Below are 71,172 nucleotides of genomic sequence, written 5' to 3'. Positions count from 1 at the left end.
GTAGAGGTGTCTCACCTTATAACTTGAGTTCTAGTTTTCCTCTCTTCTATTTTCTTTGTGGTGGCCGGCTTTTCTCATCCTCTTCCTCTCCTCCTTTTCTTCTTCATTGGTGGCCGGATTTTGCTTGGAGAAGGAGAGAAAGGAGGTTTTGTTTCTAGCATCCCTTGGAGCTTGGTGGTGTGGTCGAACCTCATCTATTCTTGGAATCCTTGTGGTGGTCGAAACTCATAAGAAGGAGAAGGAAGCTTGGGTGGTTCTCGTCTCGGTAGATCGTCGCCCCCACGATGCCCGAGATAAGAAGAAGAATATGGTAGAAGATCAAGAGGTTATTGCTTACAAAGAAAATGTATAACTAGTAATTATCTTTCGCATCATACTAGTTTTCTTTGTATGAATTCCAAACACAAGAGGCATATAATTCTAGGTTTCGAATTTGTGATTCGAGTTTGTATTTTTTTTTATTTTTCAAATTTGTGATTCGATTGTTCCTTTTGTTTAAACCTACGGTTATATAAGGAAATTAAATATTAGATTTCATTGAAAGACTTTGTCTAGGAAATGGTGGTTGCTCCCATATCCAAAAAGGCCTAGTGCCTCGCCATATTTAACCAAAGACTTTGTCTAGGAAATTTTTTTTTACTCGTTAAAAACAAAGTCGTGCAGCGGAAAAATAAAGAACAGTTCGGTTACTTGGTTTGAAGCCTAGATCGACTCCTACTCCAAGGTCCGCAATCCTTGACCGCACCGATAGGCAATCCACTAATACTCTTCTTTCCAAAAACCTCGAAAATAAGCAGTGCGTACAATATGCAATATAGTATCAACCTACTATCTTGTAAGAATTTAAGCAGTACGTACAATTTGCAAGTCCGGTGATGGCGTCGTGAGGAAGAAGAAAGTTCTCTCCTTCTCCTACTCGTGGCGGCGGCGGACCAAGGCCACGAAGGAGAGCCTCTCCCTTTCCCTTCCTTTCCCCCCTTAATCCTTAAATAGTGTCCTGACAAAAAAGCCCCTCCTTCTCCTTTTAATTACTCTTCTACTCCTAAACCATATCCACATCACGCGGCATCCGCAAGCTTAGCCTTGCCAGTAAGACGCGCACGTAGCATGACTTCAGCTATAAAATAGGAAGAAAAATCAGTTAGAATCAAAGGAAGGAGTGAAGAAGTTGCATACCTAGGTTGGACGGAAGCCGGGTGCAGATCAGACTCAGGCCGAAAATGTAGAGGGCACCCTCCAGCAGCAACTTGTGGATGTCATATTTCTGACTGGCCAACATTGAAGCTGCATTGAGGTAGTCCGATCAGCTCTTGTACTATTTTAAGGGAGGTTGACTCGCCACTTCGAGCTGTCAGTTGGTCGGGAAGTCTGACCTCTTGGGAAGACGCAAAAAAAGAAGTATTCCCTCCAATGCTTGTTGGAGGTTGACATTTTATCGAAGAAAATTAAGCTCACTCGGGCTTGGAAAAGAAAAGTCCCCAGCTTGGACAATTTCGGATAATAAAAATAGTGAAAAAGGAGTTCGACACTAATTAATGAAGGGAGATGCGAAAGTATTTACATATGGCAGGAAAGAAGGGGTGGATGGGAAACCGCATACCAACGGTAAACTGATCCCTAAAGAAAAAAAGACAGTCGAGCGGTGAAGAATTTGGCCGATCGGAAGGAGAAGGAAGAACAACTTTGTATTCGGAAGGAAACTCAAAGGCGGATGTCAGACTCTCAACGTCGTCGACGTCAAACCTGGACTCAGTAGAAGTGTACCAAGGCCCAGGGGCGCCGACAGGAGGTTGTGAGGAACTCGCCATCGCAAAAAACAAAGGCAGCGAAAAGATACGAGGGGAAGGAAGCCTACTAGAAGAATATCGCCAGAACACAGACGAAGAAGCGCCGAAAAACTCAAAGATGGAGAAGTGCAGAGGAAGAAGGCGATATGCGATTAGAAGGAGGCTTACTAGAAGGTCGCCAAAGGAGCAGGAAAGGAAGAATATCGCCGGAACATAGAGACGGAATGATACTGAAAAGCTCGAAGACGGAGAAGTGCAGCGGAAGAAGGTGATGCAACGGGTTTATAAACCTCGGGGTCGGCTGACCGGAATGTCCGATCTAGGTCACGGAAACCTAGGTAGAAATCGGACCGTTGAATTTGAAGCTCCAAATGTCACATCGCCAGTGGATATCCACCTATCACGTCAAGCGTGTGGCGGCAGCGGGTAGGACACATGGTGTTTAGCCACGGGACGACATTTAATGGAGGCAATTAAGGAGGCATGGGTCGTGCTCAGCCATCATGAGTCGGGATTTGTACGATCTTCTAGAAATATGGCTGGCGTAAGCCCGAATCACACTCGCCTAAGGCAGCGCAAGAAAAGGTTTTTCAAATATGAATGTTTGTTGTGCTGATCAACGTAAGGAAGTGGACTTGTCACAGAACGATAGTCTTCAACAGGCCAATCGGCAGTAAAAGTTGTTAACATTCACTCGGTTACAGAAGAGCAATCTCATAGCCGACCGACGGATTATGTCGAGCTAATCAGAAGATAAGGAACGTCATAAGCCGAGCGGGTGAAAAGCTTCACAGACAATTTTGTCCAATCAATCGGACTTGCAGCCTCCTTCAACTAGACTTGAGGGGGAGGCATGTGATGCGATAATAAGGAGGGGTCCATCCTGCGGGGGATAGCTACCACCGTGAAGGTCAGAGTCAAGGCGATCAATGCTTAGATATCATCGGCGGGTCGGGCGATCAGGTCAACGATCAGATATCATCGGGCGGTCGGGCGATCATGCCCTGACCGGGAGGAGAAGGTTCTGATTCGATCTCGCTTTTGACACGAGGAGTTGTCAAATGACCGACGCTCAATGGAGTATTGGACACCAGACAGAGGAGGAGACGATATGCAGAAGCCGGGCCGAGCAGCTACCCCGCTCGGCCAGGCAGCAGGACTCGACATTGGCAGAGTGGAACTTTGGCTGAGCGGACGTGTCACAAGCACAGGGGAGATCCAGCCGAGTAGACGTGACACAAGCACAGGGGAGCTCCGGCTGAGCAGATGGGACACATGCAACGAAGTCCCATCCGAGCGGGTGGTACACAGGAACAACGAAGTTCCGGTCGAGCAGCTAACTCGCTCGGCCTAGCAGCATACCCCCTGTGTTATCTTTCGACATCCTTTTGGAAGTTATTACCGCTGACACCGGGCATGGTCAACCAGAAGATCATATGGCGGAAGCTTCCACTATCACATCAGAGATCTGCTTGGTATGTTAAGGTATTGTGTCAGAGACACTTTATTGACAAGTCTTTTCAGAAGAAACTTTGGGAAGCGTGCTCATCTTGGGGAGTATGCATGTATGTTACAAGAGCTCTATATAAAGGGATGTCCAAGCATCGGCGGAGATACGCAATAGACACTATTTGTATTACATTGTTCATGTTTGTTACTTCGCCTTCTACTTCATTGTCGGTGACTGACTTGAACGTCGGAGGACCAATGTCGAGGCCCCCTTCCTTAACTCGACACTCACATTATATATATTACAAGGTAGAGTAAAGTCTACAGATAATCAACGAGAATATTATATCTCTAATTTTTTATTTCATCGACTTTCAAACATGATCATTAATAATGCTCATGCTCGATTAAGAATACTGTTAGTTTTGTGAAAACCACATGCATGATAATCTACTCGAGGTTTTGCCTCTATTCCAGTGACGATTATATATATCAGCGGCCAGTCTTTTCTTGCTTAAAGGTGCATCTGGTTTACTAGTTATTATATGAATAAAAAAAATGATGGTTCTATCTTAACTCTGTCATCATCCATAGCTAGATTGGTATTTGATAGATGGCGGTTGGCCTTTCCAAGATCACTTAGCTTGTGGCCTTGTCTTCTTCTAAATCTGTAGGATTGATTGGCTCATTTCGTTTCAAGCTTTGTCTTGTCAACTGGCTGTAACCAGCGGCTGAAATTCAGCATCTTCTTGCCTGTAAGAATCCAGAGCATCAGAATGCTTACAGAGTAGGTTTAGATTCCGATTTATTATGCGAAGTAGTGTCCCTCTTTTTTATTTTTCAAAAGAATGCTTGATTTACAACTGTTTTTTATTTATCATTGTCGTGCCACGGAATATTAATATGAAATTATTTCTCATTGTATAAATTAATCCTCAATCTAAAGAAATAGAATCTTGAAATTCCAATCAAATCTCTGCAAAAGTAATGCTAGCAAAATTAAGAACCAACAAAGGAAGTTTGTATTTAGAATAAACATAAAAAGTATATTCTAGCAACAAATTTTAATTAGCAAAAAATTTAATTGATAGATGATGATGATTTACCTTTCCAAGATCACTTTGGTTGTTGCCCATAAAAGATAAAATTTCAACAAAGTCGGTGCAAATATAAGCAAACAACAAAAGAGCAGAAGAATGTGTATCCTTTACAAAAATTTTAATTGTCAAGAATGGGATTCGAACCCATGCCCTTTCGGACTAGTACCTGAAACTAGCGCCTTAGACCAACTCGGCCATCTTGACACAGTTGCATGATGGTATCTATAACTAAAATTTATATAAAACAAACTCTTTTTTTACATTCTTTTATGACGTCACGTACATAACTGATAAGGAATTAAGGATCTTCACATCTGTAATTTGTGATGTTCTCCAATGCTGTGACAAATTATTCTAGTGCCTAAAAATTCGTCTGTTGCCAGATTTCACTTGTCTGTCTTTCTTGGACATCTGGCTTAAATCAAACCAAAGAAATAATTAAACACAGACCATACCTAGATAGCCAATAGATAGACTAAAATGCAAAAGATCCCAAGCCCACTTCTTGTTTGATATTGCACATGTAAATCCCACTTCTAGTGCCAATTTAGTACCTAAAATTTAGATGCTAGCTGAATGATGTCCTAATTATCCACCAATTCTAAAGAAATATTTTGTGGGAATATAAGTTCAACTGGACGTAAATAAGTTGCAGTACTAATTTATTGCACACAAGATGAGGACAACAAGCCTGTGAATCTCAGTATATAAATTTGTTCAACCCCTCATTCTGCATTCAATCATCATTTTCTGAGGTTTAATAGCATGTCACATAAACTTTATTCCAATATACTTTGTTTAACCCCTCTAATCTCGTTTGAAATCGGAGAAGATAATGTACTGGCTAATTGGTTTTGATGTTGACTGTGAGAAGACTCCGAGAAGAAGGAACCTGGTGCAAATCGATCCTGCATGTCAAAAAAAAGATCTGGGAGAAGAAAACGTCAATAACTAAGCCAAGGAGGGGTCTTGATGCAGACACTCCAATGCTCAAGTCGGACAAAGAGCTAAAGAAGGGAGTTAAGAACAGTGGCATTGAAGAGTGAACTCTCATAGCATAGTGTATCGGTGCCTTTGAAAGGAGACGCCTTATATAGTGTTATTTGTTTTCTCCGCACGAATATCAATGTATTGCTAAAATAAGACCCAACAATCTGACACACGACAGTCTTTCCCAAATGAGATCTACCACTTCTATGCTTTGCAAGATAGAAGCTTCCGCCTTATAGATTGCACAGGAAATATTCCATTCATGTTCTGACAACGGTTACAAAAGACGTCAAAAAGGAGTATTAGGTTGTTGAGCTGATAAGCCCTTACTACGCTTTGCTGGTAGGCTGATCAAGTCCCCTCCAACGTCCAGTCGGACTTTGTACTCGAACGGGGTCAAGTTAGCTAAGGAGTGTTAACCATTCTGAGGACTCAACCCCTTTGAGTACTCGGTGTTCTTAAAGACTCGGCGTCTGCTTGGGCAAGGCATTCAGTAGAGCCAAGAAGACTCAGTTCAAAATTTCATTGGGCTGAGAGGATCAGGGATCCTAGCAGGCAAAAGGTCTAATCAGCTGGACTATTTAGCCAAGTCATATGCATGCTACTCGGTTCTTAATTGAACTAAGATGATTCAGGATTCCATCGAGTTGGGATGACTCAAGATCTGATTGGACAAGAGGTCTGATCGGCTAGATTATTTGGTCGAGTCATACGAGTGTACTACTTTATTCTGAATTGAACTAGGATGGCTCGGGATTCCATCGAGTTGGGAGGACTCAGGATCCGAGCGCACAAGAGGTTCAATCGGTTGAACTATTCGGTCGAGCTATACCACCACGCTAGTGTTGGAAATTTAATATAAATGAGAAATTATATCTTAATCGTTGGATCAAGATTGACAAATCTTGATCATTCAACTTGAAAGGTTTAAGTACCCTTTAGATGGCTAAATCTCATTCATTGATTTCCAAAGGGTGGCATCTAACGAAGAGGTGATGTGTCTCTTAGGCTCTGTTTACTTGGGAGAGTGGAAAGCAAAATTAAGGAAAAGTTTCCACGATAGAAAAGTTTCCGTCGTTTACTTCATTAAAATTTTCCGAAGGAAAAGTAACGCAATCCATCATCGGATAATTTTGGAGCCAAAATCGATCACCTCAAAATCGGACGGAAAGCAGCGGATGGAAAAAAAATGACGCATGTACCCATTTTGCATTCACAAAATTACACCATATACCAAAAAAAATGACACATGTAGCCTTTTTAACTCACAAAATTACACTATGTATCAAAAAAATGACGCATGCATCCTTTTTTATTTACAAAATTACATCACAAGTATTCACCTTCCTCTATCAAGGTAAACAAGGGTGCAAAGGAAAAGATTTCTTCACCCTTTCTTTTCTCTTCCTCCAACGATAACTTTCTATCATTGATTCCTTTCTTTTCCTCATCCACACTCTAGAGTAAACATAGCATTAGAAAAAGATGCTATTTGCATCATTCAATTCAAAATGAATGCATGAATGAGATCTAATTGAACCAAGAGATTCTTATACCCCTTCATTAAGTATAAATAATGTCTCTCACCTCTTCATTTCACTCACTCAATTCCTTCCAAGCAAAGTAAACATTGCATTCCATACTTGCATTGGAGAGTTCGAGAAACTTCTTCGATTCGGAAGTCTTGCAATTTACAGTACCGCTATCGTAAGATAAAGCCGTTGTATCTTGAGAGACGATCGTCGTGTTCCATGAGTACCATGTCCGGGATAAATTTATTTTAAAGAGATAGAGTCTAACTCTAGTCTCGATATTATGGACGTGAAAATTTCGTCCATAGTGAAAAATATGAACAGCAAATAAAAGTAAGCATTCAACTAATATTGTTTCAGGAATATGAAACAGAACTTTGATATTGAAAAAGGTTGGCTCATCGAGCCCAGCCCACTAATCTACAACAGAGGGTTGCTTGAAAATTATACTATGATATTTTAAATTAACACGAGTAGATTATTTATTCATACGACGCTCATGATTTCCGTTTGAATTTCCAAAAAAAAACAAGAAAATAAACAAATTTAGGGAAGGAAATTAGCAGTGCGATTATAAAACCTAGGAAGTATTTATATTTATGAAATATTTTAGATGTTATTTATTTATTTTTTCTGTTTTCTATCAATTATTCCTTGATATTTTATCCCTCGAAAAAAAAAAACAGTGTCAATTGGTATCCATCCTCAAGTCGCAACTTTAATTTATGTCCGCAAGGATCATCCACGCATGTGCTTGGTTTAATTATTCATTACTTGCCTCTCTTGCATTAATCAATCCTGTCACGTTACTACCAGTACTAACTATTCACGTAGAACCCTAGCATCATAATCATCATCACCCCTTTTAGTGAAATGACACATTAAAGAAACACGACGATGCTACCGATCGATCGATATGCAACTTGGATTTTCTATTTTTCTTAGCATGCACATCCACGGACAATGTATTTACTACTTAATTAATTCCATATGTCGAGCCATTCAGAACTCACAGGATTACTTACTAAAGGGAACGATCACAGGATTCCTGTGTGATCTTGAATCTGGAGGGATGGGCTGGATCTCAAGTTGTGACGGGAAGACGACGCAGCTCATGTGATGCTTTCTCCAGCTGCATGCATGCGGCCATTAAACACAACTGGTAAATATTATAAATAAATTCAGCTCTTTGTCTTGTGAATTGACGGTCTACCCTTCAATCGCTCTCTCCCCTACAATAATGTGCTTAATTCACAATAACTAACTCTTAAATTTCACTAGTAATCCCAAGAACAAGGATAACTAAAGATATATAATTAAGAATTAATTCCATTGCATTTGGATTTCGTATATAAATCTTTTACGCCCTCTAGGCTCTAGCCCTAGCATATGGTGGTGCGACCCACATAAGTTGGTGAATGACAAAGACTAGTCCTCAAACTCCTTTTTTTCAGACATTACTAATTATTCATTCACTTTTTTTCGTACAACAAAGTCAAGAGGAATAAAACCTACACTAAATTCACATGAGAATATTGTGGAAGGAAGAAAAAAACTTAGCCTTTGATTCATTACTAGTATTTAGTGTTTGTTACGGAAATAATTGATTCGTTAGTAACATTAATTGGAAGTGACCTGTTGGCTGTGGCTGAACAAAATGGTTGGTCGCATGTGCAACGAACTTGGAGGATGGGTCCAAATAGGGATATAAATGAATATAATTGTTTCTAAGTTATTCGAAGCTCGATTCGTATGAGTTTATTTAATGAGGCTTATTAAGATAAATAAATCAAGTTCAAGCTTCATAATATTTAGCTCGTTAACTCTTGAACATGTTCGTTAAGTCCATGAATCAACTTTTAAATAAAAAAATAATAGTTTTGATATTCAATTTATAGATTTTACATTTTATTTATGAAACATATAGACAAATATATTAAATTTATTTATTAGAATAAACTTATAAATTATAATAAAAATATTATAATGTTCTCTAAATATATCATATAAATATTTAAATTTATAATTTATATTTATTGAGTTTGTTTGGGCTCGATAAAAACTCGAATAATCTCGTGAGCCATGAATATATTCGTTAAATAAAGCTCGAACTCGGCTCAATTATAAACGAGTCAAACTCAAACATTCTAAGTTCAGCTCGACTCGATTATATCTCTAAGTCCAAATAAGCATAAACAAACATTACATTGATAAATTTAAATTTGATCAAATTGGAGTAGGGTGATAATTAGTAAAGTGAACTTAGGTCGAACCCTCTAGCAAGTGATACTTGATCATCCAAACAATCGCGAACATATTCGCCTTTTGCCACAATTGATCGTCCAAATAATCAGTCTCAATGACTTTCACCGATGTTTAACAATGATCTTGACAAGTTAGGCTAATATCCATTTAAAAAAAACATATTACACCTATTGATATTTCCTTTCGTATCCAAATTTAACCTAATTACTAGCTAGCTAGTGCATTTTTTGTGATAGATTTTGAATCATCTAGAACCCTAAACCCTATAATCCTAATTTTAAAACCCTAAATTCCAAACCCTAAACACTAAATTAAAACCCTAAAATCTTATACCCTAAACCCTAAACATTATAACTTTCATTAAGATAGTACTCAAAGTTTGTAATCTGTTATAAACTTCAATCGCCAATTTTTTATCGTAGATGATACGGTGCATGATAGAGGGGTCGGATAGTTGACGTAACGGTCAGAACTCAAGCCCACGTGGCGGTCAGAAGTTAAGTCCATTGGACAGTCAAAAGTCAAGCTCACTTGGAGGTCAGAAGTCCAGCCTACGTGGTGGTTAGAGGTCAAGATTACGGAGCGGTCAGGGTTGAGCCTATGTGACATTCAGGGGTTAGGCTTATATGGCATATGACGAGTAGGAACTCGGAAGGTAGGGCGTACAGGTCAGGATATGCAGACTAAGGCTTACAAGTCAGAACTTACAAGATACAAGTCAAGACTTACAGGATAAAACATGCAGAACAGTAGACACGGATCAGGACGTACAGTTCAGGGTAAGCGGACTAAGGTTTACAGGTCAGGATTTATAGGGCAAGACATGTAGAACAGGATATACGGACCAGGACGTACAATTCAGGGTAAGCGGACTAAGATTTGCAGGTCAGGATTTACAGGGCAAGACATGTAGAACAGGATATACGGACTATGATGTACAGTTCAGGGTAAGCAGACTAAGGTTTACAGGTCGGGATTTACAGCCAAAGACATGCAGAACAGGATATACGAATCAGGACGTACAGTTCGGGGTAAGCGGACTAAGGTAGGGCGAGACATGCAAAACAGGATAGGTGGGCCAAGACGTACGATTCAGGACTTACAGGATAAAATACAGAGCAGGGTTGTGCATACGAGATGAGACTTAAGGAACTACGAGAGAAAACCTCGATTGGCAGGGCGGTAAGTGTAGGTCTGGATTTACCGGGATATACCGAATGACAAATGTAGGGCTGTACATACAGATATGGATTTACGGGGCGACAAACACAAGTCAGGGAATGCGCCAGGGAATGCAGGTCTGTGTCCACAGGTCAAGATTTGTAGGTACGAGGACCCAGTTCAGGGTTAACGGACCGGGGTGGGCACACACTATACGACAATCAAACCAGGGAATCATAACAACCTGTCAGAGAATAATCAACGCAAGTCAGGGAATATACTAACAGTCTAAGGCTCATTGCCCACCGATCCCTCCTCAGACCTATAGGAAGATGTCATGTGTCATTCACCGCCAGACAAATCCTGACACCCGACATTCCCTGACACTCGTCAGACTTCAGAAGTACCCATTGCCATATAAAAAGGGAGACTTTTTCCCTTACCCAGGTACGCTTACTCATCTTTACACATTCGTCTTTTACTTTTCGTCCTTCACTGTGCTTCTGGGGAAAAAGTATCTGACTTGATGGTCGGAGGGCCTGACCCAGGGACATTTTCCTTAATTCTTGGTCTCTAACATGAGGGTGGCTTGTCTAAGTGTGTGAAGAACCCTCGCCTCATCGTCCCAATCATCACTCCCTGTCTTTCCGGTAGGTACCCGACCAACAAGGCGTCTCCACGACTTTCCGTCAACATCAAGGACAACACAGCCAGCCTCTGTCCGACTCAGCTTCCGGACGGGATCAAATTTGGCGTCGTCTGTGGGAACACATTTACCTATTCGTCTTTTACTTTTCGTCCTTTCACTATGCTTCTGGGGAAAAAGTATCTGACTTGAGGGTCGAAGGGCCTGACCCAGGGACATTTTCCTTAATTCTTGGTCTCTAAAATGAGGGTGGCTTGTCTAAGTGTGTGAAGAACCCTCGCCTCATCGTCCCAATCATCACTCCCTGTCTTTCCGGTAGGTACCGACCAACAAGGCCTACGACTTCCATCACAACATCAAGGACAACACGACCACCACCGATCAACTTCCGGACGGGATCAAATTTGGCGTCGTCTGTGGGAACACATTTACCTATTCCAAAGCGTGAAGATAGAGGACTCTGGTAGAATCAATGTAACCATGACAACGGGAGAGTACGAACTATTCAAAGAAGCCAAGAAGTGGGCTCAAAAAACAAACTCACCGCCTGCTGAAAGTTGCCGAAAAGTTGAAAGAGTCCGCGCAGGATCGAGGTTCCAAGAGAAAGCATGTAATTTCCGGCCTTCTAGAGAGCGCGACGTATTATTATTGGACCCCGTGGTAGTTTGATGTGATCAACCAAGTTGGTTAGGTCTCTGCTTTGTCTAACCCCGGTGTGCGAGTGTGCGAGAACTCGGGAGCAGAAGTCGGCGGAAGACGGCTAGCGAGAAGGGCAACGCGGGAAGGGAGCCGAGAGCTCGGTGCATCCGAAGGGGCGAGAGAGAGCGAAGAGTACTGGGGCGAGAAGAATGCGGCGTTCGAGGGAGAAGCCGACAAGAAGCCGCCGGAAGCCCGCTCGAGGAGAAGGGAGGAAATTGTTGGGTGAGCCCTAATTCGGATGGCGCAATCACCCAGTCGAACCGAGCAAGTCAACTAGAGTTGATTTGTCTTGCCGATCGACGAACCCCATGATCGGTCGGTAACCATCCTCATAAGACCACCGGTGACACGTCGCAGGCGTTGTTGGGGACTTATCGGTCGAGAACCCCTTGATCGGTCGGAACAACGTTATCCAGACCAAGTCGGCAGATCGAGGCTGACCCGGAGACTCACACAACCGCGGCGATCCGGACGACAAAGCTCGATCCATAGAGGCGCACTGACAAAAGAGGGTCTGAATGTGCAGTCCGGGGATCGCCCGATCCTCTCTAGTCAAAACCTGATCCCGAAGATCAGGTCATCCGATAAGCTCTAGAACCCCTATATAAAGAGGGTCTCGAGCAGCTTTACAGAATAACGATCACGAACGAAATAGCAACTCTAGTAATCTCTGTTTAAGCAACTACTGTGTTGTCAAAGTGTAAAAGGCTTCTCCGCCTTCTGAGAAGGAGTTTTTCTTACTACGCTCTTCTTACTGCCCTGGATTAACAACCCTCTTGGTTGTAACAAGATTAATTTCCGTCTCCTTTTATTTCTATAGTTGATTTAATATTGTTGCTTTATTTTTAAGAGTTGGAAAGTTTTGAGGAGGGTATAATTTTTGTCTGTAGGCAATTCACTCCCCTCTTGTCAGTCCCCGCTGCACCAACAAGTGGTATCAGAGCCCAACAGCCTCAGAGGGACTAACCGCCATCTGAAGCACAAAGATCTGACAATAGCCGGCGCGAACATCCATCCCCTGAAATTCGACGGAGATTTCGCTACATGGAAGCAAAAAATGGAGCTATTCTTTAAAACAGACTTTGATATTTAAATTACTATGAAATATGGTTTTGCAGTGCCGAAAGATAAAGAAGAAAACACATGGAGCAAGAAGGAGCAAGCCGACTTCGTCGCTAACGGAAAGGCTGAGTTCCATCTACTCAGTGTACTGCCACCTCGGGAGGTAAATCGGATCGGAAGTTACGACTCCGCGAAAGATCTCTGGGAGAAATTCCTGGAGCTCCATGAAGGTACCTCCGAAGCGAAGCTAGCGAGGCGCGACATCCTCCGGAACCAGTTGACGAACCTCCGGATGAACCAAGGCGAGAAGGTAGCGCAGCTCCAAGCAAGGATTAAAGAGTTGATCACGCAACTAACTAATCTTGGAGAAGAGGTAACGAACCGTGACTCTATCCGGTATGCGCTCAATGTCTTCCCCAGAACTCCAGAGTGGGTCTCCTTAGTAGATGCGTACTACATCTCTAAGGACCTTGAGGTAAGTAGTTTAGAACAATTATTTTCCACTTTTGAACTTCATGAATCTCGAGTTTTAGAGCTCAATGAAGTAGAGAAGACCAGTCAGAACATTGCCTTAAAGACAAAAATCAACAGTTCTGACTCCGAAGCCTCGGTCGACGAATCAGAAGCGGCACTACTGGTAAGACGCTTCAATAAATTTTTTAAATCTAACAAATTTTTTCGCAGAGGCATGAGAGAAAAAGAAGAACGATTCGTTGCTACAACTGCAACGAAGAAGGGCATATCAAGGATGACTGCCCGAAATTGAAGAGCAAGCAAAAGGAGAAGACAAAGACCAAGTACAAGAAACCAGATTCCTCCAAGCACAAAAATCTGAAGGCGACATGGGACGACTCTTCATCCTCCGAGTCAGAAGTCGAAGAATTCTCGGGACTAGCACTGATAGCCAACCATCAGCTAGAAGAAACATCTAGCTCAGAAATGAGCATTGATGAAGGGGGAGGAACATCAGAAGAAGCAAACAGCAGTGAAGGGGGAGCGTCACCAGAACAGGTAAGTAAGGTACGCAATCTAACCCCAACTCAATCTTTTAAATTTATCAAGTCTCTTTCTAGAGAGTTAAATCAATTAGAAAAAGAGAATGTTGAACTAAAGTTGAACCTAGCAAGAGCATGCCCGTTAGAAATGTATGATCATCTAAAATCAGAGAATGATAAATTAAAATTAGAAATTGAAAAATTGAAAACTGATGCATGCTTAAATAGATTTCCAAAATCAAAAGTTATAATTTATGGAAAATTGAATTGGTACATTAAACAACATCAGGGTCAACTTAGGAAAATTCCTAAAAGTTATATACCCCCCATGTTTTTAAAGAATCACGTAGGAAGGAACCTTTACTGGGTTCCAAAATCTGTACTTGATTAATTTTTTTTCAAAAATTAAAAGCTTACAGTGAGATAATTAAACTTTGAGTTTCTTTATGGAAGCTTTGTCTAAGGAAGTGGTTGTTGCTCCAATAATCAAGAAGGCCTAGTGCCTCGCCACGACTTGGAAGCTGAAATATCGAAATAAAAATGTTTAATTAACCTTCTGATAAAAGCATTAATATTAGAATTAAACAATGCTTTGAAAAGTTTTTTAAACATATCCTTAGGAACTCTTTAAATTTTTTTTTGAAAAATTGTTTTCTTGAAATTTTAACTTAGAAATTTTTTTTAACACTTAGAATTTTTTTTTAACCTAATTCAAACTTCTGTAAATTGTTTGCCCCCGTTTTTGCTGTGATCAAAGGGAGAGAATAAATATAAGTACAAGTTTTAGGGGAAGTTAAGAAAATTTTTAAATTTTAATCTGTTACTTTGCAAATTTATGCTATACCTGTTAGTTTAGTAATTTTCTTAAAATTACGTAGGTCTATTTTTAACCCTAACTTGAACTTAGGTTGATGCACATCAAAAAGGGGGAGATTGTTGGACCCCGTGGTAGTTTTGGTGTGATCAACCAAGTTGGTTAGGTCCTGCGTTTTGTCTGACCCCTGTGTCTGAGTGTACAGGAACTTAGGAGCACAGGAAGTCGAGGCGGGACGAATAGCGAGAAGGACGACACGGAGGAAGGAGGCCGACGGGCTCAGTGCGTCCGGAAGCGACAGAGAGTCGAGAAGAGTACTCGGTGGGCGAGAAGAAGCGCGTCGAGGGACGAGAAGGACGGACGAAGCTCGAGGAGGGCCGAGAACCGGGTCGGTGAGCCTATTCGGATGGCCGCAACACCCAAGGAGCGCGAAGCAAGTCAAAGTGGAGTTGACTGGTCGGCCGATCGAAACCCCCATGATCGATCGATCAACCCCAATCCTCAAAAGACCAACGGTGACACGCGGGTTAGAAGCGCAAGCCGCCGATCGTTGGGGACTTATCGATCGACCAACCCTTGATCAATCGACCAACCAACGTTTATCCGGAGGCCAAGTCGGCGGTTTGATCGGCCAGCTCACCGAGATCACGTTGGTTCGATCGGTCGACAACAAAAGGATCGGATCGACAATACTCGATCACGGAGACCGCGACTGAGGCGGCAAGGCGGTGCAGTAAAGTTGGTCGATCGAGCCGATCGGTCGACCGATCCCTCTCGAGTCAAAACCTGATCCCGAAGATCAGGTCATCCGATAAGCTCTAGAACCCCTATATAAAGAGGGTCTCGAGCAGCTTTACAAAATAACGATCACGAATGAAATAGCAACTCTAGTAATCTCTGTTTAAGCAACTACTGTGCTGTCAAAATGTAAAAGGCTTCTCCGCCTTCTGAGAAGGAGTTTTTCTTACTACGCTCTTCTTACTGCCCTGGATTAACAACCCTCTTGGTTGTAACCAGGTTAATTTCTGTCTCCTTTTATTTCTGTAGTTGATTTAATATTGTTGCTTTATTTTTAAGAGTTGGAAAGCTTTGAGGAGTGTATAATTTTTGTCTGCAGGCAATTCACCCCCCTCTTGCCGGTCCCCGCTGCACCAACAATTATCAGCCAGATCCTGGATGCTATAGCCACAAAGAGAAGCCACAAGTTTCTGTGGCAGAAAGTTCCTTGCCTAAGGATTCGAAAAGGGGAAAGGCTACCGTCCTCCGCGAAGAATGTCGGGTGGAACCAGAGGAGAAAGTGCCCTTCTCCTCCAAGATATTGGAGGAAAAGTTGCCCAAAGGATATAGGCCCCCTGCTATTAGGGAATATGATGACAACAAAGATCCCGAAGATCATCTTCGCAAGTTTAGAAACGCGGCTTTGCTACACCAATATAGCGACACTGTTAAGTGTCGAGTATTCTTGAATACTCTATCGGGCTCCGCCCAGAAGTGGTTCGATGGACTGTCGTACAGGTCCATCACCTACTTCTTAGATTTCAAGACCGCACTCCTGCGCCACTTCGCCAGTAGTAGGAAATATCAAAAGAGTGACCACTACCTGTTTGCTCTCAAGCAGGGGTTGTTAGAGCCATTAAGAAGCTACATCAAATGCTTCAACCAAGTGGCCTAGGACATCCCCGTAGCCACATCAGAAATACTCATGAGCGCCTTCTCTCATGGACTGACAGAGGGAGAATTCTTTAGGGACCTCATCAGAAATCCCATAAAAAATTTTGATGAGATGTTAGAGAAGCCCGCCAGCTACATCAATGTGGAAGAAGCGCAGGCAGCACGAAAGAAGGCGGACAAACCGCCTTCTTCTGCCAATAAGCCTGAGAGAAGAATACCCCAATCGCCTGCTCAACCTCTCCCGCGTGCTCGGGAGGCCCGACCTACCTTCCCCTGTGGTCAGGATGTTCGACCGATCCCGCGTGTAGCTGCAGTCCATGTCCCCCGACCTGGGCCTTGGGGACCGTGCTATTGTACTTATCATTGGTCACACACACATGCCACCAGCGATTGTTTTCAATTTGCTCGCGATTCTCGTCGTGCTCCCGAGCTAGGCCTGCCTCCACTCGAGCTGGCTCCTCAAGTCCAAAGAATGATGGAGGAGCGACGTGATGCAGCGGGACAGGCAAGTAGACCCTGGGCAGATCAAGGGGCCTGCCATGCAGCAACAAGGACGTATCGGGGAGCAAGGAGAAGCTCGCGAAGCGGAGAATAGGGGCAATGTGGTCATCCAGGACATAGGCATGATCTCTAGAGAGCCTACTGATGGAGATTCAGGTAGGGCACGCAAGTCCCATGAACTCCGGCTGGAGATCCACGCTATTGGATGTAGTCAGGAGCAAGCTACTGGTCCTGTTATTAGTTTTGGACCACATGATTTGGAGGGACTGGAGCTGCCTCATGATGATGCCTCCATCATTAAAGCTGTCATAGAAAATAGCCGTGTGGCCAGGGTCTTCGTTGGCACTGAGAGCTCTGTCAACGTGTTGTTTAGGACTGCTTTGGAAGAAATGCAGATCGACGCCAGCGAGCTTCAGCCGGTGGCTACTTCTTTATATGGTTTTACTGGTAACGAGGTAAAATTCATGGGCCAGATCAAGTTGGTCATATCTTTGGGAAGCGAACCATTAGTGAGAACCAGGAGGAGTACCTTCATCGTGATAGATTTGCCCTCTTCTTACAATTTCATTCTGGGTCGATCAGCTTTACATGAATTTCGAGCTATTGTCTCTACCTTCCACCAGAAAATCAAATTCCCCGTGGGAGAGCAGGTCGAGGAAGTTAAAGGAGAGCAGCGGGTTTCTCGTAGATGTTATATTGATATGGTCAAAGTGGAGGCTCGCAAGGCACAAAGAGCTCAAGATGGGATTGTTCATGTCATTCAAGAAGAACCTATTCCAATAGCGGAAGAACTCATTCCCTGGGAGAAAGTCCAATTATATCCTGAACACCCAGAGAGTCTCACTCGTATAGCTGGTGATTTACATCCCGAGCTTAAAGAAGAATTGATCCAATGCTTGATTCACAACCGAGATATCTTCGCCTGGTCTACTAAAGAATTACCAGGGTTCAAGCCTGAGGTAGCAAAACATAAGTTACATCTCTTGCCTGACGCATGGCCTGTCAAGCAGAAGAAGAGAAATTTCTCGGCCGATCAAAATAAAATTATCCGAGCTGAAGTGGACCAACTTCGGAAAGCGGGTTACGTTAGGGAAGTACAATTCCCGTCCTGACTATCTAATGTGGTCCTAGTGGCGAAGCCCAATAATAAGTGGAGAGTTTGCATAGACTTCCGGGATCTCAACCGCGCCAACCCTAAAGATTGTTATCCTCTTCCCAGAATTGACCAACTAGTAGATTCAACTGCCGGCTGTGAAAGGATTTGCATGTTGGATGGTTATCAGGGGTACCACCAAATCCCCTTGACCTTAGAAGATCAAGAGAATGCCAGTTTTATTACGACGGATGGTACTTTCTGTTATATTGTCATGCCTTTCGGACTCAGGAATGCTGGAGCTACTTACTAAAGGATGATGGATAAAATCTTCCGGGAGCAGGCCGGGCGTAACGTAAAAGTCTATGTAGACGATATACTCATCAAATCCCCTTTAGCCGCAAACCTGATAGCTGACGTGGAGGAGACCTACGACACCCTCCGACAATATGGGTTAAAATTAAATCCCTTGAAGTGTTTGTTCGAAGCTAAAGGAGGAAAGTTCTTGGGATACATAGTGACTGAGCGGGGAATTGAAGTCAATCCCGAGAAAGTCCAAGCACTACGAGACATGAAGGCCCCTCAAAACCTGAAGGAGGCTCAAAAGTTGGTGGGCAGGATAACAGTCTTGTCCAGATTTATCTCCCGATCAGCAGACAAAGCAGCACCCTTCTTTAAAGTGCTCAGGAAAGCCTCCAAATTCCAGTGGGACGAGGAATGTACACGGGCTTTTTGAAGAGCTAAAAAAGTATCTGGAGACCTTGCCTTCTTTGTTTAAGCCTATTACGGGATAACAACACTGTCCAGATTTATCTCCCGATCAGCAGACAAAGCAACACCCTTTTTTAAAGTGCTCAGGAAAGCCTCCAAATTCCAATGGGACGAGGAATGCACGAGGGCTTTTGAAGAGCTAAAAAAGTATCTAGAGACCTTGCCTTCTTTGTTTAAGCCTATTACGGGAGAACTGCTCTGGGTCTACCTATCAGCCACCCCTGAGGTCGTGGGACAGTGTTGGTAAAAGAGCAAGATAATGTACAGCGGCCAGTGTACTTTTCTAGTCATCTACTAAAGGGGGCTAAATCTAGATACACAGCTCTGAAAAAGTTAGTCTACGGACTGGTGCTCATAGCCCAGCGTTTAAGGCCCTATTTTCTAGCGCATCCTTCTACGGTCTTGATGAATAGCACCATGGGTAAGGTCCTTACCAACGTAGAGGTTGCTAGCCAGCTTATCAAGTGGGCGACAGAATTGGGAGAAGATAATATAGTTTATCAACCTCGCATGGCTATTAAAGCGCATGCCTTGACTGATTTCTTGACAGAGATTCATCAAGCTGATTCCGAAGAGACTTGGAAGGTGTATGTGGATGGATTGGCTACACAGCAAAGAAGCAACGTCAGAGTTCTTTTGATATCCCCTCAAGAAGACATCCTACAGATAGCCGTCCGGTTAAACTTTCGAGTCACTAACAACGAGGCAGAGTATGAGGCTTTGTTGGCATATTTGCAGGCAGCCCGTCATGTGGGAGCGACCCGAGTAATCATCTATTCAGATTCCCAATTGGTAACCCAACAAGTAGCGAGCAACTTTAAGGTCAATAGTGCTAAGCTACAAGTATACCATGAGGTTTATGAAAGAATGAAAGAGGAATTCAAGGAGGTCACGGTAAGCAAGATTCCCAGAACGGAGAATGCCCGAGCCGATGAGTTAGCCAAAATGACCAGCTCTCTGACCACATGGGTACTGGATAAGTCAATAGCACAGACCTTCCTTATAACTCAGATAGATCTTTAGAATAACATAGACAAGCTTATTGATTGGAGAGCACCAATGATTAGTTATCTTCAACAAGGTATCCTACCAACCGACCTTGAGGACCACGGCTGGTCAGTAAAAAGGCTCACGCCTACACCATGTTAGGAGATCAGTTATATAAGCGGACATTTTCCAGGCCTTTACTCAAGTGTTTAAGCATGGAATCAGCGGAGCATGCCTTACGAGAGATACATTTGGGATGTTGTGGTAGTCACGCTGGAGGCAGAACATTGGCTCACAGGGTGCTGCTGGCCGGCTATTTCTGGCCTACCTTATAAAAAGATGCTCAGCGGTTGATAAACACTTGTTTATCTTGCTAGAAACATCAAAATCTGACGTATATGCCCACCTCGATGCTAAAGACGTCTATAGTTTCTTGCCCCTTCGATCAGTGGGGTATGGATATTGTAGGACCATTCCCTATGACACTCAGTCAAAAGCGATTTCTGCTTGTGGCAGTGGACTACTTTTTCAAATAGGTAGAAGCCGAAGCCCTGGCCAGAATTATAGAGGGAGTGGTTATTAAGTTTTTATGGAAAAACATTCTATGCAGATTTGACATACCTCATAAACTGGTATCGGATAACGGAAGACAGTTTCAAGGTTGGAAGATCCAGGTCTGGTGTCAAGGGTTCGACATTATACAAGTCTTCACATCCGTGGCATACCCACAAAGTAATGGTCAGATAGAAGTTATTAACCGAGAGATTGTGCGAGGACTGAAAGTTAAGTTGGATCACATGGGAGGAGATTGGGTGGAAGAATTGCAAAGAATTTTCTGGACCTACCGTACAACGCCCCGGGAGAGCACAGGCCTTACCCCGTTTCATCTAGTCTACGGCAATGAGGCAATGGTACCTATAGAAATCGGGGTGCCCTCAACTAGGAGAATGCGGTATGATGAAGAGAATGTCGAACGACGACTTGTAGAGCTTGACCTTATTAGTGAAACTCGCGAGTGGACGGTGGCTAGGCTAGCGGCCTATCGACAAAGGATGAGGCAGAATTATGATAGAAGGGTGGTTCCTCGTTTCTTCGGAGAAGGGGACCTGGCCTGGAAGCGAGCAAAGCCTGTCAGGGATGTAGTCAAATTAACACCCCAATGGGATGGACCTTATAAAGTTGTTAAAAAGTTGACATCCGATGCTTATTACCTGCAGGATGGTCGGGGTAGGAAGCTAGACCGACCCTAGAGTGCTAACTATCTACGGTCTTATCACACATAGATAACTTTATTTTCTATAAAGTCGAGTCACGATAAGTGTGGGTCTGATGGAGGTAGGATAAGTCAGGTCGGGAGCACTTGCCCGACCAGTCAGTAAAAATGTTGGCCTGGTCAGGATTGTTAGATCCTTACTCTTTGTAAATCATCAGACTCATTTAGAATTCATACCCAGAAGGCGGATAACAAGAAATGGGATGACATGTTAAGCATAAAGTCGTTCAGTTTACACAGTTTATAAATACAAGTTACTTAAAAACGGAAAAAACTTCATCGGGTATTTCTCTCAAAATACGGTGGTGATCTAAGAAGTTTTTGGGGGGAGCAGAAGTAAGATACCCTTGCTCATATAGTTGCCGGAGGGCTCCTGCTGCACCATAAGCTATGGATGTCACAAAGTGGTCCCCTATTTGTACGCAAACTCCCGAGAATGGAGGTAGGCCTCTCGGCTCAGCCTACAATGTTCGCTTTCTCCCGCCCTATATATTTCCAGAGTTGTGGAGACTCCAGAGGAAGTAGAGCGAGCTTGCACTAATTCAGCTTACACGACGAGCAATTCTGCTACTTGAGATTCCAAAGTTTTGCTCTGATCCTGTAATAGTGCCTCCTTGGATTGTAGCTCCTTAGTCAATTGATCCACGATCTGCTAATGAAGAATCCCGGTCTAGCTCTTTTCCGTCTGAAGACCCTTGATTTCCTAATCTGCTTCCCTCAGGGACTGCCTATGGAGGGCATTCGCTCTCTTCAAGGTCTCTATCTCCACCCTCAGTATATGGTTAGCTGCCGCCGGGTCATTCAATTAGAGTTTCACTTCAGCTACTCTGTCCTTCATAGCTTTATTCTCTTGATATAAGACGGACAGTGTGTGACTCATGGCCAAGGATTCAGCGAGATTCTACAGAGAGACAAGTATAAGGGATGATAGGAATAAGGGAAGGAAATAATAAAAGAAGCTTACGACTATAGCTCCTTCCACGATCAGGTCCAATTGGACTGGTACCGGAAAGAAATGTATCTGCTCCATATTTTCTTGTCAGCTGTTGGATAGTAGTTCTCTCAGAGTGATGTGGCTGGTAGGGGCATCTTCTTGATGTTGCAAGTGTCGTTTTGAGGGCAGAGTGACTCTAAAGTGTTAGTAGGTTGGGTGCCTTGCCCTATATGGTCCAGCTTCACCTGCAGTTGTTGGGCGGTGTGATCCAGATGGGTCGGCTTCACCTCCAACCGTAGTTGAGTGAGTGGAAGGTCCTGCGGCCATATTGGAGGCTTATGGAGGATGGGACGCATAAGACGGAGATGCAAGAGGAGATGCAGGGGTCGAAGCAGGACCCATGGGGGGCAGGTGAGATTCGTGTCAGACTTCTTCAGGGACAGTTGGGGGTGTCCCTCGTACAGTTCCTTCTGGGGCTCCTGAACGAGTCACAGAAGCACCCGGAAATCCCGGGCTTGAGGCGGCCGCCGGAGATGAGGGGGAAGGTTGAGCAGCAGACGGATCATTGGAGACGGGGGCAATGGCTCTGTGTCAAAACCGGCGTATCAATGGCTGGTTGTCTGAATTTGAATCTTCAAGTGAAGGTCGGGATCGACGAGCCAAAAGAGAGGCAGCATCTCGGCTTGTGGGATCAGCAGCAAAACGTGCCCACAAGGTTCAGGAAAGAGAGGCTGCATGAGAAGTTGCTCGGAAAGAAGGACTGGCAGAAGGTATGTCCGTTGACCCGGAAGGTGGTTGGGGAGCCAGTTGGAAAGCAGGTCAGGAACTGTTCGGGGGGGGGGGATAGAGGAGTTGTTTGAGGGGCCGACCGAGGAATTGCAGCCGTAGTCGCTCCCAATCAGGTAGGGGCAGAATGTGGAAGGGTTCTTCTTTCTAATATGATTCTGCCCCTACACATTATTTCTTGGTCACTCAGGGGGAGGGGCTAAACATCTGATGCACAGAGCAGGGTGTTGGCTACACAGGGAAACTAGAGTTGTAGTAACAATACCAAAAATCAGGGTGGAGTAATTCAAGGTCAAGTAAAACTCACCTAGGTAGCGAGGCAGCTCGGCAGAGGAAATGCGGCTCAGCCTGAAAAGGATAGCACGTCCTCAGTCAGCAGCCTCATTAAATCCAATCTCCAACACCTCAGTTGAGTCAGAGCCTCTGTGAAGAGGGGGTCAGTACTGAAGTCCCCCACATAAGGTGCTACAGGAAGTACTCGCTGCCACCGGGTGGGCCATTCCACATCGAAAGGAAATTTAAGGAAAAAATATTTGTCCTTCCAATTAGCGCCGGAGGAGGGAATAGGATAAAAGAAAGTAGTGCGGGTACGAACCTGAAAACGAAACAAGCCTTCACCTTGCTGGCGAGGAGTGAAGAAATAGTGGAACAGGCGGGCAGACCAGGATATGTCGCAGACTTCGCATAGGACAACGAATCCGCATAGGATCCTTATAGAATTGGGAGTCAGTTGGCCTAGAGAGATTCTGAAATATCGACTTACGTCAGAGAATAGAGGGTGAATGGGAAAACGAAGTCCAGCAACAAATTGCTCTTTATAAAAAGTGACATATCCAGCTGGAGGAGAGGAAGTCCGGTAAAGCGTGTTAGGAATAATGATGTGCATGTCTTCTGAGACTTCATAGTTGAAACGAAGATCGTCCAGATCCACACCAGTGAAAGAAGATACTCTAAGGGGGTAAATGATGGTAGGAAAAGCCATAGGAAGGATTTAAATAGGAGGCAGAGGACAGGAGTATGAGGAAAAGGGAAAGAGGATGAGGCAGAGGGCAAGAGAAAGCGAAAGACCAGAGGGAGCAGAGAGCGAGAATAGAAAGAAGAAGCAGGCGAAAAAGTCCCAAGGGATAGAGGAGGAGGCCTATTTATAGCCGATACTCATGAGGGTATTATGGTCAACTACCATCCAACGGCTTACAATAAAAGTGGTTTAGGTTATCCAAGCAAAAGGAGCCACGAGATCATCACAGAAAATGAAGTTAAAGGAAGGGGTTGGAGAAAGTAAATGGCGCGATGTACGAGGGTCATCATGAGGCATGGTTACCTTGGAAAAGAACGCCACTGTAGTACGAATCCTTTGAGATCTTCATATGCTTTCTCTCTCTCTCTCTCTCGCCTTTGCTTGTTAAGTTCGAGGGGCAAGCTCAGTTAGGGAGCTAGCACGGGACACTAAGCGATCAGAGGCCCAGGGCAAGGGCACTATTCAGAACGTCATCGTGGTCAAAACAGATCCTGAGTCAAGGAGCAAATAGTTCTCGGTGGGGAGCATAGTAAAATAACGAATTCTTAAGATAGAGGTAATTGTAGATAGATTTCCTAGGATTAGGTAACTTCAAACAAAAGCAGATATGAAACATTTGCATATGATAAATTTTACATCAAGGCCGAGGGCCTGGGGAAGGTACAGTATCTGGGGGAGGTACAGGAGAAGCCAAGAAGTCATCATCGGCAATGAAGGTAGGGAAGGCTCCATCGGGAAGTTCTTGCACCAGGCGCGTCCTGTCTAGGAAATTATCTGAGGGGGCAGAGCGAAGAAGACCTTGCTCAAACAATTGGCGTACAGCACCCACGCCCCCATAGCGTATCATCAAGTTAATTAAGTCGCCTATCTTCTTCCGGAAGAGTGGAGATTTAACGTACGCAAGTCTGTAGGCTCTGAGGTGATCGGTTTCGCCTAACCGATATTCCACCAGCTCAACCTTTGTTTTGTCCGCATCCGCCAGAGCCAGTGCTTTCTCCTATTTAAGGGTGGAGGCATCTTCCTGGACCTTGAGAAGATCCGCTTGGAGGGACTTGATGGTGGCTTGGTCAATGTCCCACTAAGCCTTTAGAGCCCTTTCCCGATCAGTACTTGAAGTCAGGTCTGCTTAGGCAACTCCCAGGTCTTTCTGCAAGACCTTATAAGACGCTCGAAATGCCTGTAGATCTGTAGAGAAAGTGGCCAGTTCTGATTCTTTCTCCTCCAGCTCGATCGCAAGTTAGCGACGACGCTGCCCCTCTGAGTTCAGTTTGGACTCGCTGGTCTGCAGGGCCGCTTGTAGGTTCCTTATCTTTTCGGAGGACACCTGAGCCAGATTCCTCGTAGACTGAGCGGACTCCTCGACCGTGTGAAGATAGGAATCCAGAGGGTCATCCGAAGTTGAAGGGTCCAGTGGATTGCGGGGAGTTAGTGGCAATTCCAATTCTCGAACACGAGCCTTCAGTGACTCGTTCTCTCACAGCAGATCTATGGCAAATTGGGTCAAGCTCAAGCCCATGGAGCAGGCCTACCTGGCAAAAAGAAGAGGGTCAGAATTAATTTTAGATAGTCAGACTAGGAAAAGGAAGACTCACTGATAGAATATGTTGAGAAGCCAGATCTAGCCCTTCCAACGGGGAGCTTCCCCAGAACTGCTCATTAGTCGACCGCCAGGAGGTGGCACAGGCCCCCTGCAGTTGAATCTGGCCATAGACAGGAGAAGTGCCACCAGCTTTTGCTAAATCCACTACCGCATCCAATCCAGTTACCGAGGGCAGGCTCCAGGAAGCTGTGAAATCGTATTTACTCCTTCTAGACCGTGCCCTGGTGCGAGCAGATGAGGGGGAGGGGCGACAGGAGGAAGAGAGGGGGTCGCAAAACTCCCGGGCTGGTCTCCAACAGAGGGGCCGACCTGCTCGGGGGCTAAGACCCAGACGGGAGTAGGTGCGGGGACTTCCGCTGAAAGAGGAGACTTCGGGATGGGGGTTTTAGCCGTTTTAGCCCTGACCTTGGTCCCTTTGGAGGAAGCCTGCCCGAGAGGAGGAAGTGAAGGGGAAGATTGAATCGAAGGCATGACTCTTTTCCGCTTACGCTGGAGGCACAGGCGCTTATCGGGAGGCGGAGAAAGAGTCTGTTCTTCCTTGATTGGTTCCAAAGTTACAGAGCCGACCTCAGGAATGGTAGCTTCCGGAAGGAGTGGGGTGGAGGACTTTGTCGGTTCCTCCACTATTCCACTGGAGAGAGTTGTTGAGGGGCCAACGAGGCCTTTCGCAACTTCTTCTCCTATGACGTTCAAAATATCGCTGGGCAGCTTGGCCGAGTCGACTGAGTAGGTCCGAAACATAGCAACCTCTGCAAAGCAAGAAGGAAATACCTCAGTTAGCAAACATTAGCGGAAGGAAAAGTAAAGTTTTACCAAATGGAGCTCCTATAGCCGCGGAGATCGGGCTAAGTCCAAAAAGATGTAAAAAACCTTCTCACAATATTACGGATAGGAGAAGACGGACTTTATTGAGTTTCTCTAAAGTTGTATGGCAGATAGGTTGGTGCTTATGATCGGGCAGTTCAAAAGGTGAATGAAGGTTGGAGCGCCATTTGGTCGACCAGGACACCGACTCAGGTAGCCTAATGAAGAAGAAGCGGAATTTCCAACCCTTGTTGGAGGAGGACATATCAGAGAAGAATTTACACTCGATCCGGGATTGCACCATGAACACGCCCGGCTCAAATCGTTTGAGAGAGTAGAAGTGGTGGAAAAGCTGGACAGTTAAAGGAATTTAGTATACCCGACAGAGGATGATTATTCCGCAGATAGCGCGAAAGGCATTGGGAGTAAACTGGGAAAGCAGGATACCGAAATATTGGCTCAAGGAAGAGAAAAATGGGTGAAGAGGAAAATGAAGACCTCCCAAGAGTTGTTCATTGAAAAAAGTTACAAAACCTTGGGGAGGGAAAGATGGGTGTTCATCCGGTCTGGGAGGTCGTAGTTGGTAATCGTCGGTAAGGTGCAAACTAGCATGGATCTGGGACAAGTCGCTGTTATCCAAATCTGAAATATAATACGAATACCAGGACACCTCCTTACCTTCAACCATGAGGAAATTAGAGGGAATGAAAAGGAAGAGATGAGACGTTCACAAGAGACAAATCTGGAAGGAAGACTTAATAGGAAGAGCAAGAAGAAGTGGAAGAGTCGAAAGTAGTCCAAATGGTGAGAAGGTGACGACGGACAGACTTTAGGGTTTATAAAAAAAAAATCCTAGGAAGCATCGAAAGGGGGAGGGAAGGTATGATAACTTGAGTCGTCGGATCTAGGGTCGCGTGCCAAAAGGCGCTGATCAGTCACAGTGGCGGGAAAGGTTCATGGGACACGTGTCATTCCCCTATGAAAGGTATTAATGATGGACATGATAAGCAAATCATGAAAGAAGATTTTTGTATGGCAACATTCCGGCGTAGGAAAGCCATATGTCAGAGGGAAAGACGATCATGCGGTTACCTCAGGAAAAGCAAAGGAAAGCCATACGTCAGGGTTATGTAGCCACCTCAGGAAAGAGAGAGGAAAATGAAGAGGAGCATGAATTTGAATTTGGTGCTCAGTAAGATTTAAAATGAACAAATAACTTATCTGATTAAAGTTTGTATGAGATATTTGCAGGAAATATCCCAAGTAGCGCATGATTGGCTGGACACCTAAAATGTAACACTAGAGCGGGAGTTTTGGAGATAACCCCTGGGCCAACCCTCAAATATCAATCCAATTCCTGGGCCACGCTCCTAGATTCTCACCCCAGTGCGAGTTATAAGTGAGCATACTCTCACGTCCAATGACCTTCCAGGTCGGTGTCCCAGACTCTCGCCCCAGTGCGACTTATAAGTGAGCATGTTCTCACGCCCAACGACCTTCCAGGTCGGTGTCCCAGACTCTCGCCCTAGTACGAGTTATAAGTGAGCATGCTCTCAAGCCCAACGATCTTCTAGGTCGGTGTCCCAAACTCTCGCCCCAGTGCGAGTTATTAGTGAGCATGTTCTCATGCCCAACGACCTTCCAGGTCGATGTCCTAGACTCTCTCCCCAGTTTGAGTTATAAGCGAGTATACTCTCACCCCCAACGACCTTCCAGGTCGGTGTCCCAGACTCTCGCCCAGCGCGAGTTATAAGTGAGCTTGCTCTCACGCCCAACGACCTTCCCGGTCGGTATTCCCTACTCTTGCCTCAGTGCGAACCACCAGGAGGCATACTTTCGTGCTCAACAGGTCTGTAGACCATACTTCTACTGCAAATATGAGATACAAACAAGCATGTCCGTATAAACCACGACTTCCCAACCTTTGTGGAAAGAAAAATATTTGGTAAGTAAATTATTCTTTTTAAATTATCCTTTCTAGAATTTTTTCTTGAGGAGCATGCGTCTATGAAACATGATAATAGAAGAATAGACAAGGAAGTACAGACTCACACCCTAATAGGCAGATAACACGGAGAACATTGTTTATTTAATAAGAGTTAAGGAACATTTTTCAAGAGTTCACATTATTACAAGATCAAGATGCCTGGTCCTCTTCGCTAGATGAGCCTGCGCTTGAGCCAGTTCTTCCTTGATACGTTAGATGCTACTTTGTAGATGGGTAATGGTTTCATCTTTTATCTGGCTTTCCTCTTGCAGGAGGGCTATAGTGTCCTTATGTTTCAGCTTCAGGTAGGTAATAAAATGGGTCTGACTCTTCAAGTCTGCATAAGCCTTATGCTTTAGAGTTGCCTCGGCTCTAGTCCTGGATTTAGCCGCCAGTCAGAGCTCTTCCATTTCCTGACGGAGAGAGGACTGAAAGTCCCTACTCTGCGTCATTTCAAGCAAGACCTCATCTTTTTGAGTTAACAACTGGGTCAAATGAGTGAGTTGGTGGTGCAAAGAAGATATCTTGTCTGATTCCATGAGCAAAGAGGAAGGTAGTCTGAGGAAAGTGAAGGTAGTAGTATACGCGACTTCTTTTTTAGAGAGGGGAATGTGAAGAGTAAACCTTGAAGCATGCGAAGGTGCTTGGGAAATAATGTGACATTTATGAAAAAGTAGCATGATTGAGGATTGAGAAATGGACGTGCATGCAGTAAAGTCCCACCTATCATTTATGGAAGGTGATAAATTTTGAGGGGGATATTGGGAAAAGGGTTAGCAACTCAAGAGACACAAAGGCAAGGTCAGGTAAGAATGAGACTTGGGTCTAGTCAGTCGAACTGGAGCCTCCTTTGACTAGACTTGAGGGGGAGGCTTGTGATACGGTGCATGATAGAGGGGTCGGATAGCTGATGTGGCGGTCAGAAGTCAAGCCCATGTGGTGGTCAGAAGTCAAGCCTATGGGGCAGTCAGAAGTCAAGCCCACGTGGAGGTCAGAAGTCAAGCCCACGTGGTGGTAAGAAGTCAAGCCCACGGGGCAGTCAGAAGTCAAGCCCACGTGGAGCTCAGAAGTCCAGCCTACGTGGTGGTTAGAGGTCAAGATTACGGAGCGGTCAGGGTTGAGCCTATGTGACAGTCAAGGGTTAGGCTTATATGGCACATGACGAGTAGGAACTCGAAAGGTAGGGCGTACAAGTCAGGATAAGCGGACTAAGGCTTACAGGTCATGACTTAAAAGATACAGATCAGGACTTATAGGATAAGACATGCAGAACAGTAGATACGGATCAGGACGTACAGTTCAGGGTAAACGGACTAAGGTTTACAGGTCGAGATTTACTGGGCAAGACATGCAGAATAGGATATATGGACCAGGACGTACAGTTCAGGGTAAGTGGACTAAGGTTTACAGGTCGAGATTTACAAGGAAGGACATGCAGAACAGGATATACGGACCAGGATGTATAGTTCGGGGTAAGCGGACTAAGACAGGGCGAGACATGCAGAATAGGATAAGTGGGCCAGGACGTACGATTCAGGACTTACATGATAAAATACGGAGCAAGGCAGTGCATACAGGACGAGACTTAAGGAACGACAAGCGAAGGCCTCGATTGGCAGAGTGGTAAGTGCATGTCTCGAACGAGTCTCCTCGGACCTCTATAGGAAGATGTCGCGTCCAAACAAATCACGACACCAACATTTCGACCACGCACAGTTAACTCTACGTACCCACCGCATATAAAAGGGAGGTTTTTCCTTATGCAGTACGCTTACTCATCTTTACACATTCGTCTTTTACTTGACTTGAGCGTCGGAGGGCCTGACCCGGGGACTTTTTTCCTAGTTCTTGGTCTCTAACATGAGGGTGGCTTGTATGAGTGTGTGCAGAACCCTCGCCTCATCGCTCCAGTCATTACTCCCCGTCATTCACCCGTGAGAACCTTTCCGGTAGGTACCAGACCAACAAGGCGTCTCCACGACTTTTCGTCAACATCAAGGACAGCACAGCCAGTCTCTGTCCGACTCAGCTTCCAGACGGGATCAGTAGACATTATTTAGCGACGAAAATTTATTATCGTTGTTAAAGTTAGCGATGGAAATTTATTGCCGTTGCTAAATTTAGTGATAAAAATTTTAGTTCCGCCGTCAAATCTGGTGACGAATATTTTATTTTTATCTCTAAATTAGTGATGGAAATAAAAAATTTCCTCTCTAAATTAACAACGGAAATAAAAAAAATCCGTGAAAGCTATGAAATTTACCTTTAATAACAAAAAATCCGTGGTCTTTCCCTATCTTTTACTTCAATGGGGACAAAGAATTCTTTTGTCTCTTGCCTTTCACCTATGAGGTTTCTACATTACGAATACCTTTTTAAGAACTGAAGAGCATAAAGTTTGATACGAGACTTTTCTTTCAAACCTTACTGTAAAAGGTATCAGGAGGGGGATCTCCTATTCTCTTCTTAACTTGTGAGGTACCAGAACGAGTTTTGATGGAAACTTCTTCGCTATTCCTTTGTCCTCCAGTACTCCGATCCTTTTGGTGGAGCTCAAGGTGTTTACAGTGTTTCAGAGTCATGGTGGAATCAATTCACGAGGACATGTGATTTCGCTCATTAGTACGTTGAAACTTTTCATATGAGGGGGAAAACCGTCCTGATCACAAAAACTTCTTTACATTTGAAATGGATACGAAGCAGCACAACTTTATCCTGTTGCGACTCTCAAAATTTTATTGATGAAAAATATAACCCGATCAATATTGAAAGGACCTACCGGATCAAGCCTCGCTCCTTACCTGCTACATCAAATTTGTAGTGAGCTGATACTTCTACTGTTCTACACTACAATGCTTGAAACTAATCCAACAGCTGAAAAGTAAACTGGGTTCAACTTGTTCAGCCTAAAATCAAAGTATCTAAATTCTCTTTGATATTTTAAGCTTCCAAAATAAGTGTCTAGGTCTAGCACATAATATTAATTAACACTTGGATACGATCACTTTTAAGAAAATATGGGGGAAGCTGTTTATTTAGCACAGCTTTAAAGTCTAATTACAGTTCATAATAAGATAACGTTGCTTGTTTCAAGCTCACGGCCATAAAATTTAGATCTCACATCGTGAAATCTTTATAGTTTAGTGTGACATTTTCTTAATAAAAGAAAGTAGTGAAATTTTAGGTCGTGGAGTAGGCAAATTATGTTTTACATTCGAAGATCCCATTCTTGCAGGTTAAAAAAATTTAATCATCCCGACCACCGGCACAAGTTCTGCCAGTTGCCACCGTGGTTTGTTGGTCTTAAATTTAAAAGAAAAATCCGCGGGACGTCAATTTCACTGGAACACCGACCGACAAATTGACATCTGATGGGACGCATCTCCATCAACAACTCCGATCGCAAGGAACCCAACAGTTGGCGTTCACATTGCAGCATATCGTATGCAACCGCCTTTCTACACAATCCCCGAATCCGTCTATACTTGCCGCGGCCCGACCCCACAAACCGCGGCGCAAGCCCGCGCCGTTCCGTTCCCTCGCGCAGCACCTTATCGTGAATCATGTTCTCTTCCCTCAGCCCTTCCTTCCCCAGCGTCTCGCTACACGACGACCTCCACAGTCTCGCCGTGGCCAACCACCATTAACGTTGCTCATCTCTGTGGGCCTGTCTTCCAGTTTTCACTTTAACTTTGTGCATTGAATTTCTCCTCGCTGCTATTGTTCTCCTCGCTCACCTCGCTTGCTTGCTTTTAAGTACTCCACCTGCCTCCCCACTTCCTCCCATTCCTCATTCAATTCTTCCCCTTACTCAATGGCAATTGCCGCAGCACTCACCGTGCTGGTGCTCGCATGCTCTGTTTTCCTGGCCGACGCCCGCATTCCTGGCGTCTACTCCGGCGGCCCCTGGCAGAGCGCCCACGCCACTTTCTACGGCGGCAGCGACGCCTCCGGAACTATGGGTACATACACATTTCGTCTCCTTCCCCTGCATTCTCTCAATTGCTTGATGTTTAGCGATTTAAGCTGTCTGTTGCAGGAGGGGCGTGTGGGTACGGGAACCTGTACAGCCAAGGGTATGGGGTAGAGACGACGGCACTAAGCACGGCGCTGTTCAACTCGGGGCAGAGCTGCGGGGCGTGCTTTGAGCTCCAGTGCACTGACGAACCGAAGTGGTGCAAGGGCGGCAGCATCGTCATCACGGCCACCAACTTCTGCCCGCCGAATTACGCGCTGCCCTCCGACAACGGTGGGTGGTGCAACCCGCCTCGCCAGCACTTTGACCTCGCCATGCCCATGTTCCTCAAGATCGCCGAGTACCGAGCCGGAATCGTACCTGTCTCTTACCGCCGGTAATGAAACATCGCCTCCTCCTTTGCTCTGCTTTTTAATTAAGCGGAAAAAGAAATTCGTTGTGCGGTTTACTTAGTTTAATGGTTGATTAACCAATTAAAAGGTTTTTTAAAACTAAGACAAACTAAAAGGAAGCAAACGTGCCACGACTGCCGCAGTGCGGTAGTTCTAATGGTCCCTCCTTGTTGAACATGACATGTTCGCCGACCACTTGCCGCTGCGCCCATCAAATCAAATCTTCTCCCGCCCGTGATCTGTTGCTCCACTCCGCCAGCAATTCACGCGTCCCAATGCCGCGGCGAACATGGAATACCGAGACCGCCGCATGTGCACGAGCAGACTACTTGGCCCATTTCCTTTCCGCACCGCAAGTGTTTGTCAAATCGTCAAAGAGAAATTGACCTCACGTCTTAAATGGCAGGGTGCCGTGCCGGAAGGCCGGTGGGATCCGCTTCACTGTCAACGGCCATATGTACTTCAACCTGGTGCTGATCACCAACGTGGCCGGCGCCGGTGATATCGTGCGCGCCAGCGTGAAGGGGTCCCGCACCGGATGGGTGCCCATGTCGCGCAACTGGGGCCAGAACTGGCAGTCCAACGCCGTCCTTGTCGGCCAGGCCCTCTCCTTCCGAGTCACCAGCAGCGACCGGCGCACCTCCACCTCCTGGAACATCTCCCCAGCCAACTGGCAGTTCGGCCAGACCTTCTCCGGCAAGAACTTCAGAGTCTAGTTTAGTCTTTCTGCGCCAATGCGCCGAACGCCTAGATTAATTGCATCCCTCCTGGTGCTGCACCGACCTTACCTCTCTACATATGGTGTCTTATTTTTTAATCGTCCGGCGCCAATCCCTCGGTCTAAGTAGATGAGAAGAACCTCGAATTTGCTATAGTTTTTAGTTGGGTTCTTTTCGCGTGTGGTGTCTTGATGTCATCTAATACTAGCGGCGGTGGTAATTACGGCAGTAGCAACAGCTGAAGTGGCTGCAGATCAAAATGGTTCATGTAGCCCGCAGCTGCTTAATATACATATATCATTGTCTTATTGTGATTGCAAGTTCTAATTTGATGTATTTGATCTAGTTAAGCTCATGTTTCAGTTCTTAAAATTGGGAATGGGAATTAGATTGAGTAAATTAAGACCCACCCTTTTGACCTGGTTGCAAAAGGCTTTCCTAGGCCTCGCTAGCTGAAGTAAAAGTGGGTTGCCTGTGATTTTTGCTTCTTCCAATTACTTTTTCACGACACCGACTAGAGACCAACCTGCTTCCGTAATGAAGGGATTGTAACGTGCCCAACCACTACGCAGATACTCGTTTCTCGACGAAGCTTCCTGCGCGCTTTTATTTTCCTCACGTTTGTGAAAATAAAACTAAGATGCCATCGTAGCACGATCACATCACAGATCGAATAGTGATGTTGGTCTGAACGCCCTGCTAATGCTCACCATCAACAAGTCGACATCTACATGGGAGGCAAATGTCGTGAGGACTAAGAGCTTAATGTATAACGAACTTAACTAATTAGAAAGATAAGTGAAACTATATCGTGTATAACGCACTGATAAATATTAGCGTCAGCCAACAAAATCAAAAAAGCGTGATTGGGTTGATATGACATTTTACTTGAGGATGACAGTTTGACTGTAATGGGATAAAGGATTATATTCTAGAGAAAAAATTAGACCACCCGTAGATATTTGATAAACTGACACGGTAATCTACTTTCATTTATATAATCGGATGATATAATATAAGAAACATCTGGTATAAATATAATCACGTTTTTACTATCATGTTACCGATTGGTATGGCACTTGTCAGCAAATAGCAAACGGTGGCAGATTCACCCGCCCTGAAGTAACCCACAGAAAAGCCGCTGCGCTCTACAGTGGTAGATGGTCCCTCCCTGCAAGTAGCCCAAACAGCCCTCCCATGTGCCTCCTGATCGTAGATAGGCTTCCACAGACCTCAATCCAGCTAAAACCCACACACTTCCCCAGATGGGTGAATCATTTCAAGCCCATAAAGCATGCAGTTTGCGCTCTCCATTAATTTGGGGCAGTGATAAAATTATTTTGTAATTTGATATGAACTCTTATCTTATGAACCCGGAAGCAAGTTGTCATGAAAGAAAGGATGATATAATATTTTTTTTTTAAAAAGTTAATCTCTAAATATATATAAATTGTTCAATAGATAAATCAGAGGCACTTAATTGGATCCTAGCAGAGGCCTTTAAAAAAACATTGAGAATATAATGGATCCAACAAGTCTAGCTTAGATATGCTCAAACAAATGATTGAGTGATGATAAAATTGACAAAGAGAGAAAATAAACATTATCTTGTAGACGAAGGTACAATATGCCTTTTTTACATTGTATTCGGAAGGAATCTTTGTGGCGAGGAGACGTGCTATTCTTGCAAATCAGAAATGCATCAAATTGTTACGAGACATGTGCTCAGAATCCTAGGTGCGCTGGTAGGTAGCGGTCACGATTGCAATTGGAATCATCGTTATAATGACTTTAGTATGTACACTTCGAGTAAAACTTATGAATTGCTTATGAATTTATTTAAATTTACTTATTTATTGATCCCTGCAGCATTGCTGGAATATAAATATTGGTAAAAAAAGTAAAGAGCAGCAGCAGCAGCAGCTGCAGTCGAAGTCAGTAACGAGGGCAGCGCATGTGCAGCGCATTGGTGTTTTATGGCAGCGATGAGAGCAAGTGCATGTGCAACAACATGGTTCCATGGATGGAGAAGCGTTCAGAGATGGGACCAGCTCGTAGGGTGACCAGTACTGATGGCAGGATAAGGTAAGGTAAAACGCGAGCAAGTGTAATTTTTAAGGGAGACTTCACCAAACAATGATATATATAGTGAACCTTTGAGATATCAGAGGTCAGAGGTGGCCAGCACATGGAGTGCAGCATGGACTCCGCACTTACGGCAAGGGACTCAGGGCTTAAATCCAGCTATGTGTTTCTTAAAACGACTCTTAATTTGAATCAACTCTCACTCTCGGGGAAGGGAGCAAAATAGCAAAAGAGTTTTTGAAACGAAAGAAAGAATATCGAAGAGTGAAGGTTATTGACCATCTCTTTGCGGTTTAGAAAAGATTCGCAATGTTTGCTTTCTTTCCACTGCCTTAATTTTTTTAAAACTTATTGAGTTGAATATATATTGATGTTTTTTAAGTTAGTGGCGGAGAAATTGTGTCATCAGTTCGTCTGTACTATTTGTCTATCCAGGTTGTTTAATACTGATTTCATCTCGATATCTGATGGAGGTAGTCAATGCATGTAAAATGGTCGGCAATGATTAATTTGTTTTATTTTCTTTTTGATTTGTACAAGGTGTTGCTTTTTCAAATCAATTTCAATAAGAGATTTAAAAAGTCTTCGATCGTAACACTGATAAAAAGTTTTGGACGCATCCATGCAGATAAATTTTGATATATAGAAAGATTTCTGATTGGTAAAGATAAAACGAATTTGAATGACAACGAACAAAATAATTGAACATCTTAAAACGAAGAAGAAATTTATTTCAATAAGAACTTCGATCAACCCTTGCCAAATAAAACATCAATCATCATACTTTTTTACTAATGGTACTGAACTTTCACTTCCAATATCATCGAGAAAAAATGTTTCATATTTCACAGGATGTTCAATTGATCAAACGGTGATAGACTTAACGGAGATTAATTCATTGTGAACATATATTCTTAGAAAAAAACTCTTTCTATTATTTAGCTATAAATTGAGCTCATAATTTATCTATCTTCAAATAATTTGAGACAATACCTGAATGATTTAATCTTTTTCTAGAATAAAATATTTCATATAGATCGGACTAAAGAGGCAGATCCATTGGGCCCATAAAAGATATCCATTTTGAGTTCGCATATCCAAATTCCAGAGGCCGTCAAGATCCCGCCCGACCCAACTCGACCCGTTTCGAATCATCAAAAATTAGGTAGAACAGAATGATGGTAGTCAGATAATCCATTTTCTTACTCGGATCTGGAAGACCAGTATCGCCGTCGCCCTCCGTTGGCTACTGCATCCGATCTCGGGCGGTGGTGGAGAGTGAGGAACGATTCCTGCTGGGGAGGACGAGCGAGACTGAACGAGGGAGATGTTTCACCAGTTCTCGGCAACGGCTGAGAGCCTGAGCAAGGCCTCGTCGCTAGTGCTCCGGATCGGCACTGACGCGCACCTCTACGACGACCCTGACGATGTCAGCATCGGTCCCCTTCTTGAAAGTCGCTTTGACTCCGAGAAGGTTGACGCCCTCAAGCGTCTGCTTGCTCTTCTTGCCCAGGGCTCCGATGTCTCCCAATTTTTCCCCCAGGTTTGGATTGCTCGCCTCTGCCCTCCTAACCTATCGTTTTGTCGAATCGATTCTAATGAGCATGCTTGATTTTGGTTGAATGATTTAGTGTTTGAACTTCTTTAGGTCGTGAAGAACGTTGCGTCGCAGTCACTGGAGCTTAAGAAGCTTGTGTATCTCTATTTACTTCATTACGCTGAGAAGTATGTTTGCATTCTTTCTCTTTCTACAATTCGAATGTTGAAAATATTTGCTTGGATGTTTATTAGTGTAATCGAATGAGATACGTCAATGGAAACTAATATTGAAGTTTCAAGTTTAGGAATTTAGGTCATGCTCATAGAGAGAACCTCTGTGTCATTTGAACTGTCGTACTTGTGCTTCTTAATTGTATTTTCTTCTTGCGCAAGATAAACATGCATTTGCAAGCCATTGCTTGTTACTGTCTTTTAAACTGTTCTACTCATTCTGCTTGATTGCGTTTTCTTCTTGTGCTAGATAAACATGAATAGCATTTGCAAGCTATTAAACTGTTCTACTCATTCTGCTTGATTGTATTTTCTTCTTGTGCTAGATCAACACGAATGACATTTGCATGCTATTGTCTTGTTGTCAGTATAGTGATCATGTAACTGCTTATAGGTTTTCCCTTTTACCTCTTATTTAATTCTCAACTGTCATGATCCAAGAGGTACGAACTTATTTTATATTTTTAATGATGTGTATGAAGATAGTTTCCTTCTTCTCCAAGTACTTGACGAGTACGTCTCTCAAATAACCCTTGAGTCAAGTTAGTTTTAGTTAATTTTGGTAAACCTTCATTCTTACCCTAGTGAGTAAACGAAATCAGTTTCAGAAAACAAGTTCCTTAGATTTAGGATTTGTGTTGATTGCCAAATGGATTTTGGAACATAAATGTATATCACCCACAACTGTCACATTCTTCTCCGGCATGCCAAAGTCAATCACATGGCTAAGTGACTGATTGACTATCTTCTATTATTTGACATTTATTGATCCTTGTTGGTATTTGAGGTGCTTTCGTTTTAGGTTTTTGCCAACTTTTATTTTTTAAAATGACTTTTAGTTCTGTAAAAAATGTTTTAGAAGTAAAATCAGAAGGTATAAAGGCTCTGTCAGGTATTGATACACAATTTATTATTCCTATGATGGCCTACCAACTTAGACCTTGCCTTTTGATTGATTCGTGTTAAAGTCGCATTTCCATCCAAACTGTACACCTAGTCATTGTCATCATCATCATTTTCCTAACTATCTGGAGTCAGCTACATAACCTTTCCTTTCATCAAGCTCTATGCAAAATATATCACTGGTAATATCCTAATTAGTTAAACCACTTTCTAATAGAGTCTTCTTTAGCCATCCTTTCCTCTACATCTCTCAATCTAGTGGGTTCAATTTGTATAGCTATTTATTTTATTATTTATCACCTTTGTATGTGTCCATACCATTTCAGCCTATTTTTCCTTTCTCTTCATATTTAGAGTTATACTTAATTGCTCAAGAATAACAATTTTTTTTTCGGGTAACCCTAGTTATCTATTTTTAGCATTTTTCATCTTTGTTATTATAATTCTTTTGTACATGTTGTCTCCTAACTATAATCCAAAGGACAATGCGTTGTAGCACTATTTTGTTGAAAATTTATTTTTCGCTAAAGGGGCACACAACCATCACTCAAAACTCTAGAAACTCTTCTTCATTTTGGCGACACTATTCGTCCTATTAATAATATCTTTATCAATATTTCTTGTTGAATGATACGCCCAAGAATTTTGTGTCATCCATCTTAACTATCCTTCCAATAGTTTGCTATTTAGTTCTATTAAACACAAACCTTTCATTTCTTTATCTTTTCCTCACAATTCAAGATTCTAATTTTTTCTATTTATACACTTTTCAATTAAGAGTATATTTCTTTGAAATAATATTCATCAGGAGATATATTTTGAATAAGACTGCTATATTCTTCTAGTACTATCATAAAAGCGAGGGATTTAAGGCTAGCCATTGACACAAACCTATAATTATAGAAAAGGCATTTTTGACACTCCTACTAGCTTAGTAACTTATTATCATAGACATACTTTCTGACATCAATATATTATTAATTGTTTTTCGTCTCTAGAACCAACCACCATGTTCACCTAATCTTATAGAAATTTAAACTAAAAGATGACTTATATATGACATTTTTTTGTGTCAGCAAAATGATATAGTTTAAAATCTCCATAGTCCATATGATTTAGGCTACTTATTCTCTTGTTATTCTTTAAAAGCAATTGTGAAAAATTTGGACTTCACATCTTTAATCAATTTTGTCATCATTGTTAAACTTTTCAATTTCAATAACTCAGCATCATGTTTAATGTATTGTAATATGGTTGTAGATATTATCCTGACATACTTATGTAGGATCATTTTTCCTGCTCTGTTTGTTGCTTCCTTGGGAAATTATAATTCAGAGTAATATCTCCATTCAAGAACCATGCACCACCTTTCTTCTTTTCCTTTTTTAGATTTATTTGTCACTTTTCGTAGAGTGATGATTAGTAGCTGATGCAATATCTCTACTTCACTGTTTGAATCTTTTTGTTTTTTTGTGATTCTTATCAGGCGTCAAAATGAAGCTCTCCTCTCTATCAATTGTTTTCAGAAGGACTTATCAGATACAAATCCTTTGGTCCGAGCATGGGCCCTTCGCACTATGGCAGGAATCCGTTTACACGCTGTAGCACCACTTGTATTGAGAGCTATTACTAAGTGTGCTAGAGATCCATCTGCCTATGTCAGGAAATGTGCTGCCTATGCTCTTCCCAAGTTATATGACTTGCACCATGATGAAGATAATTCTTCTTTTGAGGAGGTAAGCTTAGTGTGCCCCCGTCTTTCCCTTATTAAGGACCTTAATGCTCCTGTATTCCTGTGAAATTTTAATGAGAGAAATTTTATCTTCCTGCAGCTTGTTGATATTTTATTAAATGATCATTCCCCTGGAGTTGTTGGAGCTGCCGCCGCTGCTTTCAAATCTGTTTGCCCTTCCAGTCTATTTCTGATTGCAAAAAGTTTTAGAAGACTATGTGAGATACTCCCAGATGTTGAAGAGTGGGGTCAGATTGTTCTAATTGAGATTCTCTTAAGATATATCATAGCTAGACATGGAATTGTGAAAGAATCCATTATGTTTAGTTTGAGCACAATGTCAACTACCCCAGTGGCCGATGGTTTTCCAACGTTTAGTGGCACATCGGGTAGTTGTCAGACCTTGGTGGGTACAACATGTGACGTCAATATGATAACCTTAATGTGCAAAAGTTACATAGACGGACAAATAGAGTGTTTTGCACAAACTGGATGCTCAAATTCTAGTGATGATAAGTTGGATTTGTCTCTAACTTCCAGCACTAATGATGATGTTGTGATGCTCTTGCGATGCACATCTCCTTTATTATGGAGTCATAATAGTGCAGTTGTACTAGCAGCTGCAGGAGTTCATTGGATTATGGCTCCAAGAGAAAATATTGAAAGGATCATCAAGCCTCTTTTGTTTATTCTGAGATCTTGTCAAGCCTCCAAATATGTGGTAAATTATGAATTTCTTTAAAATTGTAGAATGAGCAAATAAACTCAAGGGAATGAGCTGTTTTCTTCTCAAATTTGTGTGCTACTTCTTTGAAAGAAATCTCAAATAGTATTATCTATTTGAGGTACCAACTTTGTTGTTTTCCCCACTTTACCTATTGCTTAGACCAAAAAAGAATAGTCCGTTTTCACACTGGCACCACTTAGCTCATCTTTTTCCATTGTTTCTAAACCAGTTTTGAATGGTTTCCTTGCCATCCTTCTTAGAAAGTGCTATATCTATTCCATGTTCTTTTGTTGATTGCTTTCATGTCCTTTATTTATAGTAATCTCCTTTTCTTTGCTTATCATTGCCATCAAAGATGATTCCTCTTCTTAGATAGAATCATTCCTTTTTTCAATGATTTCCAGTACTAACAACTCAGGTGGCTAGTAAGGATATCTTTATTATTTATAGTTCACATTATTGCATATATGGTGAAGTATTTGATGAATAGATAAAACTTTATAGCTAAATGCATAGGAATTTATAATATAAAATGCAGTAAAAAGTATATAGATTACACAATTTATGCATACAATATAAAAATCAATTGATGGTTTGAATATACTTGGCAAATTATTGAAATCTGACAGGCATCGCCACAGGTAATATCTTCCATGCCACCCATGCTATTGTATTGATGACTATTGTATCCTGCTGACATGCCTTGGCACACTTCAACAACTGAGTCAAGATGAGTTTAAATAATATTTGTTATTTTTAAAAATTTATTTATCTAAAATTTCAATTCAATTGATTATCTAATTGTCGTATTTTTTATTTTTATAAGTAAACAAAGTAAGTGAAAGATTATAGGTGTAAGATTTGTCTTGTATGTATTCTTCTCGTCACACACACAAGTAAAATTGAGAAAATCATATTTAATTCAATTACTAATTAACATAGTTTATTAAGTAGAGACTTTAAGAGAGAGGATTAATGAGAAGCTTATTGAATTCATGTTGGTATTTTCTATTACTGAGTATCAATATGATACCCTACAGGAAAAAAAAATTCAATTAATGTGATTAATATGGTCCTATTTATAAGAAATAAACTAAGATAGAGAAAGAGTATTGAAGGAATAAAATCCATCTAAATGAATCTTGATGCATGTCAAAGTGCGCCGAGTGTTAGTACAACATGGTGTTGAAATGTACTATTTCGGCTTTAAGGACCAAAACACGTGAAAGTACTTTAAAATTTGTCCCTAAGCACCTAATTGCCTTCTCTTCTTTTTCTTCTTATCTCCGTTGTTTCCAATTTGCCACTGACACCATGTGTTGGTACTCCTACATGGTGCCAAAATTATCTCATTTCATTTGACTATTGGAACTTGGAATTTCAATACATGACACAAAATCGACTTTCAGAAATTAATATAGTTCTTTTGATCTCTTGCTCAGCTTTCAACTTTAAGTTCCAAATGAGACAGTTGATTTCTTCATTTGTTCGTTTTTGTAGATTCTCTGCAACTTGTTGGTGTTTGCCAAAGCCGTTCCTCCATTTTTTTCACAATACTATGAAGACTTTTTCGTATGTAGTTATGACACATACCAGATCAGAGCTTTGAAGCTTGAGATACTATCAATTATTGCCACAGAATCCTCAATTCCAATAATTTTGCAGGAATTCCAGGTACTTTCTGCTGCTGCTATGACTTTATTAATAATCATTATTTTAGCATATGCTTATTGTGTGATTGGTTTTTCTCTACATGTATGACAAATCAAAGCTGTTTTTGCTTCATAGCATAGTCTGAACCTCGACTCCTTTCAAATTTTGTTTACTGATAAGTGCAAAAATTTGTTAGCGATAATTTCTAAGAAACTTAGTTTATGATGGATAATTTAAATTTTCATTTGGTTTAGTTGGTACAGACGAAATGAATGACATTGCCTATGTACTGAAATTAGAAATAATCGACGAGGGAAAAATACGTATTTTCCCTATGCTGTCACGTGTTGCCCGTATTTGGCGATGCAAACCTTGGTTTCATTCCGTATTGAGCGAGATGAACTTAAATTCCATGAATCTCAGTTCAGTTAAACACAAACTAAATATAATGAATCTAATTCCAACTGACTTCTTAATTAAACATATAGTTTGAGTTAATTATATACTTAAACAATTACATGATATATGTAACTACATGTAGTATTACAATGAATAACCAGTAACCTCATGAAGTTCATCTTAAATTCATGATCAATGTTGATCATACCACAACCTTCATATTGCTGTGGATCTATAGATGATATGCGATCAATCACCTTGGAGCTCTATAACTTGTATTTATACTCCCAATTTACATATATTGATAGACTTGTAGCCCAACTAATTTAAATATCAAATGTCTGAGGAACCATATTTAACTTGGTGATGGAAAATTCTTGGATTGGTATCATTTGGATGCTTTAAGAGTCTATGCTTTCATTTCTGGACACATTTATCAATGGAGATCCTTATTAATAAGACATTAGCAGAGGCATTCTTATTAGTTACGTATTTTATAACTTAAAACAATTTGCTATATTTTCTGGGTTGTTTCCTTGAAATTTTAATTCATTTGACTATGAAACTGCAATATTCTTATTTTTGAAAGTAAGAAAACCAAATGAGAAGATCAAAGGCTAGAGCTAGATCGAAATCATGTTGGTATGCCTATACTCGAGCCGATTCATGCCAAGTGTTAGCAGGAATCAGCATTAAGATATTGTTCCAGGTTGATACCACAAATTTGCATGGAAACAACTTCTTGCAAAGCAGGGTAAGACTGTATACAATAGATCCTTTCTCGGGACCTGCATTTGCGGGAGTTTTGTACACCGGACTGCCCTTTTTAAATCTTCTTAATGGATTGATAAAGTAAACTATTTAACACGACAAAGGAATAGGAATGCTGGTCTAGTCTTTCCTTCTTGATTTTTTGGAGTGTAAAATGAAGAAATGTTAGGTAATATTGATAAAATGTCAATAAATGAGCAAATCTTGGTGTTAATTGCTTCTCAATGAGTTCATTCTTTGGGATTCCTTACTAAGGATTTGGAAGTAAAGAATCCATCTTAATTGATCTGAGATATGAAATACCCTCTTTGGTTGATATTGAAATATGAAAATGACCATTCAATTTGGAAGATGATTTTTCTTGTGATAGCTTTCTTGTTTTTGTTTATTCTTTCTTCTGCTATGGAAGATAGCTAGCTATCATCACATAATAATTAGGCTTCATCTTTAGGAGTTGATAGGTGGAGAATACATGTTTAGTGTTTACAAATGGTGAATGTTCTATTGTAGTTTATTTTTACCATTTAGTCTAAAAAGTTTTTGATGTTTATATTTATAGTTGTGCTGTTAGGATTATGTTAAAGATCCAGATAGGAGATTTGTTGCTGATACTGTTGCTGCAATTGGATTGTGTGCACAAAGGTTGCCGATGGTAGCATCTGCTTGCTTGGAAGGACTTTTAGCAATCACATTTTATGGTAACTGCAGTTATATTTGATAACTTTTCTCATGATTGTAAATTTGCTGATAGAAATTAGTCAAATTCACAGAATCATCCTTGAGTAGTTCAAGCCAGATTGATGGAGAAGCCGGTGTCTTGGTTCAAGCAATCATGTCAATAAAAGCTATTATAAAGCAGAACCCAGATAGTTATGACAGGGTAATTGTTCTATTATTTACAATGTGATTCTTATTTTAAGTGTATTTCTTGATGAATTCAGGTTTTCTGACTTAGTTTCTCAGTTAATCTACAAACTGAGGAAACCAAAGTCAAATGGAACCTGATTTCACTAGTATGTTTTTGTATATATGAACTGCTGGAAGTGGTGAATCAAAACACTACATTTGGGAAGAGTATATATGCAGTACTTATCCATCTTGTTCATAGCTCAAGTTCTTTGCAGCCTAACTCTAGATGTAGTTTGATAGCATTATGTCATCATGCGTCCTACAAATTCTATGGCTTGGATTCACTCTGAAATATTAGTTTGGCTGCCCAGGATCATCAATGGAAAAATATATATGAATGTCGCTGTGAGGTGTATTGTGATGATCCATATGTTTCCATATTGGGATTTCCTTCTCTGATGTGTCCTGTGGTACATATGATTTTAATGTCTCTTTTGCTTTGTACTGATAACTCCACTTATGACGAACCAGTCATGGCTGGTCTGAATAAAGGAGGAGCGTTGCGTTAGCTTGCCAGCTAGTGTTAAAACTATAACAAATATTCAATGAATGAATTTATTAAACTATTGTATTAATGTTAGGTTGTTCCCAGAAGGAACGTATTGCAGGGTCAGACTGTAACGTTTTGGCAAGAACCGCTTCATCTCCAGAATTCGGATGTAGTGCTAAATATACAAGAATTCGCGTTGCAAGGTCCGATTATAACATATCGGCAAGGATCGTTACGTCTTCAGGGAAACTTGGGTGTAATATTAAATAGGCAAGAGTTCTCACGCCATAGGTTGGATAAGAACAAATATGATAGGAAAATTAATAATCTAAGATTTAGAACTAGGAACCTCACTAGTAATGGAGGTAGTAGATACGATGATTAGGAGACGTATTAGTATTTTGTGTGTACAAGAGATAAAATGACTAGACGAGAAGGCAAAGATGATAGAGAACTTGAGTTTTAAGTTATGCTACAGAGTAAAGCAAGAAATGAAGTGGGTATTGTTGTAGATAGTTCGTTAAAGGATGAAGTTGGAGTAGTTAGAAAAGGAGATAAAATTATAGCCCTTAAGATAATAATGGCGAAAGAAACTATGAACATAATTAGCGTATATGCACCGCAAGTAGGATTAGATGAAACTACCGAAATATCTTTTGATTTCTCAAGATTAACAGCATGCCCGGCATTGTGGATGACTATTAGTCTTGCATTGTCCCCTAAATGCCTGCGTGTTTTTGATTGAAATCATATGCAATCCAAGTGAAAGTTTAATATGATATGCTTAACTGACCTCTTCAATCTGTGACCCAATTCTAATGGAAAAATTCGATCTTGCTCTCCCCAGAGTATCAAAGTAGACTGCATAGAGAGGGCGAGGCCATTCAATTATCACACTTGCGTTATCAAACAGTTCAAGATACAAAGTTGTTTGGATTCAATTATGATGTTCTTGTAAGAAAAATAGCAGGTCTATGGAGTCTATTAAGAGAAGAAGATTCATTTTTCTATGAGATTTAAGATTTGAATAGCATGAGATGATGAAACTACCTGGGTAATCCTTGGAAGATCTGTGAGTTTCCTTTCTTTAACCAAAGTATAAATCAACTCTGTCTTCTCTTTCCGATGCTTTGAGCACATCACCTGCCACAGGCAGCAAAACTAAACCTCACCCTTCACTGACTCAGGTACTTGATTGAGAGGGGCTGACTAGGCCTCCAACTCAGTTAGCCAAGCCTGCATTACTATATGGGACTCGTTGAATTCAAAAAATTGATTGCCGAGGAGTATCATCTCTACCCATAGCTATAACATGGACTATGTATTAAATACAATAACCAGAGAAATAACCTCACCTTGATGAAGGCAAAAAATAAAATTTTTGAACAATTATATTAAAAATTAGATAAAAAGAAAGATAAAGAGATATTTATAGAATAACTAAAGTGAAAGGAAGATAAGAGATCTTATCAAAATAAAATTTATTAAAGATGAATGTAATAGGGTACTAGTAAATGATGGAGAAATAAAAGAGCAGTGGAATTGGTATTTTCATCAACTTTTTAATGAATGTTTAGGTAGCCAACTTAACTTAGGTAATTTAGGTAAGTCAAATGAGCACAAAATTTAAATTTTTATCATAGAATTCAAACTTCAGAAGTAAAACAAACTTTAAATTGGATGCATAAATGAAAAAATCCTTGGATCAGATGATATTCTGATAGAGGTATGGAAGTGCCTAGGGAAACAAGGTATTGAATGACTTGCAAAATTATTTAACATGATATTGAAAATGAAAAAAATGCCTAATCAATGGAGGATGAGTACTCTAGTTCCATTGTGCAAACTATAGGGGTATTAAACTAATGAGTCATATCATGAAACTTTAGGAAAAAGTAATACAAAAAATATTAAGGAAGGAGACCTCGGTGATCGAAAATCAATTTGGGTTCATGCCTGAAAGGTCAAAAATAGATGCTATACATCTTCTTAGACAATTAATTGAAAAATATCGGGAGCAAAAACAAGACCTACACATGGTATTCATTGACTTAGAAAAAGCTTATGATAGAATCCCAAGAGAAATTATATGAAGAATTATAGAAAAAAGATATGTTAGCGTAACATATATTGAACTTATTAAGGATAGTACGAGGATGTAACGACCAGATTAAAGACTTGGAAGCATTTCCAATAAGGATAAGCTCTAAGTTCCTATCTTTTTACACTAATTATGGACGAACTCATTGCATACATTCAAGACACAGTACCGTGGTACATGCTGTTTGCAGATGATATTGTTTTGGTAGATGAGATATATGAAGGAGTACATGCTAAACTAGAATCTTAGCCGGAAACACTAGAAGGGAAAGATTTTAGGCTTAGTAGAATAAAGACAGAATATATGGAATTTAACTTTAGCAATATTAGACGTAATGAGATAATTGTTAAAATAGGAGATGACTAGTTGCCTGGAACCGAGAGTTTTAAATATTTAGGATCATTTTTGTAAAATGATGGAGGAATTGAGAGAGATATCTTACATAAAATATAAGTAGGATGGTTAAAATGGAAGAGAGTGTCGGATGCTTTATGTGACCGTAAAGTACCTCTAAAATTTAAAGAAAAGTTCTACAAAATCGCAGTTAGACTTGTTATGTTATATGGAGCTGAATGTTGGTCTATAACTCGAGTACATGAGCAGAAGATGAGAGTTATAGAGATGAGGATGTTACGATGAATGTGCAGACATACGAGGATGGACAAAATAAGAAATGAGAGTATTAGAGAGAAAGTCCGAGGTGCATCTATTGAGTGAAACTCTGAGAGACACGTTTAAGATGGTACGTGCATGTACTTAGATAACTAATAAATGTTCCAGTTAGGTGATATGAAAGTATGACAAATACGCATATCAAACGAGGAAGATAAAAAAAAAGACTTGGTTAGCAATAATAAAATAAGATAAAATTTATTTAAGTATAGATGATAATATAGTAGGAGATATAGCTTAATTGTGTAAAAAGATTCATATAGCCGACTCCACCTAGTGGTATAAGATTTAGTTGTTGTTATTGTTGTTGTTGTTTTGCTTTGTATTGATGAATCATATATTTTTAGTTTAGGATGTCATTTAGAAGTTTCACTATTATGTATCCATTTTTGTGCATTGTGATGTGTTGTCCTGAACAAAGCTTCAAATTTAGTGAATTATATAATACAGTTGCTTTGAAGTGGAAAAAGCCTTTTGTTAAGGTTATTTTATATATACTATAACTTCTAGTAATGTTTCTACATGCTAAGTGTATTTTGTCAAGCAATATGTATAGTACCATGGTTCCAATCTGCCCTCTGTTATTGTAGAAGCTTTCTTCCTGACAGCTATACTTTCTTACCGGTACTTTCTTAGCCTTTTCTAGATCCCTTAGCTAGCCTGTGTCTTTTGTCTATTTTTGCTTGTGGATTATTGGGCCACCATGCATTTACCTAGATAAGGCTGGATCGATTGACATATATGAAGTTAATGGGGCCATGGGAATTGTATAGATCCCTTGTTGGGATGGTTGATCTGTGGCATAATCTATTTCACATGGAAGATGAGATTCTCTTCATAGGATGTTTATATGTCTCAGCTGTGTTAATTTTTAGTAGAACTTGTTGCTAGAGTTAACCTTCACATTTGGGATGTTATTAGAAGGGATCTGATAGTGTATCTAATCAGCTGCATGATACCTGCATTTTTATGTTATTATATCTTTTTTATTCTCTTGTCAAGTCAATTTAGGCCGATTAAAAACAAAGCAATGGGTATTTGTTTGCAAAAGTATATAGCATGTTCTTTTAATATGGCAGATTTGAAGTATCATTAACTTGGCTTCATGGTACTGTAATTCTTTCAGAGAGAATTTTTAATTTTGTTTTTAGTCAACATGCTATTTACTTAATCTACTTCAGTCTTGGGCAGATCTGCTCCAGAATTAAATTGAAAGATTTTCAGTCTCACTTAAAGGCATCATCGACGCTGGTTGATGGAAATAAATCTTTGTTTTTTTGCTTCTAATTGTATGTATGTTCACACAATTGGATCTATGCAATCGAAGTTCCACCAGTCCGTGGTTGGGGTGATTCTGCAAGTGGGTTGTCAATCTGGATAAAATATTAAGGTGGCGTTTGGTTTATGGGTTTAGGAATGAGGGAATGGATTCATTCCCAAACCTTATGTTTGGTTGATGGGAATGGAATCAAGATTTTGGAATGAAATCCAAAAATTTGGGTATGGATGAAACCCACTCCCTCCCTTGGGTTTTGATGGAATAGGAATGTGAATTAAGTTTTAGACAAAAATACCCTTAGTATATTTGTTCAATTTTTTTTTTAAATTTCACTCTCTCTCCTTGTTCCCTCTCATCATATTTTCTCTCTCCTTATTTTATCATCACACTTTCTCTCTCAACATACTTTCTCTCTCCTCATTCTCTCTCATCGCACATTCTTTACCATTTTCTCTCTATATTCTCTTCCATCATACATTCTCTTTCCTCATTTTCTCTCTTCATTCCCTTCTATCACACTTTCTCCTTATTTTTTCATCATACTTTCTCTCTCATCGTACTTTCTCTCTCCTCAATCTCTCTTAGCATACTCTCTCTCCTCATTTTCTCTCATCATACATTCTCTCTCTTCATTTTCTCTCATCACACTCTCTTTCTTTTTATCTACATTTTTCACATCACTCTCTTCTCTCTCATCCTCTTTCATTTCTCTCTCATCATTCTCATTTATCTTATTCTATCCATTTTCTCTTCAATTTTCCATGCACTCATTGGACTTCTCTACTTGTCTCTCATCACCAACCATAGGATTTCTCTGGACTCCAACTCTTATCATATTTTCCAATTCCTTCATTTCTTCCTCATTTCTCTCACCCAATCTCTCTCCTTCATTTCATCACTCTCTCACCTTTCTCTCCTCCACTCTTTTCATTTTTTCCTATCACTCTCTCTCTCAGCACACTTTCTCTCTCATCATACTTTTTTTTTTCTCAATCTCTCCTATCATGCACTCTCTCCTCATTTTTTCTCATCATACATTCTCTCTTTTCATTTTTTCCCAACACACTTTCTCTCTCATCACACTTTCTTTCTCATCATTTTCTCTCATCAAATGTTTCTCTCACATTCAACTCTCTCCCATTTATTTTTTTCTCTTATTTTCCTGTAAGGGTAAAAAAAGAAATTTAAGTTCATTCCGATTGAAAATATTTAACTAACCAAATATCATTTTTAAGAATGATACCCATTCCCATTCCCATTCCATAATACTATGATACCCATTCTCATTCTGATTCCTAGGAGAGAACCAAACGCCCCCTAATTACTGTCTTGTAATCATGGCTATTTATCCTCCCAATTATCCTCATAGCATATATACTTTCCAAATTCAATATGAGATTATCCTCAATCCCCGGATTCTACCATAAAGGTCTTGGCCATTTTCAAAGTGGATTTTTTTCCATGTTATCATAAATTAACTGCTCTTTTGTTGCTGAAACCAGCACCATGGAAGCTTTATTGTTTTTTTTAATATATTGAATGTTGCTACCAAATCAAAATAAAGTTATTATTACATCTTGGGGAAGGATTTTGTTTATTATACTATGAATATTGATTGTATATTAAACTTTTTTTGGTTAATTTTTTCATTCCAGTTTAGGCAATTATACTCAAAGTCACTATAATGCTACATATTACACATGCTTTACTCTCTTTGTTTCTGTGAAGGTGATTGTACAACTGGCTTGCAACTTGGACAGAATAAAAATACCTGCAGCACGAGCATTAGTTATTTGGATTATTGGAGAATACAGCGTTATTGGGCAGATTATTCCCAAAGTAGTACCGAGCATACTGAACTACCTTGCATGGTCTTTTACTTCAGAGGAACCTGACACAAAGCTTCAAATCCTAAATACTGCTGCAAAGGTACTAATTCAAAGTCTCTCTGTTTGCTGCCCTTGGGCTGCATATCAGTGGACCATTTGTTGCATCCATGTTTTTATACCATCTTCCTTTTGAGGTCTTATTTCATTCTTCCCTGCATTATTCCTCCTGACTTAATATTCATCATTTTTTCCCATTCATACCTTTTGATTAAACACTTTTATTGTTCAATGTGAGTATACAATTGTAACATTAAACTTCTTGTTTGCCTATGATTGCTAACCAATTGAGATTTGTCTCATAAGCATCATTAGAAAAAACAATCAGTGCTTGAAATACCCTTTTGCCATTTTGATCAGTGAATGGGCTAATTGTGTGTCAATGGAATTTTTTCTTCCATATGCTGATGCTTTCAGTTGTTTGTGCTGGGTTGAATCCAAATATATGTTTTGGTGTTCATACTAAAATTTTTCATAAAAAGAACATTTACTCATCGGTATGAGGTGTATTTGTGGGCATTGTTACATTAATATTCTGGTTGAGGATAGAATAAAAATAATGACAACTCTGGAAGCTAGTAACAACAAGTCACTTTTGGGTCATGATGGATGTTATGAAGATGGTTACAAAACTTCAAATGATTCTCTTTTCTTTTACTTTCTTTAACAGTGTGTTTCTTATGGTGAATTGAAGAGGTGAACTAGTAACTTGAGCAGAAGGGCATGTGGGGCACACTTTCTCTATCTTTCATTGTAGAACAATGAAGAGAGGGCAATTCTCTCCTATACTCCCAAATCGGCTGGAAATGAGCTGCACACGGCAAATGCTGATTGTATTGAAGGAAAATAAATTAAAAAAAAATCAGAAACTAGTATTTCCCTCTTTCCCTTTAAAGAAACAGTGGGAAAGAAAGATTCCTATGTTTCTTTCTCACAATGAAACGATGAGGGAATTATTGTATCATTTCTCTTCTATCGACTTTTTATCTTTTTCATCATAACTTTCTTCCACACTTTCTATTCTTGATGGGTAAGATAGTCTGAGCCTATGATAGTTCTTAGTCAAGTTACTATGTCTAAGGTAGTTAGGTCTAGGCAGGTGACACATCTTTCCTTAGTGTTAGCCAATACCTAATAAGTATCTAAAATATCACACTACATATGCGAAGTAAAAAACCATCACTAATATGTTGTATCCTTGGAACTTGCTTCTATAAATGTCGTGTTCTATGTCTATTATCAAAGAAATGGAGCCGACAAACAAACAAAGGAACCTCACACTGAAAGAAATTAATATAGGACACTGGACCACTTTTGTATAGCTGACTCTAAATAAAATGATAAAATAATAATATAAATTAGGAAAATATGCTAGACTCTAATTGAAATTATAATTATCCCCTGATTATTACTTAAACGAAAAAAAACACAAGTCCTAAACTTCCAAATGCTAAAATCAAATATAAAATTTAATTGCAGATGCGCCAATCTAGGACTATTCTCCAATTATTCTTTAAATTATTTCTCTTTTTTATATGTTATTTGTTTTCTATTTTACATTAGTTATATTCTTTTGTCATTTGTTGTTTTTAAATTTTGCAGGTTTTATTATGTGCCCAAGGAGCAGATTCATTGGCTTTCAGAAAGATTCTTAGCTATTTTATTGAATTGGCAAAGTATGACATAAATTATGATGTACGTGATCGTGCACATTTCATTTTTAAATTCATGCCACACAGTTTGATGACTTCCTCTGAGAAAGATAACAACTCAGATATATCACAGAATGGTAGGATGCATCATGAACCTGGTGGAAAGATATTGAATGGAAAAATGCATTCGTCAATATCATCAACAAAGAGTTCCCGGATTTACCTTCCTGGATCTCTCTCACAGATAGTTCTTCATGCAGCTTCTGGTTATGAACCCCTGCCTAAACCCTGTAGTCTGCTCAATACTGATCTCACTGCTGGAGTAGTCAATGAAACAAATGACTCTGATATATCTTCTGGATCTTCGATTGAAGAAAGTGGCTCTGTTTATGATTCTGATCATTCTTCAATTAGCTCAGATGATGGAAATGAATCAGTCAATGATTCAAATGATACTGAATCTACTGCTTTGGCTGTCAGAAATGATGTTCAAGATGTCAGAGAAAAAACATTAGTTGATGTTTCTAATGTTAATGTTTGTGTTGATGATTCAAATGAGAACACCAAGGGGAACTTATCTGCATTTATCTCTACAGATTTGGCAGAGTTGATGCCTAAATTAGCTTTGGAGTCTTGGTTGGATGAAGAACCTGGTGTGTCATCTATTCAAACATCTCAACAAGCATCTTCTGGGAGAATATCCATTAACAATCTTAATTGTACTGTTACACCTAAGCTTCATAGTCTTCTTGATCCTACAACTAATAATGGCTTGAGAGTGGAATATGCATTTTCATATGAGATTTCAACTATATCTTCAATGTTAGTACTTGTTGAAATTTTCTTTGAGAACTGCTCTTCTGAACCAATAAAAAATATAGCATTGAAAGATGGAGAGTCTTCTTCGAGCGTGGAATCTTCAGACCAAGTGCTAGGAGAATCTGAAAGGTGATTTTTGTGTTCTCTTTGACACTGGCCTTTTGTATCTAATATGGAATTTAACGCTTCAACCGGCTAGAGATTTATAATATGAAATCTTTTTATCTTATCTTACTGCATACACACTGATATGTTTGTCTTGTTTCTTGTGTAGTCTGCTTCGAACTGCTAATGTACCACCTGTGCTTTCTACTGAAGAGATTGCATCTCTAGATCCAGGTCAAAGGGTGAAGAAATTAATTGAAATCCGTTTCCCCCATCATCTTTTGCCACTAAAGTTGGTTGTAACATGCAATGGGAAAAAGTTTTCAACAAAGCTCTGGCCAGATATTGGGTATTTTCTTAAACCACTTTCCATGAACACGAGTGCATTTATAGATCATGAACGACAATTGCCGGGGATGTTTGAGTATTCAAAGAGGTCAGTGATTTTTCATTTCTTCCATCTTTTAACCATCCTTTGTCAAATGTCATTAGTAGTGGTAGCCTAATCATTAATGACAGTATTGATTACAAAATGTGGTATGATTAACTACTTTGAATCAAGGAGAGTAAGATCTATGAAGATCAGATTTATGTTCTATATAGGTAGTCTAGTAAAGTATCATCGATTTGTTCTAGCATGCATGGCAAGAGCTACATGCGGGTGAATTGGGGCGAATTGCCCACAGTCAATCCAAAAGTCAACTATAAACATGAAGTTGTTTTTATTAATTAAAGTATCCTATTAAACAAGTGCATTTTTTCATAAAATGGACCCACCTGAAGGGTGTACACAGTTAGTTTAGTTTAACGTGGAAGGAAAATAAAAAATTATCATTTATTTTTTATCAACAATGTTTTGAATCAATTTGCACTTTCTAAATTTTGATTTAGTTTGCAACTAATAAAACTATTCGACCCAAATAGTTTCATAGATATTCATCCTATGTATATATGTGTATTTGTATGTGTTTAAAATGATCTCTAAATAAGAGATATAAATAATGGAAATATGTTTTTTTTGTATGTTTGTTTGTTTTCTACTCCCAACAAAATTAAAGATTTTCAATTTATATTTTTCGTTAGATATCTCACTGAGTAGCTAAAAGAATTTAAGATTCGTTTGTTGGATGTGATATAGTTGGTAATGAAATTATTTGAAAAACTTGAAGGTCCCTCACACAGTCCAAAGTGGGAATTGAGATAAATTGTTGGTTTGCTTCTAGCTTACTTTCATTCTATTTTCTATATTGCAAAATAAACAACATAAAACTATAAAAATATCTCTTTTTTTATTATCAATCTTTTTGTTGGTCACTACAATTTTTTATTTTTCAAGAACTCTAAAAGTTGATTAATTAAAAAAAATAGTTAGTAATGTTTGCTCAGTTGAACCTAATTTCACCATTTGAATAATTTGTTTAGTTTCAGAATTGGCATAGTTCAAAGGAGAGTTTTAATTGTTTCAATTTGATTTGACTGGGTTAGAATCATTAGTCCTAGCATATCTGTCGTAACTTCTGCCAATTTGCTTGAATTAACTTCCCATAGAGTCTTGGAGCTTGGCCTCAGCCATGCTAGACATGAATAATAATATGACACCAAAATATCATAAAAAATTAACAGAGAATCTTAGGATGATTTTATTGTCTAACCATAAGATCAGTTGGATCACATCAAATGTAGCAGCTTAACTACTAAGATAATTAAATGCTGATAAATTGAAATCATGTTAGAAGCAACACGGTTATCCTTTTTCTTTCTTTCATTAGATTATAACTTGAAGATCTAAATCCATAATAGTATTAAAGGCATCTACTAATAGCTTACCATAGAATTTGCCAGTCATTCCTTTCTTTGCCTCTCAAAAGGCCCGTTGACCTCACCATCCAATTTCCATTAATATTAAAAAAAAAACAATAATCTGTTCTTACCTTTCATTCCATATAACCTTTTGACAATCTCACCACCTATTCATCATTTCCAAGAGCATGGAGAACAATGTAGAAATTCCAAACGCCTCTCGAATATTCATTTCTAACAAGCTGTTTAAGTTGGGCTCCCTTTCAATGCAGCTATGCAATAATTTTAATGCTAATTGTAAAATTAATGAACTTCAACAATAAGAAGAGCATTGAATTAATAAGACATTATGCCATTCTAATCTCTTTGTAAAATGAAGTCCCATCTTGATCATTTTAAGCCTACAAAATTGAATGTGGATACTTCACAGGGATTAAAATTATGTTCCTTGATTGCCATTGATCTATCAATCAAAACAAGTTATTGAAAAATGCAATGAGGAGAGAACTTGAGATAGAGGAACAAAAAAACACAATTTAGTATGACCTTCTGTGTGCAATTTTGTACTTGTAAGAAGATGGCAAAGGGGTTTATTTCTTGAACTGTACCTTTTTCGTGATAAGTGTAAACACCATCTTAAATCATCTGTAACAGGTGCACTTTCAAGGACCATATTGAGAAGATTGCCCCAGTGAAGGATGATAGTTCAATTCATTCGGATAAAATCATTTTACTTTCTCAAATTTTGACATCCAAGGTTCTGAGCAATTGCAATGTTTCCCTTGTATGTGCGGACATCCCTGTTTCTTTTAATATCGATGATGCATCAGGCTTGTGCTTACGTTTCAGTGGGGAATTATTGAGCAACTCAAAACCTTGCCTGATTTCTATCTTAGTCGAGGGCAAATTCTCAGAACCTTTTGTTCTCACTGTCAAGATCAACTGTGAAGAAACTGTTTTTGGCCTCAACTTGTTAAACAGAGTGGCAGCATTTCTACAATGAAAATCCAGCTTTAGTTTTACAGTAGTGATTGCACTAAAGCCAAAAAAATTCTGTATTAAATATGTTACTTTGACTCAGATGATGGTTGATCTGCTACTACATAGAGAAGACACTTGTGGAATTCACTTGTCTTCTAGGATATCAACTATCAAGTGTACTTTTTGAGGGTAAACATTTTGTTCGCCCCGAACGTGTCGTATTAAATCAGCGTGTAAACAATACCTTTTCTCTGAGAGCTTGTATTTTAAAATTCAAAACTTCATTGACGTCTTTCAATTTATTGTCGTAATTAAGGAGCGCAAGTCCTCAATTATTTAGAATAGCATGGTTTTATGGTTTCTTAGTGGAGTCCTGGAAAGACAGATTGGGTTAATGTACAGAGAGCAAATTCTTATCCAATAAATGATGGTTTCATTGTCAAGTCTAATAATTGCACATTCAATCAATTTCACAAGGATAGAACCATCCCAAGCTTTATGGTTGCAATTCTTAAAACAGCTAGGTGATTAAGCTGGTTAAGTTGGAATAGGAATGAAGGTTCTTCTGCATCTATATTCAGAACCGGCAACCTGAAAGGTATCTAATTCACATGATAACAACGACCACTAATTGACTTGACTAAGAAGCAGTTGGGCAAGTTCTAATGGCATGTTCTGTTAGTAAACATCCAATTTTTGATATAAATGTAAGCCATATGCCTAAAAGTGTATATTCAGAGGTAAGGGTGCGTCTGGTTGCAGGAAAAGAATGTTTGCAGTTATCCAGAAGTGCATCCAGTGGGTAAGACTTTGCACTGAGACTGCTGTTTCCCAAAGCTTCTGGTTAGGCGCATGTAAGCTGAAGGTGCATGAAAAAACTCAATAATAAGAGACTGAAACGTAAATAAGTTCAGTTTCATACTTATAGCGAGTCAGTGTGATGCAACAAGAAAAAACAAGAACAAGCACGCTATAACCCCAACAACGAAGATGTATATCTCAACTATTAAAGTTTACTATATGAATCTTATCCTATTATCGAGCTCTTTATAACATAATTAATGATAGACCTATTAGTTGTGTGAGGATTCTTAAAATTGCAAACTTTGCAACTAAGTAGTCATGATTATGACTACTTAGCAAATGCAACTGTAATCTATATTTAACTTCAAAGAATTGAGAACAATATCCAATTATAAGAAAACATGTGAGCACAGATTTCTTCTAGCATCTTTTAGGCAGTTCTGCCTATTTTGAGAAAGGAACATATTATGTACATTTAGCACAGACATTTCTTAGTTTTTCTAGAAACTATTGTTTGCTTTACCTCTCCTTCATGTACTTCCCTGAATCATCCCTGGGTTACTATAGATTATGAATTCAGCAGACTTAGAGCCATAATAGATAAATGTCTTCGTCCTAATTTAGTAAGATTCTCTTTAATATTTATATTCCTTTAACATAAACAGTCGACTCGTTTCAACCTTTTGCATTGCATGAGTTTTTCTTGCCTGTGCACTGACTCTTCTTTATCTCTAACTAGTTCAACTGATCTACCTATATAATCCATTGGTCATATTTAAATGCATCTAGACCATCTTAAACTTTTTTTTATTCCCAACTCAAGTTATATGAAGATAATGTAATCCACATCAGTATCCTCATTCAAAATCTAAAATTTAGGATAAAAGAATTATTTTATTAAATTTAGATATCCATTTTTCACCACATGATACATCAGTTTCCCTATAATTTATCATATATATTTTTTTTTATTTTTTCTCTTTCCTTCATATTTTTTATTATTAGATGGAGGAAAGAGATAAAGGAGAGAAAAATAGTATTTTAATGTTTAGGGAATGGATTCCATTCCCTAAATTTAAAGAATTACTATTCATAAAATGTATATTTAGGGAATGAGTAGGGTACCTGATGTGGATATTTTTTTAATGCAAAATGTAAAATTTAAGATAAAAGTTTAGTTTAGGGTAATTGATGTGGATACTCTAATAATAGAACTAAAATAATTTTATATCTAAATAATTATTTTTAATGTAGTAATTTTTGACAGGCCTGCAAGGCTGCGGTAGTTGAGCTATCCATTAGGGTACAAATTAAGTAGAAACGCAAGCCAGACTGGCCTAATGACGAAGGCATAAAGAATCTTGATATATCAATAGCTTACGGACTTGTGGAATGGCTTTGTTTGAAAGGGACTATGAAATTTATGATTTAACTTTGGAGATTCTATTCAATGCATGACTATTGATGTTTATATTTAATATGTTTGAATTCAGCATGTCTTTTGATGTCTTTAATTATGGATTTTCTTTTATTTAATTTGTACTCTTATAATAATATTTTACTGCATTTGATGATCGTCTTGCGTCAGCATCAGTAAACACATCCTGACCCGGCCTGCCGTCACGCCTACTGAGTCACTAAGATAGGAAAAAAGTAAATATTTTGTCAATACATGGAAATTCATCACCATTTCAGTATCAAAGTAGCTCAACACTAACTACGTGTGCCTTTTTGACTTCATCTCAATCTGGCGATCCATAGAGGAGACAAATAAAATGCAGTGATCAGGTTGCGTGAACTGGTGGAATAAATTGATGGAAAATGAGTTTATGCAAGTAGACCTAATCGAATTAATAAGAGTTAACACTGACAGAGGATAGAACAAGGCTCACAAATAACAGATACAGAATCAATCCACATTGCCATGACCTAACCACCAGCAATATAAGACTTGACCATATGGGGCGTGTCAGAGAGATGTTACTACTGGCAATATGCTTCCCACGTTAAATAGAAAAGTACTGAGACAATGAAGCCCATCTGCCATGCGCAATTGCACTGAAGCAGTCACATGATAACTAACATACATCAGTGTTCCCATGTACATTGGACCATTAATTGACAGTAGTTCTTTCCTCGTGGAGGGCAGGCATTTGTTGAATTGCTTTTCAGTATTCCACATTGGTTTCTCGAGGCTAACGATGAACTTGTATGTTCCTTCCGTTAGACATTACTTGTGGCTCAAAAAGGTGCTAACCAACACAAAACTGTCGGAGGATTAATAATATTTTACAAGTGATTCAGAACACAAGAAGTTGTAACTGCCCGAACCTTGCCAACCACCTTATTTTTCTGTCTTCCATGCTGTGGCCGGTTGCCTTTTGAAATGCAATAATGCTAAAGCTTGTCCACATTGTCACTCCTATTAATTACTCTTCCAAATGACCCCATAGCTGTAGATAGCACGTTGAAGCCACTAGTACCCTCGCTGCAATTCTGGGTCTTCCTCGGCTTCCTGTGCTTGGAAGTCTTTGAGGTGTTGTCACGGCTTTCGCCGTCTTTCTCCTTGATGGTTGCCAGCTTAGAAATGTTGCTACGGCAAAAGGGGCAAGTAGGTGATGCCGAGTACAAGTTTGTGGGATTTGGCTTGCTGTAGCAGCACAAGGCAACCGTGCATTGGGAACACATCTGATGCCTACAATCTTTAACCTCGATGGTGCAAACTCGGTCGAAGCAGATGGCACACAGATCCATGTCATCGTCCTGCAATAACTGATGTTATTTATGAAAGGGTCTAAATTCCTAGAAGAATAAATATTTTTGTATAACTAAGTTTTCTATAATGTTATACCCTTTAAATTATAATCACTGGTAAAAGAAACATAACATTGAACCATTAAAGATTCAGACAAATGTCAAGTGCATGATCTGCCTTTGCCATGTGATCTGGATGTCAGTTGGCACATGTTTCAGTAGTCATCTTATGGATCGCTTTAAACCTGAGGCTTATAGCCCAAGCCTGGAAGAACTAGAATCAGAAGTAACATGGTGTCTCATTCTACTGTATTAATTGTACAATAGCAGCAATAATCAACCACAAGACTGAACAGGTAATTACAAAGGTAAAATGCTTCACATGATTAAAGCAGTCTACATAATTTTTTCTTTGATATAGAGAATGACTCTGCTTGTTGATAATGCACTTGATTTGCAACTAAGTTACAAATTTACCCATTTGAGCAACATCGATGCACAAATTATATAAGCAACTGTCACCTTAAACATACTATAAAATGCAGAGGCAAATTTGGTATTCTATATGAAATACTTTTGCTGGAAATCAAAGTGACATTGCAGCAGTAATCAATTCAAGGGTGTCGGATCATGCAACATAGTAGAAGGAAAGAAAAAGGAGGAATTTATAGTACCTCAGAAATATCATCATCAAATGCTTTATCTGAAGTTAAGGATTGTGTTGTTGCTTTCAGGACTTTCAATTCCCTTTCTCTGTTGCTCTCCATTAGAGTTGCCTCCAGTAGGGCTTTTGTGTCTAGATCAAGTTCACTAATGAACTTTAATGCAGACGGCCAAACTAGAGGCTCCACTGCAGATGGGTTCAGTAGAGCTGCACATGCGCCATGATTTTGCTTCAATGCAACCTCATATGGTAGTCTCCTGTAACAATGACAACGTTGAGTCTATGAATTGCAATAATAAAAAACATGTAAGCTACATTGAGAACGCCAAAGGAATGGGAGGTCATATGAACTAATTAAACTTCCTAAGTTTTCCTAACCTAAGTATCTGATATCACTCCACTAAAAACAGATGAAAACTACATCAACTAATTGCATTTGAAAAAAAAATGATATATGAAAGAACATGGAGATCAGAGAACTTTCTGCACTAATTTAGATTATGGTTTACCCTTGATTCATTTCCCTGAGAACAAGCACAAAGATTAATTAAGGAAAATAAAGTCTAAGTGGAATCAGAAATACCAGAAAGATATCATCAGTTACTTACCCTGATGCATCCCTTTGAAGCCGATCAGCACCTCGTGAAAGCAATTCACGAACACAGCCCAAATTTCCCCCACGAGCTGCAAAGTGTAGTGGCGTGCTTCCAGGAAAACTGCAAATTGCAATCTCCTGAGCTTACAGCCAATGAAACTATATAAATGCTGAATTACGAAGATGGGAATTTAGTAGTTTGCTATATAGCAGTGTATAAATTACCCATATCGGCCAGTTGAAGCACAGACGAGAGCCCCACATTCTAAAAGAATATGGACACACTTAGGGCATTTTTGCCTGGAAGCGAGGTGCAAGGGCGTCGCCCCTGTGCCATCCCTCAAGTTTACAAACCGCAAGAATCCCCTGCAGATCCAATACGCCAGGAAATAAACAAGTTTAACATCTTGATCCATTCAGCCATATAAAGCCTAGAACTGTTAGATCCTTCAGGAACTTACCAAGAATCAGTGACTTGCGCGGATTTTGCTGCCGATAAGATTGCCTGCAAACAATCTGAGTGACCATAATAAGCAGCATAGTGCAGGCATGTTCTTCCGTTCACTGAATCAAACATCAAGACCTAACCACGCAGGACTAATTAGAAAAAAAAAAAAAACTATCCCAAAAAAGAAACTTTGGTAAAAAGCAGTAGGCTGACTCACATTTGCCCCCGAATCGAGTAGTTTTTGCACACATTCTTTCTCTCCATGCATCGCAGCCAGCATCAGCGGGGTCTAATTTTACAAGAAGATCCAAAGATATCAAGATCTCATGAAACCATTTTCAGTAAGATAGAGGAAATCCACTAATTATGTTTCTTTCCCACCTGTTTATCTCGATTCACGACGTCAGGACTCACAGATCGGACCAGCAGCATAGATAAAACCTGCAAACACACGCGAATCAAAAACAAAAATCGATGATCTGGCCGAAATCAGCGAGGAAGAGGGGATGACCTCACCTCGAGGCAGCCATTTGCCGCGGCGATGTGCAGCGCGGACAGACGGTCGTAGATGGTGGTGCGATGCAGAAGAGCTGGGTCTTCTCTAAGGAAGCAGTCCACCACATCCAATTTCCCAGCTTGGACTGCCGAGAAGAAGTCATGCTCGAAGCTCGAGCTGGCGCAGCTCACCCCCTGCCCCATCTCCACCCTACCTCCTCGAACCCCGACTTCCCACCGGAGTGGGGTGGCGTTGTGCTGCTGCCGAACGGAGGTGAGGCCACGATGGTAGGAGAGGTCGCCTAAAAGTTGGGACTTGGGAGTCTCTTGGTCTTCGAACGCATGCTCCAGACCACGTCCTGCCTTTATTGTTCACATCCACGCTGACGATGAACACGGTCTGAAGTGAATAGGTCCGATTCGCATCAGACCTATTCATACCTTTTAATATTTTATTATATTCCAAAATATCTCAAGATTTTAATAATAGTTTAACACAAAAGTCTTCTGATAAAGTCTAAGATGTTGACTTGTGGGACATCTCATATAAAGGATTTAGACATGAGCAATAAATTTAGTAGACTATCATAGATAAAGTTAAGAGTGTTAATTTTTAAATTTTAAATAAAATATAAAGTGTATCATGGACAAAAATTATTTTTGAATTTCATGACAAAAAAAACATGTTTGTGGATTCTTTTAATTTGAGTTAATTTGAAATTGTATTCAAATAATGTTTTTCTTAATTCTTTTATTTTTGGTCTTATTTAGTTATTTGGCAAATTAATTAGATTTTTTAAAACTATTATAGTATGAGTACATTATTCTTGACAATAGCTAAGAGCTCAATGTGGAGTAGAAGGATTTTAAGTGGGCAAGTAACTCTTACATGGGAAAGAAGGAAGTTATGTCATTTCCTCTAAAGGAAAAAAGGAAATGAGTGTTTCTTTAGCCTTTACTATAGATTTTAGCTTTCTATCTCTCACCTTGAAGGTGAGATATTTCCTAATCTCTTGGATGGAGCTCATGCCCTTGCTTAAAACCTAAGGTTTGAGAGTTTACCTATCATTTTGGCTTGGATGACTTGTTGCCTTCCTTTCATCTCTTATTGGGTGGTCAGTGATTTTTCAATACTTGTATGTTATAATGGTTGGATCGTGTCTTTCTATTAGAGGTGTTAAAAATGAACTCGATCTGATGACCTAATTTGAGTCGATCTGAAAAAAATCAAGTTTGAGTTGGATATTTTCGAATTCGGGTCGGGTTCGGATTGGAGGGTTAAAAATTTTCGGATTAGATCGGGTCGAATCGGATTCGGGTTGACTTGGGTTGACTTAAATATAGGGTTTAGTGAATTTTATTGGGTTAAATCAAATTTTATTTTAAAAATTAAGATGTTTTTATGTATATTAATATAATATTTGTATGATAATGATGGAGTATTAAAATAAAAATGAATAATTATAGGAAAATAGTTTAAAAAAATCATTTTGAATCGAATTTTTAGATTATCCGAGTCAGGTTTGGGTTGGTGGGGTTGGTCGGGTTCGGATTTAGGTTTAAAAATTTTGGGTTCAACTCGGATTCGGATCGGATTCAAATTGGATTAAAAAAACAATCAATCTGTCTTAATTCTATCCGATCTATCTGAATAAATACCCTTACTTTCTTCCTATCCTATGAGGATCCATATAGCAATTTGACTCGCATAGCAAGAGGTATTTCTTGACGTCTCATTGGAGGTAGTGTTGTCTGTTTTTAGCTTCCCAGCTTAGAGGCCAAAGGTTGCCTTTGCCTTTGCGTTGGAATATCTAATGGCTTGCTTTAACTTTTTGACTTGGGCAGTGAGTTTTTTTTTGGATAATCCAGCTATGCTAACGTAATCCGAACTATAAATACTAGTGTCTTTGTTTGCCCAGGAGCTTCTTGAAGGATTTAAAATCTCATTTGATGGACTAATATGAGATTAGCAATCCACCTTGATTCTGTCTGAGTGATGAGTGGATGGACGCTGGGAATGTAGCGCTCTTCGCTGTCTTCGACTGGTGATGTGGATCTCCGCTGCTACCTGTAAAGAAGTCGGGCCGGGAGGAGTTTCCCGGCAACGACCCTCCGACGCTTAAGTCAGGCGAGAGGCAAGCGAAAAAGTGACGTTGAGAATCAGAGATTGCATCCCTCCTGTGAAGTCTGGGGGGCTCTTATATATAGAGCTATGGGGAGGCTTGTGCACTCCCATCGAGGCGTACACGTGTACCTCACCTTACCTCGGTATGGGCTTGCCAGCAGAGCATACCTGACACCATACTGCTACAGTCCGAGCATCTCTTTGATGGGACAGCAGACCATTTCGTCTTAGGCTTCTACGTTATGGTTTGGTCGTTGAACATACCTGTTGTCAGTGACAGGTGTTTCTGAGGATGATGCTCCCACTGTTCCCTTTGTCGTCTGGTCTCCTTTCTCCGCGCCAAGCGTCCAGCTGTTCGGCCAGCACATTACTCCCGACCGGGCGTAGGTATTGGTCCGACCGGGAAGATTCCCAGTCACATGCTCGGACGAGCTTATTCCCGCCCATGCTGCTTTATGCCTTGGCCGAGCGGAGTGCCCGCTCGGCCCGACTACCCTTTTCACCTTGAGCGTCGGAAACCGGACTCCTGTCAGAGGGGTTATTGATTTCGCTCGGATTCGCTCGGCCGGTCGGCCTGTTAACCCTACTCCTATCCGATCGGCCAGAACTTGGGTGGACCATTTTGCCTTTTGACCTCCACGTGACATTGACTCCCCTCCAGAGGGGGTCCCCCGACCTTACTGCCGGATCACTTGCCTCCCCTTCAAGTCTAGTCGAAGGAGGCGCATAGTCCGACTGACTGGACGTTCGTAGTGCCGAGCGGTGCATCCAAGAAACCATCCTCCGCTTGGCCCGTGTGGGGGTAGCTACGGCCTCAGTCAACGCCACCCTCCCTCGAATCTCCTCGGAATTTGTGTCAATCTCCGTCATTAAGGCCGAGCACGCGCTCATTAAATGCACTCCAGTAGCCGAATGCCACGTGGCGCTGCTGTCGTCATCGTACGGCGGTGGCGTGGTGTACAACGAGACTGAGGCGGTCTAAAATGGACGGCCCGATGCGTGCTTCGGGTCCCGTGACCTGCATCCGACGGTGGAGGCCGCTCGGGCCCAACCCTATAAAGCCTTCGCCTTCTCCCCCCCCCCCCTCGCCGCATCTGTGCCTTCTCGTGCTCCACAGCTTCCTCTGGCATTTCAGACTTCCGGCGATCCCGCTTTTCAGTTTCCGGCGATCTCCAACCTCCTCCTTTCGATCTTCAGCTTCTTTGTAAGGTCCTTACCCCTTCTCTGTTATCCTCGTGTTTTTTGCCGAGTTCTCGCTCTCTGGTCACTGTATTGTTTGTCATCTTCTTCCTTCTATCATTTGCCTTTCCTCGCCTTTTGTAGTTTCGCCCGTTCGGACAATGGCCAGTTCCTCTCAACCCTCGGACCTAGCTCTCGGCCCATGGTATACTACCATGGAGTCGCGGTTCGATCGGCGCGACGCCGAGGTTTTATTTAATGATTTTGCTATCCCATCCGATTTGAACTTGTTTTACCCTCACCCTCCGCTCGGCCGAACAAACCGCCGCGCGGAGGTATCTGTTTTTTCCGCGACCAATTCGTGGCCGGTCTGCGGTTCCCTCTTCACCCCTTCATCGTGGATGTCTGTAACTTTTTTGGCATTCCGCTCGGAAGCTTAGTTCCCAATACTTTCCGCCTTCTTTGTGGTGTTGTAGTGTTATTCAAGATACACCGCATTCCTCTCCGACCGGAGATCTTCTATTATTTTTATTATCTCAAACAGTCCGAACCGGATACTTATATGTTCCAAGCCCGGCCTGGCCTTGTCTTTTTTGATAAACTTCCTTCCTCCAATAAACACTGGAGGGAGTATTACTTCTATCTTCGTCTCCCCGAGCGGGCTCCCTTCTTAACCAAATGGCAGGTCGGACCGCCCACTTCTCCTGAGTTAAAGCGGTTCAAGACCCGACCGGATTATCTTCAGGCTGTGAACCTACTGGCCGGTCTGAAGCTCAACATAAATAAGTTTCTGCCGGAGGACGTACTGTACATATTTGGTCTGAGTCCGATCTGGACTCCTCTTCCGAGCAGCTTTGGTAATAATTTTACTTGAATTTTCACCTTGATTGCTAACTGATTTTCTTCTTTTTCCTTTGCAGCAAACGTTGTTATGGAGTCAATAATGGTCGGTATCTTGAAGAAGAAAGCTGAGGCACTTGAGGCGGCAGCCGCCCAGGAGATGGAGCAACTGGGCATCACCCCGGTCGGCTCTCACGAGGGAGAGAGCGAAACGAATGCGGGGGAGTCGGCCGCTCAGGCTTCTCTCCCGGAGCTAGCGGTTGGCGCAACTTCTAGCCGAGGGCCTTCCGTCCGGGAGGGAGGTTCTATTCAGGAGGAAGAGCGCCCGCGTAGGCAAAAAAGACGCCGGCCGAAAACTCCCCCGATCAGCCACTTCCGCGATCCAGGCGCCTGGGCGAGAGGGAAACGCTTCTCGTGGCAAAGGCCCAACGATTGAGGCGATCTCATCCGATCGGACCCCCTCTCACCTGGACCTACCCGCGGATCCTATCGAGGCGGTGCCGGTCAGCTCAATTCCTCCTGTGCCTCGCCGAGTTCAACGCTCGACTATTTTATCCAAGTTCTCCACTCCGGCCTCCGATCGTTCTGCGTCTGCTTACATAACTCCCGGTCGGAGTCGTACGATCAGGGCCACGCTGCATCTCCCTACCGAGGAGCTTATGGCCGAGTCCGCTCGGCCAACTATGTTGGGATCTTAGATGGCTAGAGGGGGGGGGGTGAATAGCCTCTTTAAAAACTTAAGCAGAGAGTTCTACACAGAAACTAGTTAGCGCAGCGGAATAAGCAAACTAAAACAAAACGAAAACCAACACACAAACACTGATACACAGATTTACGAGGTTCGGGGATAACTTGCCCCTACTCCTCGGCGTGTCCGTAAGGTGGACGACTCCTTGATCTTCGGTAGATCGCACCCCGGAAGAATTCCGGCTAAAGATCCTCCTTCTACGTGGAGTAACTTTCCCACAAAGTCTCAAGAAATATCTAAGTTAAAGCACGAGACTTACAGAAACTCGGTGGCAAAGGAGAATAGAAATGCTTACAACCACGCGAGAATCAGTAGCAGAAAACAGAGATCGCAGTTCACTCGAGAGCTCAAGAACTTCGCACAACAGCACACACACTATTCTTTCAAGCTTTTCTTGTTCTGTTCTTGTTCCCCTCTCGCTGTTTTTACTGCTTCTCAAAACCTGATCTCTGCTGTCACAAATCTGGTCCAAATTGCCAGGTCACTGCAGCCTAATCCCTTTTCCTCCTTCTCCGATTCTCGAACTCACACCAATGATATCACAGTCAACATTGGCGTCTTCGAGCTCGAACCAATCCCGAGTCAAGCGGATCGTGGCGGATCACAACAAGATGATCCGTTGATGCAGAAATGCACCATGCGCTAGCTGAAACCAAAGACCATTTGTCGCATTCCTCTTACGAACTTAATTTGAAATTAGGCTTGGAATGATACCTGTTAACCTGCAAACTCAAAAGCTAACAGCACAGAGGATTACATCACATAAATGAATGAGATATATCAAAAGCAGTGAAGGAATCGTTGATACGGCGAACAAATCGGTGTGTGGATCGGTCACCGGACCGATCACTGCTGGACCGATCGGGCAGACGATCGGTCTGACTCTCCGATCGATCGGTCGTGAGTGACCGATCAGATTGAGTGTGGATCGGTCGCCGATCCACCTCTTTCTCTCTTCTGCGGGCTTTTCTCGATCGGTCTCTCGGCCGACCGCGATCGGTTACCTCGTACTCGTGCTTCGAGTCGATCCGGACGATCGATTTCACCTTCGTGCGTCGTGTCATCGATCGGTCATCGGACCGATCCGTGGAACTTAGTTTCAGGATCGATCGGCCGCCGATCCATCGATTCTTGTCCTTCGGATCGGTCTCCGATCCAATGTGCCATGAAAGTCCACTTAGGTCTCTCTCGACCTAATCAGGAGAACGAGCTACCGAGCCCTCTCCGACTCCATCCGGGTCGAGGTGAGCGAGCTCCGCCCTCTCGACCTAGTCAGGAGAGCGAGCTATCGAGCCCTCTCTCCGGGTCCGGGCGGCGAAGCGGCCTACCGAGCCCTCTCGGCCTAGTCAGGAGAGCGAGCTACCGAGCCCTCTCCGGCTTCGTCCGGTCAGAGCGAGCAGGACCGAGCCCTCTCTGACCATTCCGTTCCAAGTCACCATTCTTGGACTTTTCCCGTGCCAAGCTCCCTGCTTGGACTTTTCACTAGATGTCTTGACCCATCTGGATTTCCCTTGCCTGGCTTTACTCACCAGGACTTTCCCTCCCAACTGATCAACCTCGATCAGTAGTCATTCTTAGTTTAATCAATATCTGATACAAACTTAAATCAGTGTCAACATCAAAACAACAGCCAGGTCAGACTGTATCAACAAACTATGTACGAGCACATGATTACTATGAAGGGGCCCCTTGTCGAGATGTGGGCCGATGCTAGGGCTCGGGTTGCCTTGATTCCGCTCGGCAACTTGGCCAACAGCCATATGCAGCAGGCCACTGGGGTAAGTGTGTTTTCTTCCGAAGTTTTTTATGCCGTAATTTCGATCGACTATTAATATTCGTATTCATGCCAGAGATGGGTGGAGGAGATCGCTGTCTCCAACCGCTTGGCTATGGAGGAAGAAGAGATAAAGAGGCTGAAGGCTTCGGGCGGCCCATCCGGCTCCCAAGGCCCCTCATACGCCGAGCTACAGAAAGAGCTCAAGAAGGCCCAGGATTTGTTGGAGGCGGAACGGAAGAAGACGGCCGATCAGGCCTATACTCTAGCAGAACTTGAAAGATAGGCGAAGACACTCGAACGGAAAATAAGTCTTGCCACCGATCGGAAGAAGACGACCATCGCCGATCTGGAGAAGAAAAACGTCGAGGCTTAAGGCCTGGAGCAATAGGTTAAGGAGTTGATGGAGCAGCTGGCCGACGAGAAGGCGGCCTGATCGGATGAGGTGACGAAACTTGAGGCTACCTTGCAAGAACACCAGGCAGCCACCGATGCTTCCCAAGCGGCCCTCAAGGAGTACCAGGAGGCTGAGCCAGGGCGGGTCGCCGCCTTGAGGTTAAATTACATCCGTTCGGCCGAATTCTCGGAGAAACTCTGCGAACAGATGTACACTGCCTTTGAGCTTGCTATGACTGCCACAACAACCTACCTGAAGTCCAAGGGTCAGCTTCCCGACTCCGTCCTCATCCCGGCCCAAGACCAAGCGACGCTCCTCAGCACCATCCCAAAGGACCTTTATGATTTCCTGGAATGAAGGCATTTTGTAACCACTCCGATCGGCCTTAACGGCCTCTAATGATATGCCATCCTCTTGCTTGCTTTTTCTTTTGCTAATCAATACGCGTGCTATCCGCTCGGCTCACCAACCACCGTCGGTCGCGTTCCTCCACTTCTCCTCGTTATTCGCCTCTCATCCCGCCTCTATTGTGTTTGAAAGGGATTTTTCACGAAGTATTTTGTATAGCTAGGCCGCTCGGCTTAATATATCTCGTTTCGCAAATGGGATTTTCGCTAGATGTTTACGGGGTACTCTTGGTAACCCGCCCGCTTGCACACTTGTTCAGCCGAACTCGCTTAGTTGAATACATGCATAGCTTTAACTGGAATTATCACTAAACAGCATTACTTCCGCTCGGAGGGTTCATAGTCGCCGGTCCGACTCTCGATATTTAACGTCGGAGCTCGACGGTCTTCCGACCGGAGGGTTTATAGTCGTCGGTCCAACTCTTGATATTTAACGTCGGAGCTCGACGGTCTTCCGACCGGGAGGTTTATAGTCGCCGGTTCGACTCTCGATATTTAACGTCGGATCTCGACGGTCTTCCGACCGGGGGTTTATAGTCGTCGGTCCGACTCTCGATATTTAACGTCGGAGCTCGACGGTCTTCCGGCCGGAGGGTTTATAGTAGCTGGTTTGACTCTTGATATTTAACGTCAGAGTTCGACGGTCTTCCGACCGGGGGGTTTATAGTCGCCGGTCCGACTCTCGATATTTAACATCGGAGCTCGACAGTCTTCCGACCGGGGGGTTTATAGTTGCCGGTCCGACTCTCGATATTTAACGTCGGAGTGTGGACGGTATTCCGACCGGGGGGTTTATAGTCGCCGGTCCGACTCTCGATATTTAACGTCGGAGCTCGACGGTCTTCCGACCGGGGGGTTTATAGTCGCCGGTCCGACTCTCGATATTTAACGTCGGAGCTCGACGGTCTTCCGACCGGGGGGTTTATAGTCGCCGGTCTGACTCTCGATATTTAACGTCGGAGCTCGACGGTCTTCCGGCCAGAGGATTTATAATCGTCGGTCCGACTCTCGATATTTAACGTCGGAGCTCGACGGTCTTCCGACCGGGGGGTTTATAGTCGCCGGTCCGACTCTCGATATTTAACGTCGGAGCTCGACGGTCTTCCGGCCGGAGGGTTTATAGTCGCCGGTCCGACTCTCGATATTTAACGCTCCGAGCTCGGCCGTAGAGGGGTTTATAGTCGCCGGTCCGACTCTTGATATTTAACGTCGGAGCTCAACGGTCTTCCGGCCAGAGGGTTTATAGTCGCCGGTCCGACTCTTGATATTTAACGTCGGAGCTCGACGGTCTTCCGGCCGGAGGGTTTATAGTCGCCGGTCCGACTCTCGATATTTAACGTCGGAGCTCAACGGTCTTCCGGTTCGGCTGACGATGCCCTATACTTGCGCTAATTTTTCGATTTTTTACTCCTATATTTCAAGTATATAGCCGAACGGAAAGTATACAACATACATTACATTGGCGCACCTTTCACCCCGCCCGGTAAGGCTGGAGGTGGTTCGCGCTCCATGGTCGATCCAGTTGTCGTCCGTCTTCATCCTCCAGATAATAGGTACCCGAGCGGAGCTTTTCGACGACTCTGAAGGGTCCTGCCCAGGGAGCTTTGAGCTTGCCTACATCTCCGACTGGCTTCAATTTTTTTCCATACAAGATCGTCGACCTGGAATGCTCTCGGGATCACACGGTGGTTGTAGTTCTGCTTCATCCTTTGCCTGTATGCCATCAGTCGGACGTTGGCTTTTGCTCGCTCCTCGTCGATCAGGTCCAATTCCAGCTGCCTTCGCTCGGCGTTGCCCTTGTCAGATGAAGATCCTCGATAAGGGTTAGCTGGCATTAATTCGGTGAAAAGGGATCGGGGCAAGTGGTGCTTCCCCTTGAATGCCGACCGGATCTTTATCTCGGCCCCATGTTGAGATATTCTCCGGTCGGAACTCTGCTGCGGCTCGACCTGCTGATGCTGACGTCGTCTGTTGCTCTAGGCGCTCGGCTTGCGCCTTTTGTTTCTGCTGCTCCACGAGCTTAGCTGCTCTGGCCTCAATTAGAGCGTCAAGCTCCTCCTGAGAGAGCATCACGGTATGAGGTCGCCCGGCTTCTTCCATCTTCTCTACTCGGATTCAGGTGCGTTCCCACAGATGGCGCCAATTTGATCCTGTCCTAGTGATGAGTGGATGGACGCTGGGAACGTGGCGCTCTCC

At 41.5% G+C, this 71,172-nt stretch overlaps 3 protein-coding genes and 1 non-coding gene across 9 annotated transcripts; 2 read left to right on the top strand and 2 right to left on the bottom strand.

Annotated features, from left to right (window-relative positions):
* Positions 1 to 4,459: 4,459 nt before the first annotated feature.
* Positions 4,460 to 4,540, bottom strand: TRNAL-CAG. The gene has a single exon. It is a non-coding gene; the product is annotated as a tRNA-Leu (tRNA).
* A 27,051-nt stretch (positions 4,541 to 31,591) lies between these two features.
* LOC122020065 (expansin-A4-like) lies at positions 31,592 to 33,367 on the top strand. Its single transcript, XM_042577798.1, has 3 exons — positions 31,592 to 31,887; positions 31,965 to 32,277; positions 32,700 to 33,367. The coding sequence occupies exons 1-3, from the start codon at positions 31,740 to 31,742 to the stop codon at positions 33,007 to 33,009; spliced, it is 771 nt and encodes a 256-aa protein (XP_042433732.1). The 5' UTR covers positions 31,592 to 31,739; the 3' UTR covers positions 33,010 to 33,367.
* A 2,915-nt stretch (positions 33,368 to 36,282) lies between these two features.
* LOC122020035 (AP3-complex subunit beta-A-like) lies at positions 36,283 to 56,044 on the top strand. 3 transcript variants are annotated; one of them, XM_042577752.1, is made up of 12 exons: positions 36,283 to 36,640; positions 36,746 to 36,822; positions 39,257 to 39,506; positions 39,603 to 40,223; positions 41,730 to 41,903; positions 43,624 to 43,750; positions 43,823 to 43,932; positions 50,232 to 50,432; positions 51,992 to 52,084; positions 52,175 to 52,989; positions 53,135 to 53,401; positions 55,420 to 56,044. In XM_042577752.1, the coding sequence occupies exons 1-12, from the start codon at positions 36,425 to 36,427 to the stop codon at positions 55,766 to 55,768; spliced, it is 3,300 nt and encodes a 1,099-aa protein (XP_042433686.1). In that variant the 5' UTR covers positions 36,283 to 36,424; the 3' UTR covers positions 55,769 to 56,044. The 3 variants fall into 3 exon arrangements, with proteins under 3 accessions (XP_042433686.1, XP_042433680.1, XP_042433695.1); XM_042577746.1 differs by having other exon boundaries at positions 51,992 to 52,989; XM_042577761.1 differs by having other exon boundaries at positions 36,287 to 36,640; positions 36,729 to 36,822; positions 51,992 to 52,989.
* A 2,490-nt stretch (positions 56,045 to 58,534) lies between these two features.
* LOC122020047 (E3 ubiquitin-protein ligase XB3-like) lies at positions 58,535 to 61,898 on the bottom strand. Of its 4 annotated transcripts, XR_006122086.1 has the most exons (9): positions 61,528 to 61,898; positions 61,393 to 61,452; positions 61,229 to 61,300; positions 61,025 to 61,146; positions 60,789 to 60,929; positions 60,577 to 60,684; positions 59,979 to 60,225; positions 58,882 to 59,322; positions 58,535 to 58,817 (listed from the first exon to the last, which is right to left on the bottom strand). XR_006122086.1 is itself a non-coding variant. In XM_042577767.1 (8 exons), exons 1-8 carry the CDS (start codon positions 61,708 to 61,710, stop codon positions 58,948 to 58,950), a joined length of 1,308 nt encoding a protein of 435 aa, XP_042433701.1. In that variant the 5' UTR covers positions 61,711 to 61,897; the 3' UTR covers positions 58,535 to 58,947. The 4 variants fall into 4 exon arrangements, 3 of the variants coding, with proteins under 3 accessions (XP_042433701.1, XP_042433711.1, XP_042433720.1); XM_042577767.1 differs by having other exon boundaries at positions 58,535 to 59,322; positions 61,528 to 61,897; XM_042577777.1 differs by having other exon boundaries at positions 58,535 to 59,313; positions 61,528 to 61,895.
* Positions 61,899 to 71,172: the final 9,274 nt, after the last annotated feature.

The sequence above is a fragment of the Zingiber officinale genome, chromosome 1A (genome assembly GCF_018446385.1).
Source record: "Zingiber officinale cultivar Zhangliang chromosome 1A, Zo_v1.1, whole genome shotgun sequence".
Taxonomy (NCBI): Eukaryota; Viridiplantae; Streptophyta; class Magnoliopsida; order Zingiberales; family Zingiberaceae; genus Zingiber; species Zingiber officinale.
Note: the sequence above shows the minus strand (reverse complement) of the source record. Positions and strands in the feature narration are given on the sequence as shown.

What these genes read in the sequence shown, in the direction of transcription:
- LOC122020065 (XM_042577798.1), top strand. Translation starts at nt 31,740, where the DNA reads ATGGCAATTGCCGCAGCACTCACCGTGCTGGTGCTCGCATGCTCTGTT. An exon ending in CGACGCCTCCGGAACTATGG is followed by an intron (nt 31,888 to 31,964) that starts GTACATACACAT and finishes TGTCTGTTGCAG; the next exon opens with GAGGGGCGTGTGGGTACGGG. An exon ending in GTACCTGTCTCTTACCGCCG is followed by an intron (nt 32,278 to 32,699) that starts GTAATGAAACAT and finishes CTTAAATGGCAG; the next exon opens with GGTGCCGTGCCGGAAGGCCG.
- LOC122020035 (XM_042577746.1), top strand. Translation starts at nt 36,425, where the DNA reads ATGTTTCACCAGTTCTCGGCAACGGCTGAGAGCCTGAGCAAGGCCTCG. An exon ending in TTACTTCATTACGCTGAGAA is followed by an intron (nt 36,823 to 39,256) that starts GTATGTTTGCAT and finishes GATTCTTATCAG; the next exon opens with GCGTCAAAATGAAGCTCTCC. An exon ending in ATGTTTGAGTATTCAAAGAG is followed by an intron (nt 53,402 to 55,419) that starts GTCAGTGATTTT and finishes CATCTGTAACAG; the next exon opens with GTGCACTTTCAAGGACCATA.
- LOC122020047 (XM_042577767.1), bottom strand. Translation starts at nt 61,710, where the DNA reads ATGGGGCAGGGGGTGAGCTGCGCCAGCTCGAGCTTCGAGCATGACTTC. An exon ending in CTTCAAAGGGATGCATCAGG is followed by an intron (nt 60,226 to 60,576) that starts GTAAGTAACTGA and finishes TCATTGTTACAG; the next exon opens with GAGACTACCATATGAGGTTG. An exon ending in TTGATGATGATATTTCTGAG is followed by an intron (nt 59,323 to 59,978) that starts GTACTATAAATT and finishes AAATAACATCAG; the next exon opens with TTATTGCAGGACGATGACAT.